Source organism: Balaenoptera physalus (genome assembly GCF_965194825.1).
Source record: "Balaenoptera physalus genome assembly, chromosome: 16".
NCBI classification, from domain to species: Eukaryota; Metazoa; Chordata; class Mammalia; order Artiodactyla; family Balaenopteridae; genus Balaenoptera; species Balaenoptera physalus.
The window spans coordinates 28,791,333-28,862,978 of NC_138898.1; the positions used below are offsets into that span (position 1 = coordinate 28,791,333).

The 71,646-nt window shown below is 44.0% G+C and overlaps 2 protein-coding genes and 1 pseudogene across 6 annotated transcripts in view; all 3 read right to left on the minus strand.

The window, feature by feature from the left end:
* Positions 1-11,926: 11,926 nt before the first annotated feature.
* NSFL1C (NSFL1 cofactor) lies at positions 11,927-31,869 on the minus strand. 4 transcript variants are annotated; one of them, XM_082429898.1, is made up of 10 exons: positions 31,651-31,866; positions 29,187-29,284; positions 23,430-23,504; positions 21,498-21,530; positions 20,760-20,925; positions 20,064-20,156; positions 18,712-18,821; positions 18,169-18,306; positions 13,478-13,642; positions 11,927-12,328 (listed from the first exon to the last, which is right to left on the minus strand). In XM_082429898.1, exons 1-10 carry the CDS (start codon positions 31,753-31,755, stop codon positions 12,166-12,168), a joined length of 1,146 nt encoding a protein of 381 aa, XP_082286024.1. In that variant the 5' UTR covers positions 31,756-31,866; the 3' UTR covers positions 11,927-12,165. The 4 variants fall into 4 exon arrangements, with proteins under 4 accessions (XP_082286024.1, XP_082286025.1, XP_082286023.1 ...); XM_082429899.1 differs by lacking the exon at positions 20,064-20,156 and having other exon boundaries at positions 31,651-31,869; XM_082429897.1 differs by lacking the exon at positions 21,498-21,530 and having other exon boundaries at positions 31,651-31,775.
* A 3,724-nt stretch (positions 31,870-35,593) lies between these two features.
* SIRPB2 (signal regulatory protein beta 2) lies at positions 35,594-51,678 on the minus strand. Its single transcript, XM_082430509.1, has 5 exons — positions 47,549-51,678; positions 41,491-41,856; positions 40,077-40,418; positions 39,463-39,528; positions 35,594-38,394 (listed from the first exon to the last, which is right to left on the minus strand). The coding sequence occupies exons 1-5, from the start codon at positions 47,733-47,735 to the stop codon at positions 38,297-38,299; spliced, it is 1,059 nt and encodes a 352-aa protein (XP_082286635.1). The 5' UTR covers positions 47,736-51,678; the 3' UTR covers positions 35,594-38,296.
* Positions 51,679-70,369: 18,691 nt separating this feature from the next.
* The window catches only part of LOC309645809 (protein phosphatase 1 regulatory subunit 3G pseudogene), a 4,209-nt pseudogene continuing 2,932 nt past the window's right edge, over positions 70,370-71,646 (minus strand). Inside the window, exon 1 of the transcript in view lies at positions 70,370-71,646. This exon is cut by the window's right edge and continues 2,932 nt beyond it. The product of the transcript in view is annotated as a protein phosphatase 1 regulatory subunit 3G pseudogene (transcript).

Sequence of the window (71,646 nt, forward strand, 5' to 3'; positions counted from 1 at the left end):
AAAACGAAGCTGGTTGAAGCTGGGGGTCGGGGAGGCCACTTCCAAGAGGTGACGTTTGAAGAGACCTGAATACAGTGTGTGTGTGTATGTGTGTGTGTGTGTGTATGTGGGGAACAGGCCATGTAAAGATCTGGGCAGAGTGTGTTCCAGGCAAAGAGAAAAGCATGTGCAAAGGTGGGAGGGTGCTGGGTGCATCTGAGGAACAGCAGGGCGGCCCAGCGTGGGGGGCAGGGCTGGGGGGGCCCTCAGTCCCCCTCTCTGTGCCCCAGTTTCGTCATCTGTAAAACAGAGGAGACAATGGTACACCCTTCATAAGGTTGTTGTGAGGATTTAATTTCTAATTCTGCTGTGGAAAATTTTCATTTAAGCACTCAGAAGAGTGTTTGGCAGGAAGTAAGCACTCAGTGAATATTAGCTGTCATCATAGAAAAAAGTCAGGGAGGATCTACATTAAATGACAAATTGTCCCTATCTTGGGTGGTGATAGTGGATTATGGAGGCCAGTAACTTTATCTGTGTGTGTTTTTTTTTTATGTTTCAAATGATTAGGTATACCCAGAAAAAATAGCTATTAATATATTTCCTTAAAAAAATGTCCTGTGCAGTGGGGGCATTCTCAGATAGCTTGGGTTTGGAAGAAATAGGAATGATGGTTGTGGAAATGGAGGGTGGAGGAGGGGGAGATGGAGGAAGGAGGGGGACGGGGAGATGGTGGAGGAGCCAGTGCTGGTGATGGTGGAGGAGGGGGAGGTACAGGTAATTGGGGGGATGGTGGTAAAGGTGATGGCTGCCAGGGGAGGAGTGGTGGAAGATGGTGGAGAGGGTGGAAGAGGTGGTGCAGGCAGTGGTGCATGTGGCTTGGAGCGTTTCATCTTGTGGCCACTTGGAAATAGATACCTTGTAGTGGGATCCTCCGACCTCTCTAAGGAGGGAGCATATTTCACTTTCCATAGAGAGACAACATTGAGCTTCTTTGTGAAACATCAGTTTCCTGTGTCCATTCCCTTGATTGTGGTACAGATGGGCCCCGGTGGCCCACACCGGAACCACCTGGCAATGGCCCGCTGAGTTACTATAACTCAGCCCTTGACCTAACTTCTCCTAAAGCCAAGGGCTATGGCCCTGGAGGACATCTACTCCACCGCTTCTCATTCACTGACCTTCCTGAGGCCCAGCCCCAGAGCCCTGACCACTGAGAAAGGCAGGATCTGTCCCCACTCTGCCCCCAACCAGCTAGACCTGCCAGGTTCCATAAAGCCACCAGGGCTCCAGTGACAAATGTCAGAGGCACAAGGCTGTGTTTCTCTTGACCAGATAGGTTCCCAGTGAGTAGAATTCCTCCTGGATTGAGCTCCAGGTTGGGCTTTGTGAAATGAAAGATTCCAGATCTTTCTTCTGAATCCAGACCCATCCAACCACTTCTCTGCATGACGTTTTTCCTGCACATCTCACAGGCACTGCAAAAGCTGAGCTCCTCATACTCCACAGGCCTGTGTCTCCCACCAGCTTCTCCATGTCTCTGGATGGCACCACCATAAGCAGCGGCCAGAAGCTGGGCACCCTCCTGGCTTCTCATGCCGCCTTTGAGAAAATCCTACTCCCTCCCCACCCCTCAAATCACCTACTTCTCCCCACCCCACTGCCAGCTCCGCAGGCCAGGTTCCATCACTCTCTCATCTCCCACCCTGCCAATTGCAAATCCCTCCATACTTCTCTCTTTTTCATTTTAAAGTCGTTTATTCATGTGTAACATACATATAGATAATTGCAAAATCAAAAGTGTGCATCTTGATGAATTTTCACAAACTGAATACACTTGAGAAACCATCACCCAAACAAGAAATAGCATATGACCAGCCTCTAAGTAAGAAGTCCCCTTGGGCCCTTTCCTTGGCTCCTTTTCTTTTTCCCAAGGGTACCCTCTATCCTGACTTCCAACACCACAGATTAGTTTTATATACATGGAATCATGGGGTATTTGCTCTTTTGTGTCTGGATTATTTTGATTAACTTTATGTTTGTGAAATTCATCAGTTATTTGCAGGTAGCAGTCATCGGTTCATTGGCACTGCTCAGAGTATTCCACTGTGTAAACATACCACGTTTATTTATATATTCTACCATTAAAGGGAACTTCGGCTGTTTCTGTAAAAAAATTAATAAACAGAAACCGCAATTAAACAGAGTGGGGAGACCAGTAGGTGGAGCTCTCACACCCTGCAATGATAGCAGAGCCCAACAGGAAGAAGAAGGACTCCTCTTCTCTCCTGGCAAGGACTCAGCCAATGAAAAGCCATTGACTCTTCGTCTACTACAGCCCTGCAACTTCCTTTTCCCCTCTGTAAAAGCGATCTCCTTTCCTTGCAGTGCAGGGACTTGCACGTGGCTCACCGTGGTTGCAGACCCTGAGTTGCAATTCTCTGCTGATCCTGAATAAATCTATCTTTGCTGGAGAAATATCTGGCAGTCTATTTGTTTCATGTCAACATTTCCAGTTTGGGGCTATTGAAATGCCTTTTCTAGATCAATGTGCTCATTTCTCTTGGGTACACACCTAGGAGGATTTGTTTTCCAAGGTGATCCTAACAATTTACAGTCTCATCCACAGTGTATGTTACCAATCCATTCCCTTCCCCCAGCCAGCATGATCTTTAATAGGCAATAAAAGTGCACAGTTCAAAATTCTAAAGTTTAAAAAAGAAAAAAACCAAAAACAGTGTAACATAAGTCCTCTTACTCTGTCCCTGAGCCACACAGGTGCCTCCTCTCCCCACAATCACCATGTGGTGTGTCTTTCCAGCGTGTGTGTGGTGTCTATACAGATACAAGCAAATACATATTTGTATCGATTTTATTTTATATGGATGAAAGTGAAGGAAAGCAGAATATGTCATCCCAAAATGTGCCTCTTCGACATAAAAATTATTCTAAACTGAAGACAATTAAGAAGGAGCAAACCCAGAAGAAGCTTCCTCCATTTTCCCCCCTAAAGGCAGGATATTCTCCTTTTATTAGAGACAGACTTTTCAGCCCAGAGATGACAACAGAGGAATCTGCAAACAAACCTTCTTCCATTTGTTCGCTCCCATTTATTTGCTTTCCCACAATCTGCTATCTTTGGAAGACTAAAACTGCTTTCCTCTGTCTTGTCATTTCTCTACAAACTTACTGTTCTTTGTTGAAGATGCTGGAATTCTAAGCTGCCATTCTGAATTACAGTAAGTTCCCTACATACGAACCTTCAAGTTTTGAACTTTCAAAGATGCAAATGTGCGTTGACATGTCCAATCACATAAGTTAGTTCACACGTCTGGCGTACATTGTTATGTGTGTGCATCCTCTACAAGTGGTTGTACTTTTGTGTACTTTACTGTACAGTACTGTATAAAGTATAGTAGTACAGTATCTTTTTTCTTTTTTTGGCTGTGCTGGGTCTTCGTTTCGGTACACAGGTTCTTCATTGCAGTGTGCGGGCTTCTCTAGTTGTGGCGCGCAGGCTCCAGAGTGCGCAGGCTCAGTAGTTGCGGCGCACAGGCTTAGTTGCCCCGCGGCATGTGGGATCTTAGTTCCCCTACCAGGGCTCGAACCTGTGTCCCCTGCATTGGAAGGCGGATTCTTAACCACTGGACCACCAGGGAAGTCCCCGTACAGTATCTTTATTTCAAGCCCAGGATGTCCGGAAGCAAGCATAAAACCAGCGGTGATGTAGCTGGTACTGCTAAGAAGAACCAAGCTATAACGATGGAAACAAAAGTGAAAATAATTGAGAGAGTGGAGCGAGGCGAAGAGATGGTAGTCGTTGTTGTTCTTGTAACATGAATCGTTCAACCATTGGCAGGATTCTAAAGAACAAAGACAAGATCATGGAACATGTGAAGTCTGCTGTGCCAGTGATGTCAACAAAAATATTGAAGAAGCGTGGAAAAGTGATGGAGGAGGCGGAGAAACTTCTCAGTGTGTGGACACAGGATCAGCATCAGTGTCGCGTCCCGCTCAGCTTAATGCTGATTCAAGAGAAAGCTAAAAGCCTTTATGAAGACTTGAAGAAGAAACACAGCGAAGAATCAGAGGGTGCATCTTTTACTGGCAGCCATGGCTGGTTTCATCAGTTCAAGGCTAGAGCCAACTTTCAAAACAGAAAAGTAAGTGGTGAGGCAGTGAGTGCAGATATGGTAGCTGCCAGGGAACTTCCTGAAATGCTTTGAGAAATTATTGATGAAGGCGTGGATTTACCCGAGTAGGTTTTTAATGTGCATGACACAGGACTGTACTGGAAGAGGATGCCAGACTGAAGTTACATCAGTAAGGAGGAAAAGTTGATGCCAGGCTAGAAAGCAGCAAAGGATAGGCTAACTCTGTTGTTTGCTGGCAATGCTTCTGGTGATATGAAGCTGAAGTCTCTCTTAGTTTATCATTCAGAGAACCCAAGAGCCCTTAAAAACATAGCCAAGGGCTCTCTTCCTGTTGTGTGGAAGAGTAACTCCAATGCATGGGTTACACAGGCCATTTTCCAGGACTGGTTTTTCCATCACTTTATCCCAGAGGTAGCGAAATATTGCTTGGAGAAGGACGTCCCATTCAACATTCTTTTGCTGCTTGACAGTGCTCCAGGCCACCCCCCATTCATGGACGACTTTCATCCCAATGTCAAAGTAGTGCATCTGCCACCGAATACTATGTCGCTCATCCAACCTATGGACCAGGGAGTTATAGCGACTTTCAAGACATTATTTACATCACACTTTTCGTCAGGCTGTAAAGGCGAGTGACAATTCAGGAACAACATTTTGACAATTTTGGAAAGACTATAACATCTACAAGGCCATAAAAACATTGACTTTGGGGGCTTCCCTGGTGGCACAGTGGTTGAGAATCTGCCTGCCAATGCAGGGCACACGGGTTCGAGCCCTGGTCTGGGAAGATCCCACGTGCCGCGGAGCAACTAGGCCCGTGAGCCACAATTACTGAGCCTGCGCGTCTGGAGCCTGTGCTCCGCAACAAGAGAGGCCACGATAATGAGAGGCCCGCGCACCACAATGAAGAGTGGCCCCCACTTGCCGCAGCTAGAGAAAGCCCTCGCACAGAAACGAAGACCCAACGCAGCCATAAATAAATAAATAAATAAACCCAAAGTTTAAAAAAAACAAAACAAAAAAACATTGACTTTGCTTGGCATGTGTTTACGGCCGTCACCATGAATGGGGTTTGGAAGAACCTTTGCCCACAGTTTGTTCACGATTTTTGTGGATTTGAGAAGGTGGATGAGGAGTCCAAAGAGGTCTTCATCGACTTAGTGACCCTCAGCGAGAAGCTGGAGCTAGTTCTGCAAGAGGACGACTCCATTGAACTCCTTGCTGTGCAACACGAGGGGCTTACTAATAAAGACTTGATGGAATTGGAGGCCCAGAGAAAGGACGAAGAGAGACAAGAGGAAGAAGAAGTAACTGAAGAACCGAAGAGATTCATGACGTGGGAAATGGCAAGGGGATCCAGCAAGGAACCAGAACCTGTGCCATCAACGTCAGGCATGAGTGAAATTGCAGCTTGCCTTCCGTCTCCTATTGCTGACGATCCTTCAGCTCTACCATCTCCCACCTCCTCTCCCTCCTCCAGTCAGTAACTCTTCTTGCCTGTTCACTCGATGCCAGCCCCTGTGTGCCAGCTGTTGTACTATATTACTGTACTTTTCAAGGTACTGTACTGTAAGATTAAAAATGTTTTCTTTATTTTTTGTGCTTGTTTTTATGTATTATTTGTGTGACAAGTATTATAAACCTATTAAAGTACTATATAGCCAATTGTGTTAGTTGGGTACCTAAGCTAACCTGTTGGAGTTAACGAACAAATTGGACTTACGAATGTGCTCTCGGAACAGAACTCGTTCACATGTAGGACGAGTTACTGTACTATTTGTTAGGTTTCTCCTGTGTGATGTGCACTGCACGCATTAATAAACTGTTTTTCTCCTGTTTATCTACTTGTTAGAGTCCTAGCTAAAAACCTAAGACGGGTAGAGGTAAAGTTTTGCCTCCCCTACAGAAGCAAACTACACGTTCCAAGGGAGGGTGGGAAATGGTCCAGCACACATTCTGGAACCAGGTCCTCATGTTCACATCCTGCCTCCTCCACCTACTGGCTGCATGACCTTGGGCAAGTAATCTACACCCTATGTTTCTCTTTCTTCTCTCCCTAATGGGGTTGGTGTGAAGATCATGGGTTAAAACTTGTGAAGTGCTTAGAACAGTGTCTGGAACATGGTAAGCCTTATTCTTGGAAATGACTTATCAGGTGTCTTGGAGAACATTCATTTTCATGCATGAGCACTCATTCTTTATAAATGGCTGCATTGTATTCACTGTGTGAATGTGCCATGATTTACTTAACCATCTGGTTAAATTCATTTAGAATCTTATATTACAAAGACTGATTCAAAGCTATTCATTCACTCATGTGTGTGTACCTCACTTGGCTCCCGGAATGCACTACACACTCTGGGGCTTCCTGGCCTTTGCACCTTCTGCTCCCTCCTCCTGAAACATTCTTCACCAGCTCTCTGACCACTTGGCTGAATCCTGCACAATGTCCAGCTGTCAGCACCAAAGTCCTCTCCTTGGGGAAGGCTCTCTGGCTCGCTGACAGGCCATGTCTGCCTGTGACAAGCTCCTGGGGTCTGTCTTGCCCCTCACCTTCCTCAGTGTCCTTTAATTACTGTCCCTCTCCCCTGCAGACTGTACATGGGGTGCGACCTTCAAGGAACTCCACCATGGCCCCTTGGGCCTGGCACCGAGGAGGTGCTTACCAACCCTTGTTGACTGATGGCTACTGTGGGCTATATTTCTCACTTGTTTTAATCTCCTAAATCTGCAAGAAACCTGGATTTTAGAAAATGTATTTCCCTGTGCTCAAGATCTCAGCTGCCCTTAGCAAGCTGAGGTCTGAGGTCACGGCTTATCTGCTTTCTGCCCTGATGCAGGTAACAACGTGACACTTAACGAGTGTGTGCCTATACACGTTATTTGATTTAATTCTCACAGTAACCCTCTGAGGCAGATACAATTATTATCTTCCTTTAGAAATGAGGACATTAAGGCTCAGATAGGTGATACAGCCAGTAAGGGGTGTGGCAAGATTCAGATCCAAGTCCAGCTCAGGGCACTGGGCACTTTGTCTCTTGGTCACTTGTACCTGTGCCCTTGGGGCATCAGGAATTTGGTTTAGATAATTGTCTGGGCTTTGCAATAACTCTCACCCCCCAACCTTCCCCACCGTCCCCCCCGCCACAACTTTAGATCTCTGTCATCTGGCTGGTGAGCTGAGAGTGTTCAGATGGCCAAAGTCTCTCTTGAATTCTGGCCACAGCTGGAGATTTGGGGACCTGTCTGGCCTGCCTGGAAGAAAAGCCGTCCTATCTCCATGGGGTCACGTGGTCCCACCTGCTAAGAGCCTTTGGCGTCTCTGCTGATTGGGGCCTTGCCCTCCAAGTTCCTGTTTGAAAATCATCCAGAAAAGGACAAACCCCTGGCCCGGGGAGAGGGGTTGCAAGCTGACCTGCCATCTTATCAGTCTGAAATCTTTGGATACACCCCATCGTTTTCAGGGAGTTGAGGTGTCCCAAATCTGCCCTGTAGGCTGAGTGTTGTTGTCAAAACTAACAGTACTGGCTGATCTGGGGACACAGGCACTCACAGGTTTGGGAAACAGTGTTACTAGCATACAGTAATTGTTACTAACAATACAATAATTCTGCTGAGAGCCCATTTTACAGATGGGAAGACTGCAGAGCAGAGAGAAGGAGTTGAGTTGAGGAGGAAGGGCTTGACCCCAGGGCTCTGGAGTCCATTCTTGATTTCCTTAGTCTTCTCTCATCCCACAAATCCAGAGGGGAACTTAGTGTCGTCCCTCAGTAGGGACAAGATGCGGTCCCTGGCACTGGCTCCAGGGACTTGTCCAACGTCATACCTGGTAAAAGATGGAACCTAAGTTCAGAGCCAGATCTGCCTGCCCCACGCCTTCACAAATCCTTTGGGTTTGTCTCTTGAGGAAGGAAAACTCTTTTCCTCCTTGTTAATGAACATCCTTCACAGCCCAGCTCAAGGGTGCCCTCCTCCCAGAAGTCCTCCTTGATTTCCTGCTGCCCTTCTCCCCATGTGTCCCAGTCATTACTCCCACCGCTGTCCTTGGGCCTGCCTTTTTCACAGCCGTAGAGCTTGGTGGTCAAGGGCTGTGGCTTTGGAGTCAGGCAGCTGGGGATTCAAAGTCTTGGTTCTGACTTTTACTTGGTGTGTGACTTCAGGCAAATCCCTTCACTGCACTAGGCCTCAGCATTTTCCTCCACAAAATGGGCTACTACGGTACCTTTGGGTGTTGTCAAACTACATGAAGTAAGGTATATACAAGGTCTGGCACAAAGTTAGTGCTCAAATTATGGTGGCTGCTATTATCATCAGTAGAAGCTAAAGAACTGGTCCCGGCATTGAGGATCTCAGGTGCTCACTCTGGAGGTAGTTAGCCCTTAATAACCTTCCTAGTCCAGCCCAGGCAGGGTGGGGAAAGTGCTGGGGGGCATTCCCTTACACCCTGGGCCCCTCCCCCCACACACACCTGTTTTTTGTTCTGCCTAAGTGTCTTTTCCGGAAGAACCTGAAGCTATAGCACCCTTTAGAATGATGCCCCCCTGTGGCTGAATGGGAACCTGCTTTGGGAGGAAGGGAGTAGATGGGGAGGTCTTATCTCCATTTCACAGGTTCATCCAACCAGTTATTTGCTGAGGACCTACTATGTGTCAGGCACTGTGCCAGGTGCTCAGGGTACATGGGTGAAGCATACAAAACCCCCTGCTTCATGGAGCTTATAATCTAGTGGAGGGACAAAGGAATCAGAGTGTATAATGCATCAGCTGGAGATTAGGATAAGACGGAGAATAAAACGGGACAGAGAGATTAAGTGATGGGCAGGGGACAGGTCCTGCAGGGCTCTTCAGGCTTTAGAAGAAGTTTCTAGGGCTACTGAGGAGCTCCTGAGGGCTTTAAAAGGAAGAGAGTAATGGATGTGGTGACTGTGTGTGAACAGACTGTCAGGGGCAAGGGCAAGAGCAGGGGGACCAACAAGGAAGTCACTGCAGTTGTTGACGTGAGAGATGGACGATGGGCCAGGGAGATAGTAGGGAGGGATGATAAGTGGCTGGGTTTGGGATGCATTTGCAGCAGAACCTGGAGGACTTACTGAGGGACTGGAAGGACTGGGGTGAGGCATGAGACTGCTGAGAGAGAGAGAGAGAGAGAGAGAGAGAGAGAGAGAGAGATGCAGGCACATGGCACAGGAGCTTGCTCAGACCGGGAACCAGGCTGGACACTAGAAGTCAACAATGTTTGCTGCTCTGCTTCCCTGGCCTGGCCTAAGAAGACAGAGGATGTTGAAGGGGGGAGGGGAGGACACAGGAGGACACATCCTCCTTTGTCCCCTTGACAAGGGAGCAAAGCCCATTTTAAAGAAGGAAGACCTCCTTACTTGGCCCTGGGAGGGAGAAGTCCTGACACCAGTTTCCCCCTAAAAGGCAGTTAGGATAAAGGGAGCAGCAGGGAACCCACATTTCTGCACCAACTTCTTCCCCCAGTGAACTCAAAGTCAGCTTTAAGGAGTTCCTGGCAGGGATGGGCACACTTTATACTGTTGGTGGGCATGGGAAGGAGCCCTGTGGCTCAGGAGGGCACTTTCTCAATGCCATCCAAAGCCATCTCTTGAGGAAGCAACCAGACGTGTCCCAAACTGTACCTACAGGCTTGTTTAGCATGGTGTGGTTTACGAGACCAAACAGGAACACACATGCTGCACAGTAGAGACTAGTTTACAATGTACTCATTAGGGCATCATCATGACAACTAACTTGCATTTTTCACTCAGTGACGAATTTTAGGTATCTTCCCAGTAGGACACGTCCTGTATGTTGCAGTATATCCTTGGGCCAGCCTACTTAATGCCAGGAGGACCCCACGCGCTAGCCAGTACTTGGGATGATCCAAAATGCCTCAACTGAGAACTGCCCTGAGTTCAGAAACCCCAGAGCCAGTGGCTGTTGAGTATCCGCACCCCACCCCCCCTTTTTTTTTAAAAACCTATGAAAGCCTATCTGGATGGATGAACCTTTCCATCTGGGCCACCAGCACAAAAAACTAGGGCTGAAAACATCCTTTCTTAGCCTTGAACCAGACTAGCGTGGTCCCTGGTTCTGTGGTTGGCAGTCCTTCTGACCTAGGGCCAGTTACCTGGCTGGTCTGCACTGTGGTGGCTGCAACAATTAGATCAGCTGCCTCACTCACTTCCCAGGGCTGGGTGGGAAGCCAAAGAGGCCTTTGTGAATTCTACACGATGCAGGTTTTAAGCGTGTTTTTATGCTTTGTTCTGGTTCTACTAATCAACATAGCAGAAACCCTCAAGAGGGGTGGGGAGTGTCGAGCGTATTTATGCATACAGGGCTGGGGTTGGGGACGGAGTGCACGTATATGTGGCATGGGGGTTAAGAGCAGGAGCCTTGGGGGGCAGATAGGCCTTACCACTTACCAGCTGTGTGACCTGGGCTTCAGGGTTTGGCACTGTACAATGGGACCGTTGTGAGGCACTGAAGTACTTACAATGGTTGCTGTCATTACACAACTTCTTCAAAGCAACCCATTAGAAAGTACAAAACTCCTTTGTCCTCATTCTGGTTTTTAATGGTCAAGGTGACAATAATCGTTTCTCCAGACCAGCACTTAGTTTCATATTTACCTTCAACTGTGGCAGATGCTGCAGCCCCAGCAACCCCCTGCCACTTTGGGATCAGAAGCACCAAGCCAAGTCCCTTTCTCAGGTTAGATCCCCAAGGCCTCCCCCACTCTGGGTAGAAGTAGTGTTGCCTCTTGGCTCATTGCAGTGGGTGAAACAGAAAAGAGAAAGTGATTGGTGATGACTGCTTGGAAAGAGTACTGAGGCACGTTATGATTCAAACCCAGAAAATTCTGAGTCAGCGTTGATTCTAAGTCTGTGGCTCATTTAATAGGGGGTGGAAAGGCTTCCATCCAAGACCCCAGTGATCCTCCTCTCTCAAACTTGCACACTTATGGGGGGAGGGTCTTGTCCTGGCTGGGACTACTGCCCAAGTTGGTGCAAGTCAGAACTCAGCGGGTTGAACAGCGGAGTGAAGCCTGCACAGCAAAGCCATCTTTGTTACTCACCCTGACTTCAGTCAGCAGAAGCCTCCTGCAAACGCTAACACAGTACAAGGAGCTCGTAGCACAGGGAACCCACCCCTTCTTCAACATGTGATTTGCCATGTGTCATCAGTGCTCAGTGGTATTTTGATTGTTTCTCTTTCAGACCAAGATACCCTGACTCTGAATTCATCTGGGTTGGCACAAGCTGTTTCCCAGTAAAAAGATACCCTATCTACCTCCTAGGTACAGATTTCTGCATGTGGAGTACATAAAGCAATGACAGAGCAGCCTGGATGATGAGGGAGGAAAGCACTGAAGCAGGAGGTGTAGTTAGAATCTCAGCTGGCCAAGGCCTGGAAAGTGTAAACTTCCCAGGGTTTGAGTGAAAGGAGCACAAGGGTTGTGTGCCTCTGGATCTGACCTCATGCTTCAGAGGACTCTTGCTGCTGCCCAGTTTTATCCAGGCAAGAGATCTGTTCTTGTGGAACTGAGTGGCTGCAAAAGCCTTTTTCTGTAAGTCCCCCCACTCCCTTCCCTACACAGGGGAAATCCTCCACTAGTCATCCTGGGGGCAGCGGGGGAACACACTAGTGGGTGGGTGTTGTGTGCCACATGCAATTTTTACGCAGAGGGGATAGAAAACTCCTCCCCGCACACCTTAGACATAAATATGATTTTAAGATAATCAAAGCCTGCTTCAGTGGGAGAGGTTCTGTATAACATGCTGGTGATATTCCTTCCATTTTTTTGGTTGTTTTTATTTTTTTCTTTAAAGTCCATTGATCGTCACAAAAACCCAGGAAATGCAACTAAGGAGAAAACAAATGTCCAACTGAGATCTAAGAACGCAGAGCTATGGAGGAGACATGGCACTGGACTGCTGGGTGTGCGGGAGGGGGTGGAGGGGTGGTCTCCACGGGGCAGCTGGCCGTGGGGGACACAGGAAGGAGATGAGGCTGCTGGCTGGGCCAGGTAGTTATGTTAACCGCTGCACGATGACGGCATTGAGCAGGTTGGCTTCCTTCAGGGTCTGGCTCTCGTCAGCCAGCTCTTTGTTTGGGAAGGTGGTCATGAGGACAAAGCTGGTGGCAGCCATGGCCGGCCGGGCGTCCACGATGAAGAGTCGGATGTCGCTGATCCTGGTGGAGTGGGGGGAGTGGGGAGGTGGGTGAGCAGTGTTCTTCCCTGCTGTCCCCACCCCCCGCTTCGGGAGGCTCTATCACATCCCCAGGTCCCCTCCCCTGCCCAATCCTTCTCCACAGAGTGTCCAAAGCTCTCATTTGGAACCACATGAGCTCATGTCACTCCTTTGTCTAAAACCCTTCAGAGTTGCTCCCACTTCCCTTGGTATAAACACCAATCTCCTAACTGTGGTCCTGAGGCCTGCCTAATTTTATACCACCCTCCTTCCCCCTGTTCTCCTACCTCCCCATTTCAGTCCTTCATCATGCTGTGCTCCCTGCCCACATTTGGGCCCCTCTTCCTAGAGGCTTCTCTGCCTGATCCCTTTTCTGTAATCCTAATCAAACTTGTTTCACAACTAACCTCATGTGAAGCCAGTCAACACTCAAGGATTGGCAAGCCATTCCCTGGGCCCCACATGTGGGTCCTGGTTTATATGGCCTATGATTGATGAAATTTAGACACTGCTATTCTAGAAAAAGAAGTTGCCAAATATTTTTACAGGCAACAGTCCTCCCCTGCTAATCCCTTCATCACTTTGTGCCTCAGTTTCCCCATCTTTAAATTGGGGAGGAACAGTTACTTTGATCCCAGATGATCTGAGATGGAACAGGTATTCTAGAATTCTCAAAGTCCAGATCTAGAAGAGACCTTAGTAGCCTAGTGGTTTTCAGAGGCTGCTTGCAGGCAGGGAGGTAGAGGAAGCCAGGTGGGTGGGAGGGTACACTGCATCCCCTCTCCCCTCCATCAACCACAGCAGTTCAAATTTTATCTGTTCTACACTTGGGCTTTAGCATGAAACTTCCTTTGAACACATTGTTTGGTGGCTAAGAAAACCCCTCTGAGGAATCCGATCCCCTAATTTTAGAGATGAGGAATGAGACCCACACAGGGGAGGGAGCAAGTCACTGGCCACACTTAATGCAAGAGTGGGAACCAAACCAAAGGCTTCAGACTTGCATACTTTCCTATCCCACTGCCTCCTCTGGGGAAAGCACGGAGTGCCTGCTGGTGTTTAGGAGGAAGAACTGCTCCCTGCTTCTCACCTGTTTGTGGGAGTTTCTGGGACCCTCTTAGAATAAGCCAGGCCACATAATGCAAGGTACCTGTGGCTGTGGTTAAATTTCTGCACCAGCCTCCCGCCATCAGCAAGCCGTATTTGGATGTTTGTGGTAGGCTGTGACTCATCAATTGAGATGGAAGAGCTGGCTTTGGCTTCATTTTCTGCCTGTTGGGCTGGAGAGCTGGTATTCAACACCTGGGGGGCAGTGCTGAGGAGAGAGGATCGCGTCAGGACACAAATAGAAACAAGGCCCCACACAAGAGGGGAATCCTGTCTCAGATTTTTACTGAGCATTTGCTACGTCTGGTGCTGTTTGTTGCTACTGATATAAGGAGTGTCCAAGACAGAATCCCTGTCCTGATGGAACTTAGAGGTCCAGTGGAATTCACCTCAACCCCCAAATTACTGCTAGCTCCTTCACTCCTGGAGTTGGGCAAGTTACCAACCCCCTTCTTCCTTGGTGTCCACAACTGAACAAGGGCTTGAAGGGAGGAAAGCAGTATGCACGACAGCCTGGGCCAGGAGAAACTGGGACCTGATGCTGGAGGACCCAACAGACCAGGATGAGTTTTAGCCTCAGTGAGAGGCTGAGGGCAGAATGGGGAGGGGGCACGCCAACTCTGCAGATGAGGCAGGCATGACACAGCTTGGCAGGTGACTGCTGGAATGTAAGGGACAAGTCCAGACTCTTTTCCTCTGATGGAGTTTTCAGGCCTGCCTGCCCCAGTGCAACCTCACTCATGTGAGTATCTCATATTCATGTGTCAACTATCAGGAGGTGGCTGAGATTTCTGGAAAGCCAACTAAGTGCCTGGCACCGCAGGGATTAATTATACAATATGAACAGGACACAGTTCCTACTGTGGTGTTGACAGCTCAGATCCTGGAATGAGATGGACGAGGGTATGAATTTACCCACTAGCTATGGTAGTGTTGGGCTAGTTATCTAAGCTCCCTGAGTTTCAACAAGGGTAGTAACAAGGTTCTTTAACAAGGACCCTTGTGAGGATTAAAGGGGTGCTACACTCCGGGTGGCTGACAAACACAAAATGCACATGAATTCCCCATTCTCCATAACCGTTGGAGGCTTCATCTCTCTCCTGTAAACCATCTATGCATCTCATTCTCAGCCTTTCTCTTAGCAGATGTCTTGGCCTAGACCTATGCAGAGAATAGAGGCCATTGGATGAGAACTCCCTTGCTTCCCCTCAAAGCCTCTAATTAATTCATACACCTCACCGTTCCCTCTGATCCTTACAACCTAAAAAGGGTATTCTCAGCAAATCCAACTGAAAGTGCTTTCCTAAGTGTGTTCCCTGGGACCCTAGTCCCTTGAGTTATCTCCAGGAAGGTTTTGGAAATGCCACATATTATACCAACAGCATCACAGGCCACTAACATATTAAAGAAGGTCTTGAGAGATCGTGAGGTTAAGGCAAACTTATTTGACCACCATGTCCTTTCTTTCATGTTACGTTTGTTAACCTCCTGCAGATTGTTTCATGGAACACAGTGAAATGTTGCCCCAGGGCACATAATTAGCAAGGAAGAACTGAAAACTGAACTTACTCTTTTCTGTAAACATGAAAAACAGTGGCTTAGAGAATTACAAAGTGGAGCTCAGAAGAGAAACCTGGCCACACTTATTGGACACGAGAGGAGCTTCTATGGATCAGCCTCACAGCACGTGGGACTCAAATGTGGGCTGAGACACAGATAAGTTACACCATCACGGGCCTGAAGAGATGCTTGGAAATAGTGGAAAGTTAAATGTTGAACCTGTAAATGCCTAAGATCTACTCTGTTCTGTTCATTAGTTTTAAGGGCATTAGGTCAACTCTCTAATTAGACTCTAGGCAGCCTGTCCCTCAACTGTTTATAACAATTCCAAGTACATGATGGGTACTCACTGATGCTACTGCCTGCCAGAAAGGCCTGAATGAGAGAGAAGCTGAATCACCTGACTGCTCATTTTCTTTGTAGTGGGAATAAATTGGGCACTAAGGTGCGTTGTTGCCACAATGCTACCTCCTGAGACCCTGCCACCTGCTTTACAAAGATGACCACTACAGAAAGCATGGTGAGGGGGCAAAGCTCATCCTGGCAGCAGTGTCACCCTTCACCCCCACCCCAAGTGCACTCTTGGTGTTTGGTACTCAAAATCAAGTAAATGCAGGCTTCCCAAATCTTCAGATTAGTTCCCATCCAAACAAACAAATGCAAAGCCTAAAATAAAAAAAGTTTCATGCAACTGAACGAACTTTTTCAAATTTCTGAACTGAGAAAAGTCTATTCATTTTATTTTTCTAGGTAATTGGAGAAAAAACAAGCATTGACTGATTTTTGAGGCAAACCTGAGAAAAATTTCTTAAACTTTTGGCTTCTTGATCATTTTAGTTAACAAGAAGACAATGGAAAGCATAGTAAAATTTATTGGAAAAGCTGAAAGAGCTGTCCATCTAGTTTAGACTGAAAAGCTAACGTTCCATCTCCCTTAGCTGTATAAAACATTTTTTTAGCTCATTTTTCATTAAAAGCTAGAACTGAAATAAAATCAAAGTGGAACTGGCAATGAACATTTATTTAGCTGACAAGCATCACATCTGATTATCAAGCTCTGTCTCGACTTGTTGATTCATCACCTGCACTAAGTATTCCCATCCTGCTAAAACAGACTCCTTAAAAACATCTTAATTTTTTGAGATGTGGAGTCTTCACACATAATAGAGTTAGACTTTCCAATAGTAGAAGCATTTTCTGTTAGTATCATGAAACCTGACAAACCCAAACTGCACAGTGCTCTGGACCCTTCCTTATAACTACTGGCGGGTGAAAGACGGATACAACCTTTTTGGAGGGCAATTTGACAACATCTTAAAAATATGAAGATCTTTTGAGCTAGCAATTTTACTTCTAGTACAACATTAAGGGGTATATAAAGATTTAATTAGAGATATTCATTGTAATGTTGTTCATAATACTGGCAGCCACCTAAATGTTTAACATCAGGGACTGGTTAAATTATGGCACATACATAAGATAGAAAATTATGTTAGCATTAAAAATAATATTGTAGAAATACACTTACTGATCTGGAATGACAGCCATACTACATTAGGCAAAATAACAGGTGATAGAACATTTACTTTTACACACACACACACACACACACACACACACACACACACACACACACCCATATACATATACAGACTGGAAGGATACTTCCCAGATACTAACTGGATATATCTGGGTGTTAGGTTTAGGGACAGTTTTTATTCTTTATCTGTATTTTCTATTTTTTTTTTTTTTTAAGATAAACACATTTTATTTTAATAATATAAGGAAAAAAATTATCTGGTGCTCCACAAAGCTTACCATAGCTGACAGGTAAGTCACAGATGGATCAGAGAACAGCTGTCCCGGACTAACCCACAGGCCCCAATGTGGTAGATGAAATGATGAGCAGGGTGGACTTAACTATTTTGGTCCTGGTAAACCACAATCTATTGGTCTCTAATGTCCTGAGCTATGACCCTTGCTCCTGATGAGGCAAGAATGGCCAGCAGGGAGGCAGGGGATTCTAGGAGAGGGCCAGCCAGAAGCTCAAAGAGCACAGCTGTTGGCAGACCATACTCTGATTCCTGCAGATGGTGGTGAGGTGAGCAAGGGCAGTGCCTAGTTCAAGAGCTGCCAGAGCTAGGTCAGAAACGGTGTCTTGCTGTGTAGGAGTGTGGGGAGAAATGCCAATCAGAAGGCCTGATTCCAGTCCCGGCTCTACCATAGGGAGCACCTCAGGGTATCCCTTAAAGTCCAAGAGCCTCAGCTTTCCCTTTGTAAAATAAGGATGGTACTGGCGGGGAGGGTCACCATGCTGAGTGCCTCTCATGTGCAAAGATCCCTCTGAAGGATACTGACGAAGTGACCCCATGTATGGCCAAAGCTGAGTGGGTCCCTGAGAGAAGGCTGCCTGTCTGTGGGATGGCCAAGGATCTGGTGTGAGAACCCTGCCTATCAGAGGTAATAGGGACTATCAACCAGTCAGATCCTACTAGGGGTTTGAATGCAAGATAGAGATAATGGCAGAGGACACGTGGCAAAAATTTCACAGGAGATGACAAACTGAGTCTCAGGCAGGACCAAAGAAGTAGAGATAAGAGCTGCCATAACAGTGGAGCAGCAGGCTGCAAAGGGGCAACAATGTCTCTGAGCTTCCCTGGATCCTAAACGATGCCGCTGTAGGCTGGCTGGCAAGAGTCCAGGATTCCTTTCTCCTCTGAATCCCCATTTCAAGTGACCTGAATACGTGTGTCTGTTTCAGCCTTAAAGCCATGCAGAAGGTTATCCCTGCCCTGGACACCCTAGATTACCGAGTCAAAGCATCAATATGTTACCTTTACTGATTACACTGACTGCTCACTGTGGGGCAGTGCTCTACGTGCTCCTCCCAACAGTAATCGAGGAGGTAAGGATTCGTATTAGTCCCACTTTATAGTGGGCAAACTGAGCCTGTATAGTCCAAGCTCATATGGCTAGAAAGTGAAGAATAGATTTAAACTCAGGTGTGTTAATGCCAAAGCCTATGTTCTCCATACTCTTCCTCCCATAAAAATAAAATCTGAAGTACCTTGTACTAAACAGTAAAGAGCTATACAAAGTGAGCTTTACACAGGGCCTGCTGGGCCCGACAGGAGTGGCCCACACAGTCCCACTCCCCCCCGTGCTGCTCCTTACCTGCCCAGTTTCTGACCCTCGCCAGTGAAGGCTTTGAAGGCTCCCTTGGGCTTCACGAAGTCCTCGTCCCGATGGTCCTCCATGTCCAAGTTCACCTGCCCACCGTGAGCTAACCTCCGCAGCTCTGCTGGCACCTCTCTGTGGGAGAAAAGGCAGTGCTGGGGCCCACACAGAGCAGGATGGGAATGACAGTGATGGGTACAAAGGGAGGAGAAACTTCTCAGTTCCAACTGTGAAGCTGGGCTTCACAGGGAGTCGACTGCTCTAGTGGCTACCTGTCCACCTCCCCCTCCTCTCATGCCTGCTCAGAGTCAAGAGTGGAGACCTGTACCTTATTTGGTGACTTGGCTCTGTCCTAGGCCCAAAGGGGAAATGTAGATACACAGGGTTTTGGGAGCAGATCTGTGAATCTGTATCTCAACTGTGCTAAATCTGCTTAAAAATGTAAACTTCTTAAATAATAAATATTTGAATCAGCTTCTTCTTTCCCATCTGCCATCTCACTCACTGATATGGAATCCGAAGGAGGGCTTTTCTGCTCACCCTCTGCGGATAGACTCCAGAAACTGGGCATTGGATGGGTCTTGGTAGCTTCTGAGTTCACCATTGTCCAGGCTGAATCCACTCTTCCAGAGCTTCAACACTACATGAACCTGTGACAACAGGAGGTAAGCAGTCCATACATTGTCAGGAACCTGGCAAGCACACCAGCATGAACTTGCAAATTAACGAGTTTTTACTATTTTACTGTGTCATTATTAAAACACACAGACAGACAAACATATACTCATGCACAAGGAGATCAATCAACAACCAATGAAATAAGTATTAACCTAAAATAAGAAGGTGATATGGCACAAGTTAAGAGAATGGGCTTTGATTTAAGCAGACCTGGGTCTGCATCTTGATTTTGCCACTCACTAGCTAAGTGGCACTGAGCAGATGACTCAATTGAAGCTGTGGCTTCCTTATCTATAGGGTTGCCAGTGTGCTTGGCACAAAGCTTGTTGTCAACTAAAGTAGCATGGCAAATCTTACGTGGACTATTTTGCAGCCATTAAAAATGATATCTACAATTTCTGTTAACGACTCCCTATATATATACACAGAAAAGGGTCTAGAGGACTAAAGACCAACCTATTAGCAGCTGCTACCTCAGGTGGATAGGATTTTTATTTCCTCCTTGCTTGACTACTTTACTTTGGAAAAAAAACCCCAAATAATTAAAAACAAATACATTATGGAGACTAATGGTCACAAGGTCATATGAAAATGTTTATGGCACTGAAAAAGTATATATATATATATATATATATATATATATAGCTGAGTCACTTTGCTGTACAAAAGAAATTAATACAACATTGTAAATCAACTATACTTCAATAAAATTAAAAAAAAAACGTTTACGACATAAACCTCAAAACTGATTCTACAGTATGATTACACTTATTGGAGAGGGGGGATCCCTATGCGCAGGGAAAAAAGGACTGGAATACAATACGGAAAAAGTTCAAAAAGTACGTTTCAGGCTTCCTTGTGGCGGGGGGGCGTCTAAAGACCAAGTTCTTTAGGCACGTTCACACCACCAGAGAACCCTGGAATCACTATCCCTCTGCCTGAGATCCATGGAATGCTCAGAAAACTCCTTTATTTGTCCATCCGCTCTGCCTGTCCCCACTCATGAGCCACCCCCCACCCCCCACCCCCGACACCCAGCCAGATGAGAGCTGTCTTTGATTCTCAGGTAAGCCTTTCCATTCATGGATGACAGCAAACCTGCTGCCTCTTCCCTTTCAGAGGCTGCTGATTCACGTGTAACATGGGACTAATTTCTCCCCCAAAATGATAAAACAGTCCATGAACTTCCCTAAAGAAGGTAGGTGCACACTCACATCTTGGCCGGAATGCCGCCTCCTTTCTCCTGCCACGTAGGCAGACTCTTCCTCTGGTGCTGCTCCAAGGCGGTAGCCACCTCCTGCAAATGGCTATAAAAGCCAAGTTCATAAACACCGGAGGAGTGGGTCAACAGTTTACAGGTTATTCAGATACAATGATGCTATCTCAAGCTTGTTAACTACTAGGTATACTTTCTCTGAGTAGGAAACTCAGAGACTGGGGTAAAAACTGGAATGGTGGGGGGATACTGTTTGGTTAAAGGGAACGGCTGCTACTAAGCTCTAGTTAATCATGACCATTTCAGAATCTAGGTGTAGGATAACACTAAAGACTTTTTGATTTTCACAAAGAAAACAGAAATCCTGACTGTACGTAAAACAGGTGGCCACCAATTCAATTAAAACAAAAATAAAGCAAGACACTGAGTAAATCAGGTTGGTTAGGCCAAACAAAACATGTTTGCAGAACCTGATCCAGACCACAGGCCATAGGTTTGAAAACTTTGCCCCAAATCTTGATTTCATGTTAAAAGGTAAGAGAAACGGCACTGCTCTTCTGCATATGAGAGGAAGTGAGCAAATGAAAAACAAAAACAAATTCAGTCACTGCTGGGCTGAGGAAGGCCTCCTTTCCCCTGCTCTGGAACCTCAGTCCTGTGGACACAGACAACGACCCCGACCCCTTATGCTCACTCTTGGTTTACTGGTCTCTCCAGGGCTCTTGGACACTCGCTCCACAGCTACGGCTCCATGTTCCTTGGCACCTTTAAAGAGATCGTCCACCAGCTCGTTGGGACTTTTCTTCCTGGGAGGGCCAACAATCTGCTGTCCACTTCTCTCTGAGCCCCCAGCATAAAACCTGTGCAGAAAATACACATCTAACACCAAATATACTTAGAAAACATGAATAGAGCATGTGCCAGGCTCTGGGCTAGGAGCTGGGTACAATGAGGCAAAGGGTACAAATGCCCATCTTTAAGGAACTTACTGTCTAGGTGGGGACAGATTTAAGAGGCAGGCAGCCATATTGCAGTGTGAGCCACAGTAGAAATTAGTAAGGGGAGCTCTGGGAACACAGAGCTGGGGAGTACAGTCAAGGGTTCCTAGAAGGGTGTCTTCTGGGCTAAATCTTGAGGATGAGTTTATCAGGTAAAGAACAAGGGAAGGGTATTCCAGGCATGCACGACAGCACGTTAGCTCTGGGAATTCACCATCCGTCGGCCAGCACCTTTCCAGCAGATGATCACTATGGTCAGTTAGAAGCAGCTACCACTAGCAGCCCTGGATTAATGGTGGCAGTGGCGTGGTTAGTACAAGCAGCTAGGTTCCACTGTTGGCTCTGCCACTGAGTGACCTGGGCAAGCCAATGCACTGAGCTAACCTCACTTTCCTTCTTTGAAATGGAAGGGAAGGACCACATGCCCTACCTACCTGTTCCTTAAGTCAGGGCCATCAGGTTCAAATCAGCGGAAGTATGCAAAAGAACAAGCACAGAGTAATGCACACATGTAAGGTGTGATACAGCACCGAGAGCTCCCAAGCCTCACCTAACCTTGCAATTCTTGTGACATACACCGGGCGGATGCGGAAGAGTGGGTACTGGAGGAGGTCAGGGAAGCTCAAATACAAGCCCCAAGATACCCATACCTGCTTTGCAATGGGCCAAGCATGGCTTGAGATGAAGTTAGCACCTTTTTTTTTACCTGCATCTGAAAACCTTCAGTCATGTAGCCTTGGCTAGCTGCCTCCTTATCACTCCTATTCACAGCTAAGTCAATAGCATGTCTCAGTGGGGAGAACTGAGAACCTATAAAACTGAGCCTCAGCCTTCCATTTCCTGACATTCCCCAGAGAATGCAAGGCAAAACCCTAGGCCTTGGCATGGACAACAGCACCAGTGTCATTAGGTCTGAAACGCTGAGGGACCAGAGATGTAACCGGGATGTGAAGTAAAAGAAGGTCACCGCCTGGAGGATGTGAAAGGACAGGAGAAGTAGGAGGAGGTCATTCAGGAGTTGGGCATTCACTTACTTGATGACACTGCCTTTCATTCAAGGAGTATTAAAACACTGAAATTAACATTTATTCCTGAACTTTGAGTGTATCTAAATAGAAGGCTCTGAGGTAGTGTAAAGGTCACTACGTGGACGAAGACAGAGAACAGAACACACATAATTTCTCAGCCCACTTCCCAAAGAGTGACCACGATGAGATAACTGCATTTCCATAATGGTTATTATAAAATGGTCCTTAGGAATGTTTGACAGACCAAGACAGATTCCATGGAAAACCAAAACCCATGAAGTGAGGCTGCAGCCAGTTCATCCTTGTTCATTCCAGGTAGACAAAGTTCTGTTCAGTGGACTCTAAGATCCTTATTAAGGGATCTCAAAGCCCTGGCTTACAAACTAGGAATCTGTGATCAAATGCCTTAAAAATACTCATGCCCCTAACCCGGTATTTTCATTTCTATAAACTATCCAAAATAATCTGAAATGTAGTCAAAGATTAATACACAGAGATGTTCACAGCATTGATATTTAAGGTGGCAAAAAACTGGAAATGATTTAAATGTCAAGCATTCCATATGATGACCATTATAGTCACTGAAAGCACTTATGAAGAATCTTAATGACCTGGAGAAGTATTCAAGATGTAGCATTAATCCTACAAAAGCAAGAAACAAACATCTGCCTTTCACCATGTAAAGTACAATATAAACAAACTACATTTACACACAGAACCAACACTTAGTGGAAATATGTCAAAATATTAACCGTAGTTACCAAAGGGTAGATGAGTGTTATATTTTTTTTCATTATGCTATTCTACATTTTCCACAATGGACACTAATTTTATTATAACGTTCCTAAAGGTTAAAAACAAACCAACAAAAAACAGTACTGTGTCTGTATATTGGAGGAATATACACTTGTAAGCCCTTTTTTTCTCTTTATTATGTAATATATTGCTTTTTCAATTAAGGAAAAGCTGGAAGGAAATACACCAAAAATATTATTGATACGTGGTTACCTCTGGGTTGTGGTACTACAAATGGCTTTTTTCCTTATAGATTTATTTCCCTTCCCCTAATATTCTTCAATAAATACATATTATCTTAATAATTAAAAATGAAACAGAACAAAAAGAAATCCAGAATACCCCAAAAGAAAAAAAAATAGTAAGAGGACAGGGATCACTTCTAAGCACAGGGAGTGGAAAACTGTTTCTAGTATGCATATGACTAGCCCACAGTAGTAATGGCTAATGATAACCGAGCATGTTTATCCTTCTAGGCTGTTCTAGGTGATTTATACATTACCATGGAGTTTCCTGTGGACTGTGCCCCCAATAAAGACTCACCTCTGACCCTCCTCATCCTCCTCGTCCTCGTCTTGGTCATGAATGAGGTCTCTGAAGGATGTCACCCTATTATCGCTGGAGACACAGAAAGGAGCAAAATGATCTCAAGGGGAGTAAAAGAAAGGTGATCCGCATCATCAGCTGCTAACAGTTGAGGACACTGAGGTTAGGTTTTTTGGTGGGGCAGGAAGAGGATCTATGGGAAGAGGGTTAACCTCTCAAGTTTATATGCAAAACAATGATATTTATTCAAGGTCACACAGTACTAAGAATAAATTAGGAAGTGTATCAAGAAGTAAAATGAAATCCAATTTAAGCTCTCCTAGAGGGGGAGGAGGGAACCAGATAGGATCTGTACTACTTTAAAAACATACTACTGGATAGTGATTTTCATCATATAATTTCTAAATATTGGGGGAATGCCTGTGTGCCAGGCACTGAACTGGATGCTAGGTCTATAAAATGATCAGGCACAGTTCTTACCCTTTAGTTGCTTACAGGCTAGTGGCTCTTTGGCCAGGAAACCATCCATTAAATACTGTGCAACAGGGGCTGTGACAGAGGGAAGCACATGGGATGTGAGAGCAGTCTCCTGTTCTAGGTGGGGGTGGGGGAACATCAAGAAAAGCGTCCCAGAAAAATGCAACATTTGGACCGAGTGCTAACAAACTAGGGGACCATCAGTCAATTGGATAAAGGATGGTGGGGCTGGTGGGGAAAGGGGACCAACAGGGCATTACAGGAAAGCAGCACAGGCACATACACAGAGACTAGTGAAAGTAACACATTAGAGGAAGGATAAATCATCAAGAAGTAAAAATGAAATGAATATATGCATGAAAAGCCCTCTGCTTCTGCTGTAGGTTAGTCAAGTATTTATTAGTGTTTAGGAAAAAAGCAGGGTTGTGTGGGGTGCGGTAGAGAGGGCACACTAAACATGGTATGAGAAGGGTTAACTCCCTCCTCTGACAGTCTTACACTGCCACTTTTTTCCTAGTTTAGATTTGTCCTTAAGGAAAAATCTTAGTTTTTCAAGGATCATGAGACACACAATTTATAAAAACATTTTCTGTATTCCTTAGGGGGAAAAAAGTTGTTTCTCTTTAATATGGTGGGAGAGGGTAATGGAGATTTAGTGAGGCTAGAGAAGGAGTTGTTTACTCCAGTTCAGCCTTGAAGAAAGATTTATTTCAGGGAGACAATCAGAGGACAGAATAGGCTCTGAGGCTCCACTAACTAGAAAAAAGAGGACAAAGATCAACCGATGTAGCAAATACATTCCTGCCTGAGTGAGCTGAGAGCAACCTCCTGGGCATTCCTTCATGCTCTACACAACATGGTTTAAAAGGATGCAAGTGATAAGATCCATACTAGTGCCCTAAAAGGCTAATTCTACTCATTACTCTTCCCAGGGGAGTTTTCCACAGATGCTTAGCTTAGCGTCTATGGAAAAAAAAATCCTCTATCTCTCCGTCGTTAAACACCTTCAAATACACATGTGTATACCTGCTTGAGCAAACCACTTGCTCTGGCTATAGGTTTGGCTCTTTCCCCAAAAGTTCTTACACCTAGACTCTGACAGTATCTAACACAGACTCTGGTGTCCATTTACTTGGTTCCAATCCCAACTTAGCCTCCAACCCTGGGATCTTGGGCATGCTAATGAAATTCTCTAAGCCTTCATTTTCTCATGTGAAAATGGAGACAATCAGCACCAACCTCGTGGGCGTGCTGTGAACAGTCGGGGTGCTGATGCACGGTGTAGCACATTTCAAGTACTACTCTTGAGCAGCAGTTCTCAAAGTGCCGGTCCTTGGACCAGGAGCATCAGTATTACCCTCAAAATTGTGAAAGATGCAAATCCTCAGCCCCTACCCTAGACCTCCTCAATCAGAAACCCTGAAAGGAGTGTCTACCAATCTGGTTTTAAGGAGTCCTCCAAGTAATTCTGATGCATGCTCAAGACTGAGAACAACTGCTCTGGAGTAATGCTCTGAGAGTTACCTTAACAGTAAGGATGTCCTGGGGGCATTACCAATTTCAGAATACTCTGTCTTGTATCTTCCACAAATAGGCAAAATGTTTCAGAAATTTCAATTTTTCAGCATCAGAACTCTATCTCCCAGGCACCCTGAAGTGGCACAAAAGTGCTTTGTCAGATCACATTTTCTGCAGTGACAGAAATGCTGTACCTGCACCGTCCAATAATGAAGCCACTAGTCACACGTGGCTATTGAGCATTTAAAATTTGCTAAGTGCAAATGAATAACTGAATGTTTTATTTTAATTAATTTAAATAGCCACATGAGGCTAGTGGCTACCATACTGGACAGTATAGTTTTAGAGAATTAGACAACGGTGCTCCCCAGAATTCTAAGGAAGTACAGTTTGGTTGAATGAAAGAATAAAAAAAAGGAAGAAATAACAGCCTACCTCTTGCTCGACCCTGTGCTCGGTACAGGGGTGGGAGGTATTGCACAGAGAGGTAGCTAGCACATGGCAGAAGAAGCAGCTTTGGATTTAGACAAATTTGGGTTTGACTCCACTATAACAGCAAACGTGTTACTCGACCTTTCCTAAGACTCAGCATCCTGACCTGTGAAATGGTGAGCACCTGACCTACTTCCATGGTTATAGAGGTATAAGAAGAGAACGTATGTGAGAATATCTGGCAGAGCCAGACAGATGGTGGGTGCTCCTGGAATACTAGCCCTCCCACCTCCAGGAACTTACAACTTACGTAGGGAGAAAAATATTAAGGTAATTATCAGGAGAAGAAGTCAAGACAACACAGCAAAGATGTCATACAGTAGTACGCGGATATGGGTTGTGACTGGAGTTCGTGCTGCCTATGGGTTGGGGGATAACATGCTCAGTAGAGAAGGTGGGGAGGGAGCTAAACCTGGAAGGACACAGAGGATTTGCACAGGTGGAAAGGAAGCAAGAGAGTGGGCATGTCCAGTCAGATGAGAGGCTCAAACAAAAGCAGAAGAACCAAAAACAAGGCAGAATTGAGACACCAAACAAATCAGTTTGGTTGAAATAAAGATTTAAGAAAGGAGAAAAAGGGGGATAAGATGAGGATGGCAGGTTCACAGCAAATTCTGGAGGACAGTGAATGTCCACAGGGAGAGGCAGTACATCATTCTGGCTGAGAGCTGAATGCTGGAGGCAGAAACAGATCTGCATTTAAATCCTTGTTTTACTAGCCGTGTGATCTTGGGAAGATGCCCAGCTTCAGTGTCTTCATCTGTAAAATGGGAAGAATAACGGTACCCACCTCACAGGGTTGTAGTAAGGGTTAAAAAGATGTATATATATCAATAAAAGCTTAACCCAGTGCCTGGCAGCTGGTTAAGTGCTCAATAAATGACAGCTGTTATAACTGAGGAGTTTAGACTTTCTCCTATAGCTATGGTTAACCTTTTTATGTCCCACAGCCCTTTGAGAATCTGATAAAAGTTATGAATTTTCTTGCCAGAAAAGGTACTACATATACACAAGTTTTTACCTACAATTTCAGGTAATTTATGGACCTTCTGACATCCATTCCACAGATTCCTCCTAGGGGGTTCAGGGCCTCCACGTGAAGAACCCCTGTTCTAGAGTCAGAGGAGGAACTCACTAACTGAGTGCTGTGCCACAGAGGCAGTGGTGATATGAAAAGGTATGCGAGAAGATGACAGTGGGGTCGGGGAGAGCTCAGCAGCAGGCTAAGTGTCCTGCAACAGTCAGGTCAAACAGGGGAAAGGCAGGCCCCACACAGGATTCCTCTGAGGTGCCAGCACAAGCCTGCCTTTTCCTGAGAATGCAGTCAGCCTTGACCACCTGGACAAGGACAACGATGTAACAAACAGTGCCTTCCCTCTCCCTTTTCCTTGGCTTCACCCAAGCCCAGTACCAAGTCTGAGGCTTAACCAAAGCAAAAAAGTAAGACCTTTAGGCCTGCATGTGTGCTCAGTCTTTTACTCTCCGCAGTCTTAATGTTAAACTCTATTCCCTTGATTCTTTTACTTTTAAGTCTACTTTTCAACATATCGACTTGCTGTGGAATGAGACAGGGAACAAATAAGAAAAGAATGGGGAAGATGAGAATGGATGCTAATAATGGTAATAATAAAATGACAATAATAGCAGTTAACACGTTCTGTGTTCTAAGTGCTATGTAAGTATTAACTCATTTAATCTCCCATGTGGTAGGCACTATCATCATTCCCATTTGACAGGTGACAAAAACTGAGGGACTGGAGATGTTAAGTAACCTGCCCAAGGTCACAAAGCTCTAAACTGGCAGTGCTGGGATTTGAACGTGAGCAGTCAGGCTCCTAGCCCAGGTTCTAATAAACCATTGCCTTTTTTTTTGTTTTTAAAAGATTTTTTTTGATGTGGACCATTTTTTAAGTCTCTATTGAATTTGTTACAATATTGCTTCTGTTTTATGTTTTGGTTTTTTGGCTGTGAGGCATGCGGGATTTTAGCTCCCCAACCAGGGATTGCATCTGTACCCCCTGCATTGGACAGTGAAGTCTTAACCACTGGACTGCCAGGGAAGTCCCATAAACCACTGTCTTGCCAGGACTTTGGGTCTATCAGAGAAGACAGGTGTGAACATGTGACTGACATCAGAGGCTAAGTTTCAATTTCTCCTCCTCTGTATTTTTGTGCCAACACCCCAACAGTAATCTGGGGTGCCTGTGAAAGACACACCCCAGGAAATCAGCTGTCTCTATCAGCAGCTACAAGAAAAGCCCTTATCTTATCAACCAGGTCCCAGGCAGTAACATCTTGATGTGCCATCACTGACACCTCACACGTGGGCATCTATGAATAACTAAAAGATGTCCTGCCTATTACCTCTTTCCTCTGGAAATGTAGGTAGGGGAAGAAGTTAAGGAAGCAATGAGAACTGGGGTTAGTGTTCCTTCTAGAAAGGGAGGAAATGTAATTTAAATCTCAGATGCCCTTAGAGAGAAACACAATTTATCACTTCACCAGCAAAGAAACACTATATCTGTATTCTGGGGTTGAATTCAAACTCAAATAAATTGAGAACATACACCAGAGAGTAGAAACAAATCAGGCTACAGCAGAGAGGGGAGCTGTAGTTCAGACACCTTTAAAGGAAGAGGCCCTGCCTGTCTCCCAGAAGACCTGCATTATCCCACTCTGTAGATCACAGCAGTGATCGGCTGTGAGAACCTTGGAGCCAGGGTGGCCAGGACAGGGGATGCAAATGGGACAGCAAAGGTTAACACTGCTTCACAAAATAAGACAAGGTCTCCCTAATCAATTTGGGAAAGGGTGGGTTAAACACGTTTATTTTCTCTAAGTCTTCTTAACAGGGTAATGGGCATCCTAAAATATTGAAAGAGCCTTTTTAAAGTCACCTGGCCTCATCTTTTACATCTACAGCATCCCTGAAAGGAAGTACTTCGGTTTCTACTTAAAAACTTCCAGAAATGGAGAGGCCACTCCTCATATTTCATAAATAAGAGACCCCCCCCCACCAAAACATCTTAAAAGTTGGTTCTGTGGTTTCCTCCAGGATTGGATCATATACCACACTCAGTTAAGAATCCCAAATCTCTACAGGAAAGGAATAAGTCTTGCAAGAAACTACTACCCACCAGTCAGTCTATCTTCCTCCCTCAAACCCACTGGTCCACATCCCCAGGCCTGAACCCTCTGTTGAGTCAGGAAATAGCTCACCATTGCTGGAAGCACACCAATGTAGCAATAACTGAAGTTGGCCCTTACCTGGGGGCTGTGCCTCTGGATACTGAACTGGGGGTTGCCTGCGAAATGGTCACAATGTCTTCGTCCCCTCCATCCTCATAAAAGCTTGCTAGGGCGATCTGAAACAGAGAGATAGTAACTTGGGATCCTTAAACAGGCCTTCATCTAACACATCTCCTTTCATCTCCTTTGAACATAAAGGAGCAAAGACACAAAAATATGGCCCACACTTACAAGGCGGTCTGCATTTGGGGGGGCCATAGAAAATAAGACCAAAAGGTAATGGCCCAACTATTTGTTTTCATATTACCTGAAAAAAATTCCACCTACTAAGGGGAAAAGAAGGCAAGAAGGAAAGTTGGGATGGAGACACTCCTCATTCTCATTTTTATTAGGAAATGTGATCTAGTAAAAGCAGTGTACATTTATTGAGAACTTATTTATGAGCCATGTTGTTCTGAGTACAACTCTACCTGTGTTAACTCATTTAATCCTTAAAGAACCCTATGTAGTTAGTGCTATTATCATCTCATTTTATAGCTGATAGAGAAGCACCGAGAAGCTAAGAAAGCTGACTGAGGTCACACAGTTGGTAAGGAGTAGAGCCAGGCTCGATCCCAGGCAGTCTGCTCAGGCCCTTACTCTCAGCATTTAGGTGATAGCCAGGAGTTGGGAACTGTGAGGTCAGTCCAGATTGCTACTTTCACTTTCTCTCTGAGGCTGTTTCCTAATCTGTGCAATGGGGACACCCATCCCACCAACCCTGCAAAACGGACGAGAGGATCCATTAACATTTATGCAGTCATGTCTTAGCTCTATACATACGGAAGGAATATGGGCCTCTTTTGGCCATCTGTAATTGGATGTTTCTCGCATGGACTCAATGCACAGGTGTTTACTTATTACTTACTTTGCACAAAGAAGTAAGAGAGCAATGAGGTCTACAGAGGTGAAAAAGACGTGGCTCTTGTCCTCAAGGTCACCACCTTTTAGGAGGCAGTGAGCTGCTGTGGGACATAACCAGCCTGTTGGAAGCAGCGTGCCTTTACAGAACACGCTTTAGCAGGCCTGCCAGGAGGCAGTATGCTGCCGTGGGACATGCACTGAACTGGCATTGAGGGGTGTCTACATTCAAGTCCTGGGCAAGTCATGTCACATGCATGAGCCCGTTTCCCCACTAATAGCATGAGGAGACTGGGACTGATGACCTGCCACCTGTAACACTGTGAGTTTTTAGGTCTTTCAGGCAGAAGCTGCATTTTGTATTTCTGCCCAGCACAGGGGCTTTACACTGTGTGTCTGTACAGGTGTGATGCTTTATCTAACTCTTACACTTTCGGGAAGCATATAAATGGTGAAGTCAGCAGACACAGTTCAAATCCTAATCCCTGGGTGTGTGACCTTGGGCCTATCACTTGACCTCTGAGCTTCCAATTCATCTATACAACTGAGGAAGTTTTCTTTACCTCACAGTGTGGCTAGGATTAACTGAATCACCATATGTAAAGTGCCAGGGCACATGGTGGTTAAGAGCTTGGGCTCTGGTATCAGACAGAACTGAGTTCAAATGCCATCTCTTCCACTTGGTAGCTAGTGAGGCACTGAGCAAGTTACTTAACCTCCCTAAACCTCAGCTTCAAAATGCACAGGTTAAATGACTTAAGACACCTAAAGCAGTTAGAACAGCACTTGGCTCATGGCAGGCACTCAATAAATTTTAATCATCATCATCTACCTAAGACGTCGGCTGGCCAACAACATGTATGCAATTCTTCCTACAATTAATTACTGAGTGCCTACTACGTGTCAGGCGTTTTTCCAGGCACAGGGGATTCAACAGTTTACAAAAATCCCTGCCTAGTGCAGCCTATCTTAATGTCTTCTTAACTAATAAATATTTAACGTATACTTAATACATGCTGGTGAACTAGACGATAAGCTCCACGAAGACTCCCATTTTACAGAAGAGTTACTTATTAAAGATGAATAGGCTCCACTACCCAGTTTCTCCCAGCAATTAGGTAGGAGGGGGCGTGGGCCAAGTCCTGGGCTGGGCTTCTCCCCTGTCCTGAGGCCGGGGCTGCGAAAATGGAAATGAACGAGCACCTAGTCCCCAGCGCCGCTCCACCGGGGAGCTGGTCAGTCGGGCCGGGCCTGCAGCCGAGACTCGGCGCGGCAGCCACGCCCCCAGGCTCCCCTTCTTCACGCGGGCTGCGGCACTGCCCAAAATCTCGCCGACCCGAGAGCCAGGCAGAAGGGGAAACTGAGGCCGGGTAGAGCAGGTCCGGGCCGGAGCTCGCCCGCGTTTCCCCACGCCCAGGCCAAGCTGGCGACGCGTGGCAAGCGGCCCCAGGACCCTGAGGCCTGGATCGGGCCGCGGCCCGGCGGGATGACTATGCGCTTCGACCACTGCGGGCTTGTCGCGCCAGGCGTACGCGCTCCGCAGTCCCCAGCCCGCCCGACGCGGCCCGCCTCGCGGCGCTACCTGCAGGTCCCAGCCGGCCGACTCCAGGAAGAAGCGGGCCCGGTCCTCCTCGGCGCCCGTCACCGCCACGAACTCCCTCAGCGAGTCCTGTCGCTCCGCCGCCATCTTAGCTCCGTGCGCCGCCCAAACCGCTCCGGGCGCCGCCGCACAGCCTCAGCCCCGCCGGCGCGTTCCACACACCGGTCAGCCCTGTCCAGCCGAGCGGCGCCCGCCCGCAGGCCCCGCCCCATGCGGTGCCTCACACAAAGTCTTCCGTGCGAGAACTCCGCCGCTCTGCGCCCTCTAGCGGCCGTAGCGTGGACCCGCAACCTAACGGCGGGGGTGGGAGCGCGGGGAGGAAGAGAGGAGGGGCGGGTCTTCCGCTGTGTACCTGTGGGATGAAAGATCCCGAAAGGAGTCAGTTTCACAATTATTCATTGAGTCGTTTCCTCATTTCATTAATTTATTCAGTCGTTCATTCACTTACTTGTTCAAATATTTACTGAGTGGAATCAAGGGCCCGTTGCTCTTCCACGGCTGGGGATCAGCAGCGAGCAAAACAAAGTCCCTGCCTTCTTGTTGTTCACATTAGAGAGCCTTGAACAAGTCACTCTTGTCTCCCAACCCTTCCGTGGCTCCCCATCTCAATCTGCTTAAAAAATATCTCAGGGCCTGCAAGACTCCTGTGAGATGTGCCAGCTCTCCATCTCATCTCCTGGGCTTCTCAGTATTTCCTCTGCTCCAGGCACACTTCCTTTCTTGCTGTTCCTTGAAGGTGCCAGATGCGTATTTGCATCAGAGCCTTCGTGCTCCCTTTGCCTGGAACGCCTTTCACTCTCTGGTGGGCAAGGTGCTCCCTCACTTTCTTCAGGTCTCTCAGACACAATCCCGTCTTAGAGGTCCTCAGCTTCTTTGCCCTCTTGCCTCTCACCACCCTGCCTGAAATGCTCTTCTCTTCCTCTTCCCCTGGTCTGCTCTTGCTCAGCCTTCTGGTCTCAGTTTAGGTGTCCGCTCCTCAAGGAGGCCCTTCTACATCCCCAGGCTCTGTCAGACAGTGTATGCCCTCTGGTGCCATGTTAAATGTCTGCCCTCCCCAAGGGCCACGATCCCTGTGAACAGCAGGGTCTCTGGCTGTTTCCAGTACAATGTGGCTTAAGAGCACATGCTCTGGACTCAGCCTGGGGTTGAAGCTCAGCTGTTACTGCTTGTGTGATCCTGGGCAGATTCTCTCTCTAAGCTTCAATTTCCTGCTGTGTAAAGTGGAGCGCCTCACATTTCCTGCTTCAGAGGGATGTGTGAGGATTCAATGTGCACGGCTGAGAGCAATGTTTGATACTTAGTGAGGCCCCAGCAAACGTTAGCTGTCATTTCATCTCCCGTGACCTGCAGTCACTGACCTTGAACAATCACTTACTGACTCTTTGCTGAATTAATAAAGGAGCGAATAAATGAAACTTTGTGTGTTTGCATATCCAGGTGAGAAATACAGGGATCAAAATCTGAGGACAAGGATGCTGGGCAGGTTACTGGACCCCCAAGGAGTATTGAGCTGACTGTGGGATATGACCTAATTTCAATAAATAAAAATTTTCATTTTCCATAAAACAGATGCCTTTGTGGCTAGGAAAAATGAGAGACCGACAAACATACAGTCTCGAAGTGAGGTGGCTACAGAGCCACTGCCTTTAGTGTTCACTATTATTGTGGGCTGGGCTCTTGCTGGACAAGCTGGGTGATGAGAGCAGGCTCTTGCCCTCTCTGGGCCTCTGGGCCTCAGGGCCTACATGATACAAGGTGGGAGGTTGGAGGTGGGCCAGCCCAGTGTTCACAGCCTTCTCAGACCCATTTTCATAACAAACATTTTGTATCATCCCTTTACTGCCTTAAATGGAATCCAGAGATAAAACTGACCTACATGCACTGAGAAAACCAATATCATGCCCTAACTGGAGAAAAGAAAGGATAGTAATTGGAATAAAATGATCTGTATTTCAATCCTCAGGTATAAGAACTGTACAAAGCAAAATGAAGCAGTTAGATGCTGGCCTCTATGTACAGGGCTGTATTATGGTTGATTAAAATGTTGTTAGTGTGCTGCTGTGGGTGATGTAATTTTTCAAAACGGTTAAAAAAAGCGCCTCAGTAAGATTATGAACAACACAAAGTTCAGTCTTCCCTTGATGGACACAGCAGTTGCATTCCTGGGAAATTTGGTATATATCAAAACCGTGCAAAAAATACTTTTAAGTTTATATGTTAAATGAATTAGGGTCTAGGTTCACTTTATTAAAAGCAGGTTTTCAGCTGCACTAGGTCCTGGAGGGATGTGTGGGAGGAAGGACCGTTTTTTGTGGTGCGACTATCTCCTTTCCATTGCAGGGCATCCAGCACCAGCCCTGGTTCCCAGTTCCTTCCCCCTTCATCGCTGTGTCCACCCCAGATGCCCTCCAACTTCCCAGAAAGTCCAAGAGCCTGGGGGCTCACTCTACACTATGCTCATGCTCAGCTACAAGCAAGGTCTTTCCACCCTGGAAACTGATTGATGACTTGCCCCAGCTTAAAGGTCTGGAGGTGATCGGCTCCCCATGATCCAGCTCCTCAACTGGTATCTGAGTCCCTGATTCCAGCTGTCACCCCTCTTCACTTTTGTGCCCCTGGGAAAACCCTTTCTTACACCAGGGCATCCCTGGCCCCTCCTCCAGAGGCCTCTGGATATCCTTCCCCTGTAACACTACCTGATAGCTCATGTTTATTAATCACTTACTATGTCCCAGACACTCTTAAAAGAACCTTAAATACACTAACTTACTCATCCTCATGACAACTCTATGAAGTGAGTTCTATTATCATTTCCATTTTATAAATGGGGAACCTTACATTCCTAAATGAGTTTGAATCCAGGCATCTCAGACATGAGCCTTGTGTTCCCAACCACTACACCACCCCTGTCTCTCTCTGGCCTCTAGGACTGTGCTTCCATGGTTGGTTTCTGGACGCAGCTCCAGATGATCTGACTGGAGGTATTTAGGGCCACAATTTGATTAGAAGGGAATGTGAGGGTGTGAAGTTGAAACTACATTTTCATAACATTTATCTAAATGCCCTTAACAAAACTGGGTGGGGGGTGGTGCTGAAGGCCCCACCACCTTCCTACCTCCAGCCCCTCCCCCCGCCCACTTCCACCCCCCACCCGCCTCCACCCCCAAGTCCCACAATCACTGCCAGCTCCAGGCTCCCCCCAAACTTGAAGATCCACCACCAGCCGCTCCTGACCCACCCAGCCCCACCCCTTTCTCCCGTAACCCCACTCCCAGTACTACATGCTCCCCCACCCTTCAAAGCCCACTTCCTCCCCAAGTTTCATCCCAGCCCCCTCCAATTTCATCCACACCTTTGTTCCCATCTGGCCTTACCCAGGTCCCACTCTCTAGTTCCACCTTCCATCACCTGCCTGGCATGTTGTCAGCCTTCAGCTACTTTTTATGAGGGAATGTAAGGGGCTACAATAGTGAAAAGTTAGGTTCCTGCCCTCAGTGAGCTCAAATTCTAGTGGGGACAACTAATAATCATCAAGGAAATAAATACACATGCACTCACATTTACACGTAGCAGTAAGTGCTGAGAAGAAAACTTAAGCTGCAAATGGGAAAGGAGAAGGAGGAAGATGTCGTGGTGGAGGGGGTGATCTCGGGAGGCTTCTTGAAGGAAACAGTTATGTAGAGACTTGGCTGAATTAGGGAATGTGTGTGGCCAAGGCCCACGTGGGTGCCAGAGTGGAGTCACTTTAAAGGGTGGTGGTGGGAGATAAGATGGGGAGTGTGTTGCGGGGACCAGACTATGCAGGACCCTGTCAGGTGAGGAGATTTTCAGGGGCAGAGAAGGCAACCACCTTCAGTTATTTCAGAGGCCCATTTCCATGCTATTAGTTTTCCATGGCTGCTGTAACACATTACCACAAATCTGATGGCATAAAACAACAGAAATTTATTCTCTCTTATTTCTGGAGGCCAGAGTATGAAATCAGTATCACTGGGCTGAAATCAAGGTGTTAGGGGGCCATGCTCCCTCCAGAGACACTGGGGAGAATCTGCTCCTTGCTTCTTCCAGCTTCTTGTGGCTGCCAGCATTGTTTAGCTTGTGGTCGCATCACTCCCATCTCTGCCTTTGTGGTCACATTGCTTTCTCATCCTCTTCTGGGTGGAATCTCCCTCTGTTTCTCTCTCATCAGGGCACTTGTGATTGCATTTAGGGCCCACCTGAATAATTCAGGACCACTGCTCCATTTATAGGTCTTTAATCACATCTGCAAAGTCCTTTTTGCCATATGAGGTAACATTAACAGGTTCCAAGGATTAGGACTTGGATATCTTTTGTGGGAGACATTATTCAATTTATTATATCTACCCTTTCTTCTGATATCTGGTAATTCAATGATTTATTCAATTCTCAGTGCAGTGTAAACCTTGACACTTGTTTCTTTTTCCTTTTTTGTAAAGCGATTATCTGATTTAAGTTTTGATTGCTGAGGCATCCATTTCAAAGAGGTATCCTCTTCAGTGTGTTTATCTTGAATAAAAACATTGCCAGCCACACAGCTAGACAGAGTCAGGCCATCTTCCCCCACTGAGGTTCCTTTGTTTTAGAGATCTTGTTTGTTTTCAGTAACTGATCATTTGAGCTACCAGTTTTTTGTTTTTGTTTTTTCCCTCTTCCTGGGCTTTAAATTCCCACTCTTAAGTTTTAAATTTACCAATAAACAGTGAGCCCACAAAGTCATCAGCCCCAATAAAACAGAACCCCAGGTGCTGTCTCTCTCTCTCTCTCTCTCTTCTCTCCTTCTCTTTCCCTGTGACCTCGCTGTGTGGCCCCAGGAATGCTGTGTAATTTCCAGGTCTTGTAAAGTAATAAGCCTCTGTTTCTTCAAAGTTCCCTGATGGGTATCACTGAAGGGCATCTTGCACTCATAATACCAACCACAAGGGCCAGTCCAACCACAACACTGGTTATCGATATGCTGAAACTGGCACAAAACACTCAGACTAAATTAATGGCCCCTTAGACTTAGTCTTATTCCAGCTGCTTTTCTGTTTGTTATGATGAAAAACATCCAGACTAATCCACTTCCCCACCTAATAGGTGCTAATAAATGTTTGTGTGGAAAGAGGAAAGGGAGTTTGCACGCACTGAGTGTACACAGAGCACATAGCACATAGTAAGCCCTCAGTCAACGTTGAATTGAATTGCTTCTTATACAGTGCAGAGAGCCCACGTGATTGTCCTCGATGTTCCAAGAGGTGTAATTTGTTACTAATGGTGGACAGGGAGGGAGTGGGGGCTTCAGGATTAGAAATCGGGTGTGTCTGACTCCAAGGAATGCATGTTTTCCCCTACACCAGGGCTTCTCAACTTCGGTACTACTGATACTCTGGGCCACATAACTCTCAGTTGTGGGGTCTGCCCTGTGCATTATAGGATAATTAGCAGCATCCCTGAACTCTACCCACTAGATGACAATAGTACCCCCCAAGTTGTGACAATCAAAAATGTCTCTAGACGTTGCCACATACCCCCTGGGGGGCAAAGTATTCTCTTCTTGAGAACTACTGCCCTCCATTATGCTGCCCTAGTGGAGGTGGAGGTATAAAGAGATGCCATTTCATCTGGGAATTGAATTCAGGTGTCCCACGGAACAAGTAAGAAACTGTCTCTATGCCACAGAGGTGGAGATCACTGGTTATCTACTGATGTTTACTCTCTGATTCTCTAGTGACAAATTTTAGCTGGGCACACCTTGCTAGAATAAAGACTACATTTCCTAGCCTTCCTTGCAGCTAGGTGTGACCATGTGACCACATTCCAGACAATTAGAGGTGATGTGGACAAATTCCCAGCCGTGACCTTGAAGGGAAGTGTCATTCTCCCCTTCACTACTTCTTTCCCTGGTCTTTCTGCCTGGGATATGGACCTGATAACAACAAGATCAAGGAATCCTGGGTCTCAGTACCAGGGAGTCCCGAATTGCCTGGCCGGTTTATACTGGAATATTACTAGAGAAACCAACTTTCTTCTGATTTGAGCCACTGTTATTTAAGAGTTTTGTTAAAGTTGCCAAACCTGCATTCTAACTGTTACAGCCACCCAAGCCGGCCACAGTGGAGAAGGAAAGAAGGCAGGAAAGGAGGAAGGAAGGATGTAGATGGAGGGGCACAGGTGGTCTGGTTGGGCTCAGAGACACTCAGGGAAACCTTCTGGGAAGGACTCTGAGTTGCATCTTGAAGGAAGGAAAATGTGGAGTGGGGAGCAAGGGGGCAAGCCCTCCAGAAGGGGCTGCAGCAGGAGCAAGGGCCTCGAGGAGAGACCCGGGCAAGGCCTTGAAGGACAAGGAGGGCTTGAACAGGCTGAGAAGAGAGAGGAAGGCAAATCAGAGGGGAGCCCAGTGCCAAATGGGGAATTTCGCCAGGTGAAAGGAAATCGGGTGTAGGGAATCTGGAGTTCGTCATGAGGCCTGAGGGCAACTGGAGGCTGGAATTGGAGGCAGAGGAATGATTGGGGAGTCCCTGGCCCTCTCTTAGAGGACCCACTCTAGGGCTGACCAGTCATCCATACCCCATGCCCCATGCCAAGATGAGCACAGCTCTGCTGGGCCTGAATTTTTGACATCTTCTTGTCAAGGGTTCCTCCGGTGGGCAGCCAGGGCCAGCAGGAGTGCAGCCAAGGTCACTGCTTTCAGCCCCAGGACCGCAAGAGTGAGCACAGACAGGAGGCCTGGGGGACACAGAGGAAAGCTCAGGAAGGACCCCAGCTGAGACCCCAACAGCCCACACCTCAGTGCCTCTATGGTGAAGTTGGGTCAAGCTTCTGTATAACCTCTGGGGCCTCATCCTTTTTACCCTGGAAGAGATCAAAGACCTCCCATCCCCCTGTCCCAGGCTCGAAGAGCCTTTGCCCAATATCCTACCTGTACCTTTAATCATCTTGACAGCGTCTCTGACCTCTGATAACAATAGAAAATTGCTTTCATTATAGACTGCTCAGCTCCTCTGTCCCAGGCCCTGAGCTAAGCACTTCCTAATTGCCTTATATAATCCTCAAACTAACCTTGCAAGGTAGGATAGCAATCCAGCTTGTATAGATAAGGAGACAGATCCAGAGTGGGGAAGTGATTTGCTCAGGTCTACATGTGTCATAGTAGTGATGGGACCAAGTGGTTTGGCTCCCAAGAATGGCAGGAACAGGGCTGAGCATCAGGGAAGCTAACCTGGTCACCTCTATTCCAAGTTCACCTCAGTTATCAAGTGCCCTTGAGTGTACCTTGAGGTGATGTGAAAGGCACAGTTCTGGATACTTGACACATGCGGCCCCATTGGATCTGTACATAACCCCTCGAGGTACGTTCTCTGTTTCTTATCTCCCTTCTTCCCCCTAGATCACAGAGCAGGGCACCAGAGATTCAAGGAGTAAGGCAACCTGTCCATAATCCCACAGCTAGAAAGGGGCTCAATCCAGGAAGCCTGGCTACAAAGCCATGTTCTTCAGCACTGTTATGCACAGCTTCATAGTGCAGCCTTGCTCTGAATCACAGGGAGCTCACCACCTCGTAAGCAAGACTGCCCACTGCAGTTAGCACTAACTGTTAGAAAGTCCTTCCTTTGATTGAGCTTTAATGTAGTTCTCTGGGTTCCGGTTCTGCAGCTGAGATGGAGTCCTGGGAACTGTCTTAGTGGCAGAAGGGTCCTAGAAGTCTGGGACTGCACCCTTCCCATGGCCAAGCCATCTCTGGCCCCACTTACCTGTGGGAGCCTGGTTAACGCCACTGGAGATAGGTACACTCACCTGATGGAAATACCTTGGCTGCACGTTCATTGGTGAATTCTGACTCTTGGAGAGAAGTGTGCTTTGCTGCAAGGGAGAGAAATGGTCTCACACTCCTCTTTCTTTCTATCACTCCACTTCTTGAGTCCCTGTGTTAGGAGCTGGGGTCCCTGAGATGAGTCTTCCAGTTTCTGCCTGGGATGGGGGCTAGAATTCAAGCCCTGGAACTATGAAGGACTAGTTAGACCTGCATGAGCCTCTCTGGGGTAGGGACAATGCTCTCTTCATTGCAGTGTCTGCAGCGCCTAGTACAGTGTAGAGTAGTCAACAGGCATGCAATAGATGTTTGTTGAATCATTAACAGCCTATAAAAAGTTCTGTGGAGCCCAGAATGGGGATAAATTAACTCTGCCTGGGAGAAGGAGAAGATTTCACAGAGGAGGGGCTATTTGTGCTGGGCCTTGAAGGATGAGTAGAAGTTCTCCGTAGAAAAGGAGAAAGCATTCCAGGCAGAGGGAATAGCTTATGTAAAGGCCTTGAGGCTAAGAAGAGCTAGCTTGTTTGGGACATGATGAAATTTTCCTTGTGGACCACCTCCCCTTCTCCCCCAACATCTCCTAAACCACCTGTCTCACCTTTGACTCTCAGCCTGGTGCCCTGTCCAGATAGGTATTGCCTGTTGGGTTTCCTCTGAAACTTTACACAGTAGTAAGTGCCTGCATACTCAGTGGAGATGCCATGCAGAAGAATGCTGAAATCATTGTTGGAGGCCTGGACCGCTGTCACATTGGGGTAGGAGATGCCTCTAAAGTTGTAAATGGCCTCCCGGTTCAGACCAGCTCCCCGAAACCACCTGATGGGTCCAGGGGGACCATCTCCAAGCACCGTGCAGTTCAGGAAGACAGTGTCTCCAGTGGTTGCCAACACCAACTCCTGGGGTTGGATGATCCAGAGGTCTGGCTCTGGGTCCCCAGCTCCTGCAGCCAAAGAGAGGACTTTGTTGTTCCCTCTCTCCCTCCACAGTCCAATCATTTCCTCCCTCATATCTACCCTCCCTTTCCTTCCCCTGTTTTCTTCACTCAGTCACTCCCTCCCCCATTCCCTTGTTATTCACTAATTGATTCACTCAGTAAAGGAATTCTCAGTACCTACTATGTGCTGATGTTAGGATTGGGGAAAAGGAAGCTTGCTAAGTCTCACAAATGTCCTGCCTTGGAGAAGTTCTCAGTCTGGAGGTGGAGATGGTCCAGGAAATCCCCCTGAGGTTGGAAACCCAGAGGACTGCAGGACTAAGAGAAGCTTGGAAGGAGTCAGAGAAGACTTCCTGAAATGCTTGCATTAAGTTAAAATGAACCCCCCCCACCCTAACACACGTACATGGATACCCTCCATGTCAACGGTTTACGGGGGTTTCACAAACATCAATTCTTCTATTTCATCACCTGAATATCCCTTGAAGTAGGAATTATGTTGCCTATTTTGCAAGTTAAGCACTTGAAGGAGATAGAGCTGAAGTGACTAATTTAAGAACACATTCCTACTGAATGACAGACCCAGGATTTGGGTGTCCAGGTCACCAATGGTGGACCTATAGATAGTATGACTGGTTACTTGGGGATTAAATGATCAGCCCCAGTTCTTGACTCTTCTCTGGTAGTGTGGCACATCCATACTCTTGCTGTGGATTCATGGTGGTCAGGTACACTTCCTTGTCTCTTAACTTTGACCTTAGCCATGTGACTTGCTTTAGCCAATGGGCTGTTAGCAGACATATATGAGTAGAAGCTTGAAATGTGCTTAGGGTGTTGGGACTTGCCCTCTTGTGCTTCTGCCATCTCCATGAGAAATATGCACTCTGGCCAGTCTGGGCCCTGGAATGAGACATGTAGAACAGAACCACCCCAGCTGCCTGTAAATGTGTGAGTGAGACATACTAATTGTTATATGCCACTGAGATTTTGTATGTGCAGCATGATTGTGGATAAAGGTGACTGATGCAGGGAGATAGATCAGAGCAGAATGCTATGACCTGCAGGACCTGATACTCACTCTTCACAAGCACGGAGGTGCCCTCATCCAGCTTCTTTCCTGAGTGCTCACTCAAGCCATCAAGCCTCGCACAGTGGTAGGTTCCAGCATGTTTCGTGGTGACATTGTGGATATAGATGGAATAATCGCAAATAAGTGGTTCCAGTGTCTTCTGGATCATGGGCATCACCCCGGGGAAGAAGCCATGTTTGAAGTTATAAATTTCCTGCTGGTCCTGGTTGCTCACCTTGACCCATTTTATCATGTCATCAGTGCAGGAGCCGACTACTGTACACCTCAGCAGGAGTGTCTCACCTTCTGCCACCAGCATGGGGCCCTCAGGCTGCAGCACCTGCCACTTACCCCCCTTGCTCTGCTCAGAAGCTCCTGCAACAGAGGAAGAAAGGCCTTGTGCTGGGCTGGAGGGACTTGGAGCCCTAAGAGGCAAACTTAACATAAACCAGCCATCAGCTGGTCAAGAACAGTTGCTTAGAACACTTGAGGCGTGTTGTTGGAGAGGGAAGTAAAAGAGGAGATGGGGCAGCTGGCTGGGGAAAGAGAGCGAGCAGGGCTATTAAATGGATTACTTATGAGTAATAGATGGCACTTGAGTGCTCACCATGTGCCAGACAATGCATGTATTATCTCATTTATTCCTCCAACACTCCTTAGAGGTTGGCAGCATCATCCCCATCTTACAATAGAAGACATTGAGAACCCAGAAAGAGTTAGGTAGTTTTCCCAGGATCACTGCTAACTGGGCTGAATTTTGCCTCCCCCACAAATTCCTATACTGAAGTCCTAACTCCCAGTACCTCAGAATGAGATTCCATTTGGAGATAGGGTCTTTAAATAGGTGATTAAGTTAAAATTAGGTCACATAGGTGGGTCCTAACCCAATATAACTGGTGACCTTATAAGAAGAAGATAGGTTGAACTATTGAGTTTGGCTTGAGACTGGGCACAGAGAAGGAAGGCCAAGCCCTCCCATGGAAGTTCTTCTACACCTGGGTTATGAACAGCAACTCAGGTACTCCCTCCAAGAGCTCTGTGAGGGTCTCCATTTCTGAGAGAAAACTAATGCTCAGAGAGGTGCAGAAACCTGAGGGGAACCATGCATTCAGTAGGTGTCATGGCCAGGATTTGGACTCAGATCAACTGCCTCAGATTCTGCTCACTACAAGGTCATCAGCTTTGTGCCCCGAGTTTCCCTTCATTTGTGCTTCCATCAGGCCTTGGGAATAACTTGGTTTCATTCCAAGACTTAAGTTTGTATTGTGATGTTTCTCAGTTAGGAGTGAGGTCGGGGAGTAGAATGAAGCAAACATTCCCTTCTAACAGGATCTGGGGAAGGGTTGTGGAATTCTAAATTCATTTCCCCCCATCTTCAGCTAGGCATGTGCCATTAGCCACTAAGAACTGCCTCACAGCTGTGACCAAGTGACACCCCACATTCAATCCTAGGAATTTTGTTTGTCCTTAGTTCCAGGAAGTTCAGCAAACACCCACCCCAAATACCACTATTTGAGTCAGTCAGACCTTGTTCTCTCTAATTCTTTCTAGTGGTTCTTCCCCTGGCCTCAGGTAGTTTCCTCACATGAATGTGCTAAACTGTGCCCATCACTCAGCACAGGGCTGAGAATAATGCCTGCTCCCACCTGTAAAACTGGAAAACCTCATGATCGACAGGGCAATGGGTAGACTACACAGAAGGGAGTACTCTACCTAGAGAGAAGTGCTCTGGTCCCACCTAGCAAATCTAGAAAGCAAGGTCCCAAAATAATAAAATATAGTAACGTTCTATTGTGAGGCTTATAATGCATGTGTAAATAAAGTTAAGGCAATAATAGAATAAAGGCTGGTGTGGGGAGAATGTTAGTATACCATCATAAGGTTCTTATACTATATGTGAAATGGTATGCTATCACTTAAGGTAGATGTTGATAAATTAAAGAGGTATATTATAAACCCTAAAACAACCACTAAACTTCAAAATAAAGTTATAGCTAATAAGCAAATAAAGGAGAGAAAATAGCATTATAAAAATATTAAATTACCAAATGAAAACAGAAAAAGAGGAAAAAGAGAACAAAGAACAAGGAGAACAAATAGGAAAGTAAAGATTTAGACCTAATCATAACAAAAATTACTTTAAATGTAAATGGTCTAAATGTTCCCAGTAAAAGTTAGAGATTGTCAGATTGGACAAAAAAGTAATATCCAACTACATGTTGCCTACAAGAACTCCACTTTAAATATAAAGGTGCAAATATGTTAAAAGAAGAATGATGGAAAAAGATATATCATACTAACACTAATCAAAAGCTGGAGTGGCTATATTAATATCAGATAAAGTAGATTTTGGAGCAAAAAATATCTCCAGGAATAAAGAATGCCATTTGATAATGATAAAGGGGTAAAATAATCAAGAAGACATAAAACCCCCAAACATTTATGCACCTAATAACAGAACTTGAAAGTATATGAAGCAAAAACCAACAGAACTGCAGGGAGAAACAGACAAATTCACAGTTACAGTCTGAGATTTCAATATCCTTATTTCAATAGTTGATAGAACAATCAGGCAGAAAATCAGAAAGAATACAGAAGATTTAAAAATACTATCAACAACTTAGTCTAATTGATATTTACAGAAAATTATATCCCCAAATAGCAGGATATACAGTTACTTTCAATTGTACAAGGAACATTTACAAAGGTAGAGCATATCAGATATGCTCTTTTTTATGACTCAGAGTTCTGAGTCATAAAAAAGTCTCAATAAATTTAAAAGAATTCAAGTCATGAAAAGCATGAACTTTGACCACAGTGGAATTAAATTAGTAGAATCAGTAACAGACAGATGCCTGGAAAACTGCAGATGTTTGAAAACTAAATAACACACGAGTCAAAGACAAAATAAAAGGGAAATTAGGAAGTATTTTGAGCTGAATGAAAACGAAAACACAACATTAAAATTTGTGACATGCTGCTTAAGCTGGTGGATATTTTAGCATTAAATGCTTATTTAGGAAAGAAGAAAAAACTTAAATGAGTGACTATAGTTTCATCTTAAAATAGAAAAAAAGAGCAAATTAAATCAAACGTAAATGAAAGAAAGGAAACCACAAAGATCTGAGTGAAAATCAATAAAGTAGAAAACCAAAAACAATAGAGAAAATCAACAAGAATAAAATCTTTGAGAAGATCATTAAAACTAATACATCTCTAGCCCTTCTGAACAAGGAGAGAAGGAGAGTGAGAGAAAGAGAAGGAGAGTGAGAGAAAGAGAAAGAGAGAGAGAATGTGAGAGCCATAGATAGGTATCAGGAATGAGAGAAGTGACACCAGTACAGATTTTACAGATATTACAAGGATAATTAGGCATTGTTATTAACAAGTTTCATGGCTATATATACTTGACAACACAAACAAATTTCTTGAAAATCACAAACTACCAAAGCTACCTCAAGAAGAGATAAATAGATGTTTCTATCTATTTAAAACATTTAATTTGTTTTAAAAATCTTCCCACAAAGAAAACTCCAAGTCCAGATAGCTTCACTGGTGAATTCTACCATATATTTAGATACAACACCAAAACCTTGATCGATTAAAGTACAAATTGATAAATAAAAATTAAGAACTCTTAAAAGGAGTTCAAAAGACACTTGTGAAAGAAGAAAAGACAAGCCACAGAGTAGGAGCAAATCTTTGCAAAGCATACATCTGATAAAAGGTTTGTAACCAGAATATACAAAGAATTCTCAAAACTCAATAATAAGAAACACAATTTAAAAATGGGAGTTGAACAGACCCTCATCAAAAAAAATGCACGTGAAAGATATTCAACTTCATTACACATTAGGGAAACACAAATTAAAACTACAATCAGATATCACTACACAGCTTTTAGAACGACTAAAATTGAAAAGGCTGACCATACCAAGTGTTGGCAAGGATGTGGGGGAAATGTTATCCTCCTACATTGATGATGAAAATGTAAAGTGGTACAACCACTTTGGAAAACATTTTGGCAGTGTCTTAAAAAGTTAAACAATCACCTACCATATGATCCAGTCATTTTATTCTTAGGTATTTTCCCAAGAGAAATAAAATCATATGTCTACACAAAGACTTTTATATGAATGTTCATAGATGCTTTATTTGTAGTAGCCCCAAACTGTGAACAACCCAAATGTCTGTCAATAGGTTAGTGAAAAAAAAAAAACTGTGGTTTATCCATACAGTAGCTAGAAATGAAAAGAAATGACTCTTGATATGTGCAACAATATGAATGAATCTCAGAATAATTACGATGAGTAAAAGAAGCCAGGCAAACAGGAGTATATACTGTATGCTGTTTGTTGTATAAAGTTCTAGAAAATGCAAACTACTGTATAGTGATGGGAAGAAGATAAGCTGATGCCTGGGGAGGAGGAGGAGTGGAAAGGATGAGTCACAAGGAAACTTTTATAGGTGTTTGATGTATTCCTCATCTTGATTATCTCGGTGATAAGTTCACAAGTGTGAAATGTCCAATGCCCACAAAACTTGTCAAATTGTACACCTTAAATATGTACAGTTTATTTTTGTCAATTATACCTCAATAAAGCTGTTAAAAAATTTATGAAGATGAAGCTTCTGTGTGTGATGAGAAAGGGAGAACTAATGGAGAAGAGGCAGTGGGAGGAGATGAAGGCTCAGAAAGTCTCATGATTCTTATCCCAGTTGGGGTGAGTCTGGGAAAGTGAAATAGCAGGGAGGAAACTGGAGCCTGGAATAAGGCCCTGTGCCCCACACCCCTCTCTCTCTCCCTTTCTTGATTCTCCTTCTATATTGTCACATGGACTTTGGGAAATGTCCTCGGTGCTTTGTCTCTACCTTGGCTGTGGAGCTGGACCAGTCCCTTTCCCACAGCTCTGGGATTCCTTTCCACCCATTTCCCATCTGCATGCTCTGGTTCTTCATGATTCCTGTTGAGGGGTTCCCTTTTGGAAGCATGATAGAAATCAATAGTTTTCAAAAATATTTTGAATATATTTTATCCTGGTTAGTTTAGGTATATGATTTCCTAACCTAGTGCCTAACATGTAATGGACACTCAAAAGTCTTTGTGAAACGAGTTAAGAAGAATTATGATTCACATTTTCCTCGAGAAAACCAGCTGGAAGAAGAGAAGTGGTGCCCCAAGTCACAGCCAGTGAACGAGGGAGCATCCAGGTCTGACTCCACACCAGGGTCCCACTGGGACCTCTCTTGGGGGTGACAATTCTGGAGGACCCTAGGTGTGATGAACAGAATCTAGATCTCAGTAGGGTTTGGGGCAGAGACCCACATGGGCAGGTGGTGGAATGAGCCCACTGATAGCCATGCATCTTGTCTGGTGGATCAGAGGGTTCTGGGCTCAGAGGGTGAGTTGTACCTAGAAGGTCCAAAACTCAGGAGCTAAATCAGCCTGATCCTGACTTAGAGGAGACGTGGGTATGATAATAATAGCCAACAGTTATTAAATCTTTACATCGTGCCAGGTATTTATAGGCATTATCTCATTGAATCCTCCAAACAAAGAGGTGGGTCCTAGGATTAGTCTCATTTTGGCTCATGGACGTTTGATTTGTATCGTTGCACAGGGCCCAAAGCTTAGACGGGCCTCATGCTTGCCTTAATGCTCTACTGTTGCTGTCTTAAAATTCTTAATACTTTTTGAACAAAGGACCTGCACTTTCATTTTTCACAGGGCTGGGCAAATTATGTAGCTGGTCCTGGGCTGAGCCTCACCATTTTTATATTTAATACAGTACCCCTAGAGAAAGGCCCCAAAGAGCAGTTCTTTGTAGATAGGCATACAAGTGTCTGAGCCAGAACCCGGCAGTATGAGCCTAGAGCCTGGGAGCTTAACATTCCTGTGCTGCCCAAGAAGTTCTGCTTCTCTCAACACTTGGTCTGCACTCTGCTGGGATCAGGAAAGTTCTCAGCTCCTCCCTCCCCCTCCATCTTGGTGGGGTCAAGCCCCTTCTGGCACCTCTCTGTGGGATCAGCCAGGGATGGATCCTGTTCTGTCCCAGATGCTACTCACCCCAGAGGACAAGGAGCAGTGCCAGCAGCCAGGAGCAGGGAGGTGAAGGAGCCAGGCGGGTAGGGGTGGGCATCACTGGGGGCAAAGTGTGCCTCCCGTGGTCTCCTAGACTGGCCACCATTCCATTCTCTGATGGGTGTTGGAGTCTGAAGTGAGATCCGTGGGCAAGGCTTTTTCTGCTTCTCATGGCCAAGGCTACTTGGGGAAGTATTTTCACTACAACAAGACAAGGCTGCTGGTGTAAGAGGAAGAAGCTGGGTGGAGAGGTTTCCGGCTTTCGTGTCTGAGCAGTAGTTCCTGTAATCACTCTGTCAATGACTTAATGACCTTTTCCAGGCCCTGTCCTTGGCATCCTGGAAGGGAGATGAGCATGGCTGTCATAGTGTGACCTCAAGTCAGCCTGACTTTGGATCAAGAATTGGGTCTGCCTCTTCTTGGCTGTGTGACCTTTCAAAGTCACTTGTCATCTTTGAGCCTTTGTTGCCTCATTGGCAAAATGGGGACAGTAACAATCCCTTCCTAAGAAAGGTGTTGCAGGAATGATATATGTATGTGAGTGCTTAGCATAATGTAAAGGCTAAACATATTAGCCATCATTATTCATAATATGTAGGAAATAGAGGAGGTGATATTTGCTTAAGAAGGATTTATTATAAAGCAAGCTTCCCAGAGGCCTCCTTTTAGCATTGCAGGGCAGCACACACTCTCTTCCTAATTGTGTAATCGTGGGCAACTTTCTAAACCTCCATTTCCTGGGGCCCAAATGTAGCACACTCGGGTTGTGCAAAAATCTGTGTTTGTGCCACCTTAATTTTCTGTAATTGATCTAAACTTCCTTGAGACCCCCCCCCCGCCCCCATCATGCTGCCTATCAGGAAGGAAAAGATTAAGTGTGCTAATTAATCCCAGGCTCTTCCAGGTCTGACAGCCTCTTTAGCTGTACTGTCTGGATTCAAATCTTGGCTTTACCCAGATCTGGCTGTGTGACCCTAGGACAATCATTGATCCATAAAATTAAAATAAAAATATGCTTGCAAGTATGGGGTGGAGTAAGCACTGTATATGCTGCCATCATTCTCTCTTAGGTTAACTCAGTCTTTTCTAGGAAAAAAAGAGAAGCTCAAGCTTTCAGTGCTTCCCTTCTTCTTTCCTAATGCAGGTGGTCCTGGGTCCAGAGGAAGCTGAAGTTTCTTTCTGGGGTGGAATAGTAGGCCTTGGGTCTGAACACTGTCTTGGGGTCTGGGTCTGTCTTGGAGATTGGTCTAGTTTCGTCCCTGAGCACTTTTCACTGGGTCTGTTGAGGTGTGGCTGGTCCTGTATGGCCTTTGGGACCTTGCATTGGCACCACTGCTAAATTGCATTGCTTCCTCTACTTGTTCTCCTGTTGAGGAGGCCTATCTGTTGGAACCTCTTTGAACAGACCACAGGCCTAGAAAATTCCACCAGACCCTCAGGACCTCCATGTCATCCTCACAGGGGAACTTTTGAATCAGCCACTTATCTGTGTGAATTCCATTCTCAGCTATTTCTTTCATTCTCAAGTTTTTTAAAAATTAGTTTAATTTATTTTAATAGGTAAGGCATTGTATTGGTTAGCTACTGCTGAGTAACAAATCACATCAAAAATGTCGTGACTTAAAACAATAACCATTTATTTAACTTGTGATTCTTTGGGTTGATAATTTCATCTGGGCTCAGCTCCATGGTTCTTCATATCTCTGCTGATTTTTGACTGGTATTGCCATGCATTCGAGATCTGCAGCAGGTTGGCTAAGTTGCTTTGCTACTGAGGTTGGCTGACTGTTGCCTGGGCCACCTCAGTTTTCCTCCATATGGTCGCTCATTCTCCAGGAGGCTAGTCTGGGCTTGCACAGTTGAGAGGGGCAGTTTCGAGAAAGAGCAGAAGTTCTAAGGTACAATGTCACTTCTGCCACATTCTTTTGGCCAAAGGAAGTCACAAGACCAGACTAGATTCAAGGGATGGAAAATAGACTTCACCTCTTAATAAGAGGAGCTGCAAAATCAGATCTCAAACGGCATGGATACAGGGAGGGGGTAAAGAAATATGAATATTTTTGTAATTTACCACAGGCATCCATGGGGTGCAAAATTCACATGATTTAAAGTCTCCTTCATAGGGCTCCCTAATATTACATTCCCTAGGGTTAACCATGGTTGCAAGTTTCTGGAGACATTCAGTTCCCTCACTATTTCTGATCTATTGCTCAGATGTCAGGTTGAACATGGCCCCTTGTGTGGTCTGTGGCACCCTAGGAAGGTTCCTGGACACCCTAAGAAGCCAGGTCAAATCCCTTCTGCTCTAGGATTTCTAAATATACTTGGGGTTGGTATATGCCATTCTCACCACACCCCAGAGTTTTGACCCCAGGATATGGTTGCCAGGACCCTAGCATCTCAACTCCTGCTCTTCCTCCCCCTTACTTGCCACCCTCATCAAATCATAGGGAAGACATCCCCTTCTTTCTTTCTGTAGGGACTTTCCTAATCTCAACCGTCTTCTGAGCAGATGGTCTTCTTTGTTTTGGCTGGAATCCCTCTGGCCCCCTCATTGAGGCAACAAGTCTTAGGCTCCATCTTTGATAAGGGACAGAGCTGCACAGGAAGGGACTCGACTACTGTGAGGAGGAAAAATACACAAGGAAGTACATAAAAAATATTAAACTTGTCCCTTCACCATAAAAAAGATGCCATATGATTAGCATGTGCGGCACTGGCTCCCAGTAATTTCTCAGTATCTAGGAGCAGTGATTCTCCTCCTGGTTAGTGGACTTGGTACTCGGTTGTTGCAGGAATGGTGGTGTCTATTACTAGCTTGAGGAGTTAGTCTAAATTGTTTTCAACAGGGACAACTGAGGTATATATAAAACACAAGTCCACACTTAACATTAACTTTTTTCTCTCTGCAAAAATGGAACTCTGTAAAACAACAGCTTCTTCGTTGTTTACCACAAAATGGAAAACCCAGTAGGCAAGTCTAGGGAAAATATTCGAACTCATCAGCAAAAAAACCCCACAAAAAACAAAAAACCCAACAATTTAAAAAACAGCACTGGTGTTTTTGTAATCAAATTTATCTCCATTCGTTTCTCTGTTCTCCTCTTTATCAGAGGGGCTAAACCCTGGGGACCACATTTTTCAGAACTCCTTGCCAGGTTTACTTGGGATTCAATTCTACTGAGGAGAGATGCTTGCATTAGATTTGGAAGGTGAAAGAGAAGGAGAGGCATGATTGCCCCTCTAGAAATGGAGAGGGGAACATGTGTGGGCATCAGAAGGTGACAAATGTGAGGTTTTGCAGTGACCCCCACCATAAATCTTCCATAAATCACTTGTAAATCACAGGCAGCTGTGACCACTGGTGGTGGGTTCCTATGAATATTGCAGATTCTTGGTTCTTCAGAAGCTAGGAATGAACTAGGGAGCTAAAGCAGTGAGGATGTCCAGTGTTCTGTATGCAACAAACCTCCCAGTTTCCATGAGAATAAAGCAGGATTGCATGGCTTTTTTTTTTTTTTTTGACCTGACCTTGAATTCATCTAGCATGATTTCAGCCATTTTCTTTCTTTCTTTCTTCTTTCTTTCTCCCTCTCTGTCTCTCTCTCTCTCTTTCATTTTTTGGCCGGGCCACGTTGCATGTGGGATCTTAGTTCCCTGATCAGGGATCGAACCCACGCCCCCTGCATTGGAACAGCAGAGTCTTAACCACTGGACCACCAGGGAAGTCCAACTCTCTTTATTTAGAAGAGCATTTGGTGTCTCATTAATACTGAAGCCTTGGAGACAGGAGAAGATGGCGGAAGAGTAAGACGCGGAGATCACCTTCTTCCCCACAGATACATCAGAAATACATCTACACGTGGAACTGTTCCTATAGAACACCCACTGAATGCTGGCAGAAGACGTCAGACCTCACAAAGGGTAAGAAACTCCCCACGTACTTGGGTAGGGCAAAAGAAAAAAGAAATAACAGAGACAAAAGAATAGGGACGGGACCTGCACCAGTGGGAGGGAGCTGTGAAGGAGGAAAGGTTTCCACACACTAGGAAGCCCCTTCGTGGGCGGAGACTGCGGGTGGCAGAGGGGGGAAGCTTCGGAGCCACGGAGGAGAGCGCAGCCACAGGGGTGCGGAGGGCAAAGCGGAGAGGTTCCCGCACGGAGGCTCGGCGCCGAGCAGCACTCTCCAGCCCGAGAGGCTTGTCTGCTCACCCGCCGGGGCGGGCGGGGCTGGGAGCTGAGGCTCGGGCTTCGGTTGGATCCCAGGGAGAGGACTGGGTCTGGCAATGTGAACACAGCCTGAAGGGGTTAGTGCACCACAGCTAGAAGGGAGTGTGTCCAGGAAAAGGTCTGGAGCTGCCAAAGAGGCAAGATACTTTCTTGCCTCTTTGTTTCACAGTGCACGAGGAGAGGGGATTAAGAGCGCCGCGTAAATGAGCTCCAGAGGCAGGCGCGAGCCACGACTATCAGCACGGATCCCACAGACGGGCATGAAACGCTAAGGCTGCTGCTGCCGCCACCAAGAAGCCTGTGTGCGAGCACAGGTCACTATCCACACCGCCCCTTCCAGGAGCCTGTGCAGCCTGCCACTGCCAGGGTCCCGTGATCCAGGGACAACTTCCCCGGGAGAACACATGGAGTGCCTCAGGCTGCTGCAACGTCACGCTGGCCTCTGCCGCCTCAGGCTCGCCCTGCATCCGTACCCCTACCTCCCCCCGGCCTGAGTGAGCCAGAGCCCCCGAAGCAGCTGCTCCTTTAACCCCGTCCTGTCTGAGCGAAGAACAGATGCCCTCAGGCAACCTACACGCAGAGGCGGGTCCAAATCCAAAGCTGAAACCTGGGAGATGTGCGAACAAAGAAGAGAAAGGGAAATTTCTCCCAGCAGCCTCAGGAGCAGCGGATTAAAGCTCCACAAACAACTTGATGTACCTGCATCTGTGGAATACCTGAATAGACAACGAATCATCCCAAATTGAGGAGGTGGACTTTGGGAGCAAGATATATTATTTTTTCCCCTTTTCCTCTTTTTGTGAGTGTGTATGTGTATGCTTCTGTGTGAGATTTTGTCTGTATAGCTTTGCTTTCACCATTTGTCCTAGGGTTCCGTCCGTCTGTTTTTTTTTTCGTTTTGTTTTTTTTTACTTAAAAAATTTTTTTTTCTTTTTTCTTAATAATTATTTTTTATTTTTTTATTTTAATAACTTTATTTTATTTTATTTTATCCTCTTTCTTTTTTTTTCTTCCTATTTTTTTCTCCCTTTTATTCTGAGCCATGTGGATGAAAGGATCTTGGTGCTCCAGCCAGGGATCAGGGCTGTGCCTCTGAGGTGGAGAACCAACTTCAGGACACTGGTCCACAAGAGACCTCCCAGCTCCACGTAATACCAAACGGCAAAAATCTCTCAGAGATCTCCATCTCAACACCAAGACCCAGCTTCACTCAACGACCAGCAAGCTATAGTGCTGGACACCCTTTGCCAAACAACTAGCAAGACAGGAACACAGCCCCATGCATTACCACAGAGGCTGCCTAAAATCATAATAAGGCCACAGACACCCCAAAACACACCACCAGACATGGACCAGCCCACCAGAAAGACAAGATCCGGCCTCATCCACCAGAACACAAGCACTAGTCCCCTCCACCAGGAAGCCTACACAACCCACGGAACCAACCTTAGCCACTGGGGACAGATACCAAAAACAACAGGAACTAGGAACCTGCAGCCTGCAAAAAGGAGACCCCAAACACAGTAAGATAAGCAAAATGGGAAGACAGAAAAACACACAAAAGATGAAGGAGCAAGGTGAAAACACACCAGACCGAACAAATGAAGAGGAAATAAGCAGTCTACCTGAAAAAGAATTCGGAATAATGATAGTAAAGATGATCCAAAATCTTGGAAATAGAATAGACAAAATGCAAGAAACATTTAACAAGGACCTAGAAGAACTAAAGAGGAAACAAGCAACAATGAAAAACACAATAAATGAAATTAAAAATACTCTAGAAGGGATCAATAGCAGAATAACTGAGGCAGAAGAACGGATAAGTGACCTGGAAGATAAAATAGTGGAAATAACTACTGCAGAGCAGAATGAAGAAAAAAGAATGAAAAGAACTGAGGACAGTCTCAGAGACATCTGGGACAACATTAAATGCACCAACATTCGAATTATAGGGGTCCCAGAAGAAGAAGAGAAAAAGAAAGGGACTGAGAAAATATTTGAAGAGATTATAGTTGAAAACTTCCCTAATATGGGAAAGGAAATAATTAATCAAGTCCTGGAAGCACAGAGAGTCCCATACAGGATAAATCCAAGGAGAAACACGCCAAGACACATATTCATCAAACTATCAAAAATTAAATATAAAGAAAACATATAACAAGCAGCAAGGGAAAAACAACAAATAACACACAAGGGAATCCCCATAAGGTTAACAGCTGATCTTTCAGCAGAAACTCTGCAAGCCAGAAGGGAGTAGCAGAACATATTTAAAGTGATGAAGGAGAAAAACCTACAACCAAGATTACTCTACTCAGCAAGGATCTCATTCAGATTAGATGGAGAAATTAAAACATTTACAGACAAGCAAAAGCTGAGAGAGTTCAGCACCACCAAACCAGCTTTACAACAAATGCTAAAGGAACTTCTCTAGGCAAGAAACACAAGAGAAGGAAAACACCTACAATAACAAACCCAAAACATTTAAGAAAATGGGAATAGGAACATACATATCGATAATTACCTTAAATGTAAATGGATTAAATGCTCCCACCAAAAGACACAGACTGGCTGAATGGATACAAAAACAAAACCCGTATATATGCTGTCTACAAGAGACCCACTTCAGACCTAGGGACACATACAGACTGAAAGTGAGGGGATGGAAACAGATATTCCATGCAAATGGAAATCAAAAGAGAGCTGGAGTAGCAATTCTCATATCAGACAAAATAGACTTTAAAATAAAGACTATTACAAGAGACAAAGAAGGCCACTATAAAATGATCAAGGGATCGATCCAAGAAAAAGGTATAACAATTGTAAATATTTATGCACCCAACATCGGAGCACCTCAATACATAAGGCAAATACTAACAGCCATAAAAGGGGAAGTTGACAGCAACACAATCATAGTAGGGGACTTCAACACCCCACTTTCACCAATGGACAGATCATCCAAAATGAAAATAAATAAGGAAACACAAGCTATAAAGGATACATTAAAAAAGATGGACTTAATTGATATTTATAGGACATTCCACCCAAAAACAACAGAATACACATTTTTCTCAAGTGCTCATGGAACATTCTCCAGGATAGATCATATCTTGGGTCACAAATCAAGCCTTGGTAAATTTAAGAAAATTGAAATCATATCAAGTATCTTTTCCAACCACAACGCTATGAGACTAGATATCAATTACAGGAAAAGATCTGTAAAAAATACAAACACATGGAGGCTACACAATACACTACTTAATAACGAAGTGATCACTGAAGAAATCAAAGGGGAAATCAAAAATACCTAGAAACAAATGACAATGGAGACACGATGACCCAAAACCTATGGGATGCAGCAAAAGCAGTTCTAAGAGGGAAGTTTATAGCAATACAAGCCTACCTCAAGAAACAGGAAACATCCCGAATAAACAACCTAACCTTGTACCTAAAGCAATTAGAGAAAGAAGAACAAAAAACACCCCAAAGCTAGCAGAAGGAAAGAAATCATAAAGATCAGATCAGAAATAAATGAAAAAGAAATGAAGGCAACAATAGCAAAGATCAATAAAAATAAAAGCTGGTTCTTTGAGAAGATAAACAAAATTGATAAACCATTAGCCAGACTCATCAAGAGAAAAAGGGAGAAGACTCAAATCAATAGAATTAGAAATGAAAAAGGAGAAGTAACCACTGACACTGTGGAAATACAAACGATCATGAGAGATTACCTCAAGCAACTCTATGCCAATAAAATGGACAACCTGGAAGAAATGGACAAATTCTTAGAAATGCACAACCTGCCGAGACTGAACCAGGAAGACATAGAAAATATGAACAGACCAATCACAAGCACTGAAATTGAAAGTGTGATTAAAAATCTTCCAACAAACGAAAGCCCAGGACCAGATGGCTTCACAGGCGAATTCTATCAAACATTTAGAGAAGAGCTAACACCTATCCTTCTCAAACTCTTCCAAAATATTGCAGAGGGAAGAGCACTCCCCAACTCATTCTACGAGGCCACCATCACCCTGATACCAAAACCAGACAAAGATGTCACAAAGAAAGAAAACTACAGGCCAATATCACTGATGAACATAGATGCAAAAATCCTCAACAAAATACTAGCAAACAGAATACAACAGCACATTAAAAGGATCATACACCATGATCAAGTGGAGTTTATTCCAGGAATGCAAGGATTCTTCAATATACGCAAATCAATCAACGTGATACATCATATTAACAAATTGGAGAAAAATAATATGATCATCTTAATAGATGCACAGAAAGCTTTTGACAAAATTCAACACTCATTTATGATGAAAGCCCTGCAGAAAGTAGGCATAGAGGGAACTTTCCTCAACATAATAAAGGCCATATATGACAAACCCACAGCCAACATTGTCCGCAATGGTGAAAAACTGAAACCATTTCCACTAAGATCAGGAACAAGACAAGATTGTCCACTCTCACCACTATTATTCAGCATAGTTTTGGAAGTGTTAGCCACAGCAATCAGAGAAGAAAAAGAAATAAAAGGAATCCAAATCAGAAAAGAAGAAGTAAAGCTGTCACTGTTTGCAGGTTACATGATACTGTACATAGAGAATCCTAAAGATGCTACCAGAAAACTCCTAGAGCTAATCAATGAATTTGGTAAAGTAGCAGGATACAAAATTAATGCACAGAAATCTCTTGCATTCCTATACACTAATGATGAAAAATGTGAAAGGGAAATTAAGAAAACACTCCCATTTACCATTGCAACAAAAAGAATAAAATATCTAGGAATAAACCTACCTAAGGAGACAAAAGACCTGTATGCAGAAAATTATAAGACACTGATGAAAGAAATTAAAGATGATACAAATAGATGGAGAGATATACCATGTTCTTGGATTGGAAGAATCAACATTGTGAAAATGACTCTACTACCCAAAGCAATCTACAGATTCAATGCAATCCCTATCAAACTACTGCTGGCATTTTTCACAGAACTAGAACAAAAAATTTCACAATTTGTATGGAAACACAAAAGACCCCGAATAGCCAAAGCAATCTTGAGAACGAAAAATGGAGCTGAAGGAATCAGGCTCCCTGACTTCAGACTATATGACAAAGCTACAGTAATCAAGACAGTATGTTACTGGCACAAAAACAGAAACATAGGTCAATGGAACAGGATAGAAAGTCCAGAGATAAACCCACGCACATATGGTCACCTTATCTTTGATAAAGGAGGCAAGCATATACAGTGGAGAAAAGACAGCCTCTTCAATAAGTGGTGCTGGGAAAACTGGACAGGTACATGTAAAAGTATGAAATTAGAACATTCCCTAACACCATAGACAAAAATAAACTCAAAATGGATTAAAGACCTAAATGTAAGGCCAGACACTATCAAACTCTTACTGGAAAACACAGGCAGAACACTCTGTGACATAAATCACAGCCACATCATTTTTGACCCACCTCCTAGAGTAATGGAAATAAAAACACAAATAAACAAATGGGACCTAATGAAACTTAAAAGCTTCTGCACAACAAAGGAAACCATAAACAAGATCAAAAGCAACCCTCAGAATGGGAGAAAATATTTGCAAGTGAAGCAACTGACAAAGGATTAATCTCCAAAATTTACAAGCAGCTCATGCAGCTCAATAACAAAAAACAAAGAACCCAATCCAAAAATGGGCAGAAGACCTAAATAGACATTTCTCCAAAGAAGATATACAGATTGCCAACAAACACATGAAAGAATGCTCAACATCATTAATCATTAGAGAAATGCAAATCAAAACTACGAGATATCATCTCACACCGGTCAGAATGGCCATCATCAAAATATCTACAAACAATAAATGCTGGAGAGGGTGTGGAGAAAAGGGAACCCTCTTGCACTGTTGGTGGGAATGTAAATTGATACAGCCACTATGGATAACAGTATGGAGGTTCCTTAAAAAACTAAAAATAGAACTACCATATGACCCAACAATCCCACTACTGGGCATATATCATGATAAAACCATAATTTAAAAAGAGTCATGTACCACAATGTTCATTGCAGCTCTATTTACAATAGCCAGGACATGGAAGCAACCTAAATGTCCATCATCGGATGAATGGATAAAGAAGATGTGGCACATATATACAATGGAATATTACTCAGCCATAAAAAGAAACGAAATGGAGTTATTTGTAGTGAGGTGTATGGGCCTAGAGTCTGCCATACAGAGTGAAGTAAGTCAGGAAGAGAAAAACAAATACACTATGCTAACACATATATATGGAATCTAAGGGCAAAAAAAAAAGGTCATGAAGAACCTAGTGCCAAGACGGGAATAAAGACACAGACCTACTAGAGAATGGACTTGAGGATATGGGGAGGCAGAAGGTTACGATGTGACAAAGTGAGAGAGTGGCATGGGCATATATACACTACCAAATGTAAAATAGATAGCTAGTGGGAAGCAACCGCATAGCACAGGGAGATCAGCTCTGTGCTTTGTGACCACCTAGAGGGATGGGATAGGGAGCGTGGGAGGGAGGGAGATGCAAGAGGGAAGAGATGCGGGAACATATGTATATGTATAAGTGATTCACTTTGTTATAAAGCAGAAACTAACACACCATTGTAAAGCAATTATACTCTGATAAAGATGTTAAAAAAAAAAAAGATTACACTATGATCAAGTGTGATTTATCTCAGGGAAATAAGAATGGTTCAATATCCACAAATCAATCAATGTAATACAACACATTAACAGATTGAGAAAGAAAAATTATAAGATCATGGCTTACACATAATTTTAGCCTTTGTAGTTCTTATAAAATATTTTATAATGTGCTTTAGTATTGAGGTACTTACTATGTAAACTACGTATTCACTGGTAATGTGTACACCTTATAAAAAGAGTTAGTATTAAAGAGTAAATATGTCTTAAGTAAACAAAAAAAATTATATGATCATCTCAGTAGTTGCAGAAACAGCTTTTGATAAAAATCAACATCTAGGCCAGCCACGGTCTGCAGCGCCTGCTACGCCACTGCCGCCATCACTGTAGCCCATTACAAAGCCGCCAACTTGAAGGGCGAGCAGTTCCAGGGGTACTTGGAGAAGTCAGGGGTGCTGGACACGCTGACCAAGGTTTTAGTAGCCTTATATGAAGAACCAGAGAAACCTAATAGTGCTTTGGATTTTTTAAAGCATCACTTAGGAGCTGCTACAACAGAAAATCCAGAAATAGAGCTGCTTCGCCTAGAATTGGCAGAAATGAAAGAGAAATATGAAGCTATTGTAGAAGAAAATTAAAAAAATGAAAACAAAGGAGAAAGTTCGGTAAACTTATGGTGGAGAGGAAGAAAGTACCTCACTATAAGTCACAACATCTTTGGGACGATATAGATTATTGCATATCAAGTATTTGTGCAGTGCAGTCATGAATGTGAATTAAGTTTTAGTTTCCCAGTAATTTTAAAGGTTTATATAAAAAGAACTTTCACTAGGTTTGATTGTATTAAATATTAAAATCACTGAGTGGTTTTAAAAGGACAGGATTTTAATATAGACTTACTGATTCAGTAATTAAATTGAATATAATAGTTAACTTGTTTTGCTACTATTAAGTTTTTTACCCAATTTAGAATAAAATTCACTTAAACTCCTCTGTCCTTGCCCTATAGCTTGCTCAATATGAACCACCTCAGGAGGAGAAGCGTGCTGAATAGGATTCTTCTCAGTTGAAAAGACACTGAAAAATGGTTCTGTATTACTTGAATAGTTTGTATAGTATATAATCTTTTCTGAACAGATGCTATAGCACTCTTTTAATATGTTAAATTCACCTATCACACTTTGTTATAAACACATATACTTAGAAGCACCAATAAAAACTCAATATAACTTTCTTTGGGTCTTAAAAGCAGGAGAATCAAAAGGGAATCCTGAAAAAAATCTAAATACAGCCATCTAATTCATTACCTTAGTCTTACTAGGAATGATGGTACTGGTTGTATTTTAGCCAAGGAAGTTTAGCATGGTTTATCTCAGGATATGAACACAGTTATGGTCATTCTTTAAAATGAAGATGACACTGTTGTTTATATTCTCTGTAGGCAGCTGGAGAGATCTGTGTGATTATAAGATACTGTTGCATGGGGTCTCATGAATCTTCTGCTCTTATTTATATAATGTGGAACAAATGACTCTTTTTTGCCACCACTTTGCCTTAGATAATTGTGTGTGTGCCAGTGTGAACTCTGACACCACGTTTCCTTCTATGCAATCATGCCCTACCTGATGATGTTGCCTTGCTTTGCTGTGTGCTTCCGTGGGTCCCAGTTGCACATTGGCCTTTCTGTGTTGTTTTTCAATTTGCTGTAATAGCAGTTACCCTGATTGTAATTTATATAACTTTAAAGAGGATCACACCATTCCTCTGCCTTACTCAGTTGCTTAGCTGAACACAGAACAGAGGCAATATAAAATTCTGGTTCACGCACAACCTGGGACAAGAAGGGGAATGAGCCATACATATATCGTGGAAAATTATAGTTTGCGGGTATAATTATATAGTGCTTTTTTCCCTAAAAGTATTTTTCTAGCCTTGAATTCATTTTATCTTCATTATCCCTGTGAATTAAGTTGGCAAGTATAAGGGGAGGTGGGGTGCTGAATTTTTAGGTCAAAGACTGATATGAATACAAATTATTTACTAAATGTAGAACCTTGGGCATATCAGTTAATTGCTCTGAGATTCACTTACCTCATCTGTTAAATGGGAATAATATCTGTGCTGCCTACCTCACAAAGTTTTTGTGAGGGTCAAATGGAATGTATGTGAAAGATTTGTAAATGGTAAGGTACTATATTCTTTTAAAAAATCTATTTATGATAAAAATTCTCAACAAAGTGGGTATAGAGGAAACATACCTCAACATAATAAAGGCCATACATAACAAACATAAAGCCAACATCATACTCAAGGGTGAAAAGCTGAAAACATTTTCTCTAAGATCAGGAACAAGACAAGGATGCCCACTCTTGCCACTTTTATTCAACATAGTATTGGTAGTCCTAGACACAGCAATCAGACAAGAAATATAAATAAAATGAATCCAAAATAGAAAGGAAGGGTGGTGGGGGGCAGTGGTGGGATGAACTGGAAGATTGGAATTGACATATATACACTAATATGTATAAAATAGATAACTAATAAGAACCTGCTGTATTAAAAAAATAAAATTAAATTTAAAAAAAAATAGAAAGGAAGAAGTAAAACTGTTAGTTTGCAGATTACATTGTATTATACGTAGAAAATCCCAAAGATGCCACCAAAAGAGTATTAGAATTCATCAAAGAATTCAGTAAAGTTGCAGGATACAAAATTAATATACATAATTTGTTGTGTTTCTTTGTGCTAATAACATAGTTATTCAGAAGTTTTCTTGATTTCTCTTTCTGAGCACAGAAGTTCAGAAAGAGAAATCAAGAAAATAATCCCATTTACAATTGCATCAGAAAGATTAAGATGCCTAGGAATAAATCTAACCAAGGAGGTAAAAAGTTATACTCAGAAACCTATAAGACATTTTTGAAAGGAGTTGAAAATGACACAAAAAATAATATTGTAATAACTTTGTATGGGGACAGACTTATTGTGGTGATCATCCCATAATGTATGTGAACATCAAATCATTATGTAGTACACATGAAACTAACATAATATTGTACATAAACTATACTTCAATTAAAAAATAAACTGGTCCAGGAAAGCTTACCCTGGGGAGGGTGACACATTTAGCGTCACAGCCTTGTTGGGTGACTGGGCTAACTGAGTGCCTCAGGTTTAATGAAAGGAACCATAGGTCACAGTGGTGATGGGTAATTCTGAGAGGAAAGAACCTTGTTTGCAGAAGATCTTTGAATTTCCAAAGGCTGGGCTGGTAAGATAAGTTCTGGAAGGAGAGAGAACATTTATATTTGAGGTGACAGAAGCCTAAGAATAGGGTGCTGTTTAAATTTATCTGAGATCTATCTCTGGGTGGACAATGTGTTGATTGCTCTCTGCTTGTCACCACCCACAGACCCACTCTGCACCCTACTCCATCCAAGGTGTGCCCTGAGGCTGACGTCTATGCCCTTCACAGATTCCCTTGGTTGGCCTCTGCTTGGGTTCAGTCAGTGGGAGGGGCCAGCAGGCATGGGTGCTGCTGGGAGGTGACAAAGAAGGCCAGGGTATTTACTCCTCTAGCTCTTTGCCTACTGGGCCACACCACCTGACTGCCTCCTCTCAGCAGCTGCAGCTTTTGCCTGGTTCCAGACACAGGTCCTTCGCTTTGCCCTACTGGGGTAGCAATGGTTCCCCCAAAGAGTCACTTGTGGGTTCCCTTAGCCCTGTCCACACCCTTGCACATGGCTCCTTCCTTAAACATTTTTTCAACTTGGATGGTCCCACTGCTTCCTCCAGGACTCTGCCAATACAGGGCCTGAGAAAGGGCCCAAAGCTTCACAAAACATTCAGCTGTTAACCTCAAGAGTCTTGTTCAGTCTCCATGGCAGGGGAAAGGGGGAACTTCAATTGCAGAGCCTACAAGATGACCATACAGACTGCCAAACATTGAAAAAAATTTAATTAAAAATGGACAATGGTCTTGATCAGATATTTCATCAAATAAAATATACAAATGGTAAGTAAGCACATGAAAAGATACTCAACATCACTGGTCATTAGAAAAATATGAATCAAAACCACAATAAGATACCCCTTCACATCCCTTAGGATGGCTAATATCAAAACAAATGAAACAAAACAAAACAAAATAAAAAACAGAAAATAAGTACTGGCAAAGATGTGGAGAAATTGAAACCCTGTGCCTTGCTGGTAGGAATATAAAAATGATGCAGCCGTTGTGGAAAACAGTGGTGGTTTCTTAGAAAGTTAAACACAGAATTTAGCATATGACCTAACAATTCCACTACTAGGTATATATCTCCCTCCCTCCATATTAAAAGCAGGGACTCAAACAGACACTTGTACATTAATGTTTATAGCAGCATTTTCCACAATAGCCAAAAATAGTAGAACAACACCTAAATTTATCAACAGATGAATGTATAAACAAAAGGGGTTCAAAAGAACATTATTCAGCCCTAATAAGCAATGATACTTTGATATGTCCCATAACATGGGTGAGCCTTGAAAATATTATGCTAAGTGAAGTAAGCCAGATACAAAAGGACAAATAGATGATTCCACTTCTATGAAGTGCCTAGAATAGGCAAATTCATAGAGACAAAAAGTAGAATAGAGGTTACCAGGGTCTGACGGGAAGGAGTAATGGGGAGTTATTGTTTAATGGGTACAGAGTTTCTGCTTAGGATGTTGAAAAAGTCTGGAACTGTATACTGGTGATGGTTTCATAACATTGTGATTATACTTAACACCATTGAATTTTATCCTTAAAAATGGAAAATTTCATGTTCTGTGTATTTACCATGATAAACAATACAAACTAAAACAAGGTGATTGCCCCATGTAGAGCCTTTGAATTGGACTAAATGGCTCAAGGTAAAAGATAAAATGGGTGGTTTCAAAGGCTGATAGATATGAGAAACATATACTTGAATGGGGAGAGAGAACCATGGGGGCAGCAAGCAAGGAAACAGCTGACTTCAAAGTTGTGTTTTGAAAGAACTGTATTTGGACAATGAGTTATGAGTTGAAGGGACATAGTCACTGCTGGGCCAATCATTTAACTGCAGGTCCAAGAATTTCCAGTTTGATTTCACTGCCTCAGTGACTAGGCAGTTTCTGGAGACAGATAAATACAAAAACATTCTTAAGTGTCTTTAAAATAGGCATGGGTCTGGTGACAGGGATATTAATCAGAGGAGCAGGCTGTTGTGGCTCCAGAAATAAATTCTGTATTCTCTTCTGTTTCTTAGCTACCTCTCAAGGAGAACATTTATGGTTCATCTTTGCAGAGTGTGAGCTGGTAAACCTATCCACTAAGCATGATTTGTAACCAAACATGCCTCCTATGGAGGGTGCATGCTATTACAGGGCAGGTCCAGTGGTGTGCCAAAAACATCAGGTGGTTTGGGTTTTTAAGTCTGGAGAACATAATTGAGGTCAGGGAAGATGAACTGCTAAGACAAAAATGGGAAGAAATATGAAGGAATGATTCTTGGAGGGAGAATCAGAGGGAATAGAGGAGGGAGGAGAGAAGAGGGATCAGAGGTTTGAAAGGAGCCAGGGAATAGCAAAAATTCTACAATCTGTGTATTTATAATTGTCATATTTACATCTCTGGTCCAGGCCTTTCCCCTGGATTCTGGACTTGTATGTCCAGCCATCAACTCATCATGTTCCTTGGATGGAAATAAACATCTCAGTTAACATGTCCAAAACTGAACTCATTTCCCCCACACCCTCTATATCTCAGCTGAGCCACCTTTATTCTTCTAGACACTCAGGTTCCAAACCTGAGGAGTCTTTATCTCCCACCCCAAATCCTATGCATCAGGAAATCCTGTTGTCTCTCCTTCAGTGTCCACCCAAATTCTGACCTCCTTCCCCTGGTACTACCATCCTGGTACAAGCCACTTCTTGTTTGCATGAATGAAAAGACCTCCAATGCTCTAGTCACTTCTGTCTATGTCCTGTGTAGTCTATTGTCTACCAAACACCAGAATAAGTTAAAACTCGTGTTAGATCATGTCACTTCTCCCTTCAAACTTCTCCCTTCAAAACTTTGCAATGGCAACCATTTCACTAAGAACAAAAGCCCAAATCCTTGGTCTTGGGAGGAAGATTCTATTCTCATGGCCTTTGCACATGATGTTCCCTGTCAGGAAGGCTCTTCCCTCAGATAATCACATGGCTCACTCCAGAACCTTCTTTCAATCTTTGCTCACATTTCCCCTCTTCAGGGATGCTCACCCAAGACTACGGGTTTAAAATACATCCCACCCTACAGATTCTCTCAATTCTCTTATCTAGCTATACTTAAATTTTTTCCTTAACTCTTATCACTTTCTAATATACTATATCATTTACTATTACGTTATGTCTATTGTTTATTGTCATACCCCTACTAGGATAGATGCTCCATGAGGGCAACTACTTTGTCTTACTCACCAATGCACCCCAAGTTCCTAAAACAGTTCCTGGCACATAGTACGTATCTAACAAATACTTGTACGATGTGTGAATTGCCTAGCATGGCACCTCCCTGATATCCTGAAGTCTATTTTAAGTGGGTAATCTCTGTGGAAATTATGTCAGAAACTGTTTCCCATGTAGATGACTTGGTGAAAAACAGAAGCAACCTGCATACAAGCAGGAAGCAGAAGAGCCCAGGAGAAGAAAACCACAAACCCTCTTCCCCACACCCCACTCTTCTCCACACCCCACCCTTCCCCACACCTACTGTCAGAAGCTGCAGAAATCTCATGGGATGGAAGTGAGGCCACAATACTGAGAAGAGCAATGGTCAAGCCTGTGAGCCCCAGAACCAGACAGCCTGAGTTCAAGTCATGGGTCTTCCATTTACCACTCAGTGACTTTGAAACTCTCAGTGTTTTCATTTTCTTATCTGTAAGGCAAGGGTAACAAAGAGAATATACTTTAGATGTAATAATCACATGAGATAACAGCTGTAAGCATTTCCAACAGAGTCTGGCACATGCTCAGTGTGCAAGAAATTGAAAAGTTATTACTCATTGTATTTCCTGAGGCATGGAGGCTTCAACTGGCATTAGATGATATAGATATAACTATAACTATAGATACAGATCTTATAGGCAGGAGTCTCTATATCTTTATTTTTGTAGCTCAGAGAACCATGAATGATGAGTATATTTTTTCCATCCATATGTGAGTACAGTTAATACAGAACCTATGAAATTTACCTGGAGAAAGCATTAATATACACACATCTAGCATCAGAATAGGCATTCCTGATATTTTTCTGAAATATTTATACTAAAAGGCAAATACCTCCAATAAAATCTGCATTTCACCTAAACAAATAACACCAAAATACTTTCTTCTAGAGCAATAATAAAGAAAAATAACATAAAAATTTTAAACTAAACTTAATGTAGAATCAAGGGAGGAAACAGATGGAGATATGTATTAGTAGTTTCTTAAAGTCTACATAAAGGTTATGTAAAATCTAATAGTAAACCAGACTCCTCAGTTCCCAGCACATTATCATCATTGATCTGTGCAAGATGCCTCTTATGTATGTATATATGTGTTTAATGTATATATATATTTTAACATCTTTATTGGAGTATAATTGCTTTACAGTGGTGTGTTAGTTTCTGCTTTATAACAAAGTGAATCAGTTATACATATACATATGTTCCCATATCTCTTCCCTCTTGCATCTCCCTCCCTCCCACCCTCCCTATCCCACCCCTGTAGGTGGTCACAAAGCACAGAGCTGATCTCCCTGTGCTATGCGGTTGCTTCCCACTAGCTATCTATTTTACATTTGGTAGTGTATATATGTCCATGCCACTCTCTCACTTTGTCACATCTTACCCTTCCCCCTCCCCATATCCTCAAGTCCATTCTCTAGCAGGTCTGTGTCTTTATTCCCGCTTTGCCACTAGGTTCTTCATGAACTTTTTTTTTTTCTTAGATTCCATATATATGTGTTAGCATACTGTATTTGTTTTTCTCTTTCTGACTTACTCCACTCTGTATGTGTGTATGACAGACTCTAACTCCATCCACCTCACTACAAATAACTCAATTTCGTTTCTTTTTATGGCTGAGTAATATTCCATTGTATATATGTGCCACTTCTTCTTTATCCATTCCTCCGATGATGGACAGTTAGGTTGCTTCCATGTCCTGGCTATTGTAAATAGAGCTGCAATGGGGCTTCCCTGGTTGGCGCAGTGGTTGAGAGCCTGCCTGCCAATGCAGGGGACATGGGTTCGAGCCCTGGTCTGGGAAGATCCCACATGCTGCGGGGCGACTGGGCCCGTGAGCCACAACTGCTGAGCCTGCGCATCTGGAGCCTGTGCTCCGCAACAAGAGAGGTCGCGACACTGAGAGGCCCACACACCGCGATGAAGAGTGGCCCCCGCTTGCCGCAACTGGAGAAAGCCCTCACACAGAAACGAAGACCCAACACCACAGCCAGAAATAAATAAATAAATAATAAATTAATTAAAAAAAATAGAGCTGCAATGAACGTTTTGGTACATGACTCTTTATGAATTATGGTTTTCTCAGGGTATATGCCCAGTAGTGGGATTGCTGGGTCGTATGGTATTTTTGGTTTTTTAAGGAACCTCCATACTGTTCTCCATAGTGGCTGTATCAATTTACATTCCCACCAACAGTGCAAGAGTGTTCCCTTCTCTCCACACCCTCTCCAGCATTTATTGTTTCTAGATTTTTAATGATGGCCGTTCTGACCAGTGTGAGATATCTCATTGTAGTTTTGATTTGCATTTCTCTAATGATTAATGATGTTGAGCATTCTTTCATGTGTTTGTTAGCAATCTGTATAACTTTTTTGGAGAAATGTCTATTTAGGTCTTCTGCCCATTTTTGGATTGGGTTGTTGTTTTGTTATTGAGCTGCATGAGCTGCTTGTAAATTTTGGAGATTAATCCTCTGTCAGTTGCTTCATTTGTAAATATTTTCTCCCATTCTGAGGGTTGTCTTTTGGTCTTGTTTATGGTTTCCTTTGCTGTGCAAAAGCTTTTAAGTTTCATTAGGTCCCATTTGTTTATTTTTGTTTTTATTTCCATTTCTCTAGGAGCTGGGTCAAAAATGATCTTGCTGTGATTTATGTCATAATGTATATCTTTTAATTTGTATATATTCTTGCACAGTGATTACTCTCTTTGTATTTTAATTTATGTAATGCAACTGTTACATACCTCTCACTGATTCTCGCTTTTGTCATTCAGCTCTGTTTTTAAGATCCATCTATGCTTTGTGTACATGGTTACTCTCTTGCTGCATAGTTCTCCACAGTGTCAATTTCCCAGTTAGGGACACAAGCTTGCTTCCATAAATAATGGCACAATGAACATTCTCAAGATGTCTCCACCTGTATGACAATATCTTTGGGATATTCTTGGGATATATAGCTCCAGGAGAACTGCTCAGTCAGAGACTTTGTTCTTTTTGATATGACAAGGTACTACCAGCTAGTTCTTCAGAATGACTGAACCAGTCTCCATTCCCACCAGTATTTCTACCAGGTTTCCTATATCCCCACACTGTGGCTAGACTTGGCATTATTTGCTCTTTACATTTTTGAGAATCCAATAGGTGTTAAGTGGGATCTTGCTTTAATTTACACTTATTATTGGGTTGGAGTATCTCTTCATAGGCTCACTTTTTCCTTTTCTGTCAATTACTGTTCATATACTTTAGCCTATTTTCCGATTAAGCTGCTTTTCCTTTTTTTTTTTTTCATTTTCCTATTTTGTTATTGTCATTACTTTTATTTATTTATTTACTTATAAATTTTTATTGGACCCGATGTTTATTGCAGCACTATTTACAATAGCCAGGCCATGGAAGCAATCTAAATGTCCATCGACAGAGGAATGTATAAAGAAGGTGTGGTACATATACACAGTGGAATATTACTCAGTCATAAAAAGGAACAAAATAATGCCATTTGCAGTGATACGGATGGACCTAGAGATTGTCATACAGAGTGAAGTAAGTCAGAAAGAGAAAGACAAATATCGTATAATATTGCTTATATGTGGAATCTAGAAAAGTGGTACAGATGAACTTATTTGCAAAGCAGAAACAGAGTCACAGATGTAGAAAACAAACTTATGGTTACCAAGGGGGGAAGTGGAGGTGGGATGAACTGAAAGATTGGGACTGACATATATACACTACTACATATGAAATAGATAACTAATGAGAACCTACTGTATAGCACACAGAACTCTACTCAATGTTCTGTGGTGACCTAAATGGGAAGGAAATCTAAAAAAGACTGGATATATGTATATGTATAACTGATTCACTTTGCTATACAGCAGAAACTAACACAACACTGTAAAGCAACTATACTCCAATAAAAATTTTTTAAAAAGGAGTCTCTATATCTTTTATGTCCTTCTTTCCTCCTCACACCTTATCCAGCATGAAAGAGGGGCTGGCTCCAAGACAGTAACACAAAATTCTACTCATTCACCAACCGAGAAGTTTGTTTGCCTTAGAGAGTGGGAGAGGGCAAGGGCTAAATTTAGGGAAGTAGGAAAGGAGGAATGTCAGCTGAGACAGTGAAAAACTAAACATCTATTCATGTGTATTTCATCTAAACTGAAAAATGCTTTGAAGAGAACAATACAGAAGACTTTTAAAAAATCTCATGTATTTGTGTACACTTCCTCACACCCACTCATACACATACACACATGAATACATGCATTCACAAACATATATAAAAGTGTAGCCTAGCTTGCTTGTATACAGGTGTTTTGAGGATTAAATGAAATTATAACATATATTAAAAGCTCAGTAAAAAAAAATTGGCACATAGGAACCATTCAAACACATCATTAACAAAAGTTTGGGAGTACACACAGCAGGATTTGAACTCTGGTGATCTCTGAGTGGCATGATGAGTGACTATTCTTCTAATTGCTTCTGTGTATTTTCTGATGTTTCTGCAATTAGCCCCCACTGAGAAGCTGAGCAGCACAATACAGTTCAAAGAACGAACTCAGGAGCTTGTTGGCCTGGGTTTGAATGCGTGCTCCCTGCCTTAGGTAGGTGACATCATGCAAGTTACTCTCTCTGCCTCAGTTTCCCCATCTGTAAATCAGGGGTAATAGTCGTAGCTATCACACAGGGATGCTGTGGGGATTAGATGAGTTATTATGCAGAAAGTTGCTATTTTGGAGGTTGAACTACATCTATTTTGATGCCTCTGGTAACCTGCAGGTGATGGATAGACAAAGAAAACACTCAGGTCCCTGATTTCATGCTCTCAGATAATGTCCAGTCCTTGGCCTTCTGTGGCTCTCCTAGGCGTCATATCCATGTTTGCATGGTAGGGGGAGGTCCAGGGGGCAGGGAGAAGGGGATTCTACCCCAAGGAATGCTCACCTGTGAGTCCCAGCAGTAGAGTCAGCAGCAGGCAAGGAGGAGGAGGGTAAAACCAGGAGGTAGGGATGGGCATCATGCAGGCCTGATGCGCCTGCTCTGTCCAAATGTGTGAGCTGGGGAGAACCTGGACTTCCGTGCTCTGTGGAGAGGAGAGAAACCCCCACCTCCTGTGATATAAGAAGTACCTGTGATGGGGTGAAATCTAGACAGTAACCTGCTTCTAGATTCTAACAGTTCCTCCTTCTAGATGGTGAAATAGAGATCAGGCAGAGAAGGTGAGGAGTTACTTATCTTATGTTTTCAGAGAGATTGGACAATCTTAACAGAAATAAGGTTTCCTCCCCATCAGAAGTCTCTGCTCTCTCCACTGGGCCCCTCACCCCATTCATGGTGATTCCCCATTTGGAAGCCCCAAACCAAGAAGGATCTGTAGTTGTGGGCTGTGTCCCAAAGGATGTGGCTGGCTTGTGGACTCATTCTGCACCTGCTATAACTAAGAGATACTCACATGGAAAAAGGAAGAAGGATCGTAAGGGCATCTCAGCTTTGGGATAGAACCAGGTCTGCTCCTGAAAACAGTCCCTATTCCAACCCTTTACTGATGTAGCTGGTAAAACTTAGCCCAAATGCATCATGCAATGTGAACCTTAGAACTTGTATGTCCTCCATCCAACAAAGGAATCATTTCCTGACTTCTTTCAGGAGAGGAAGCGGGTTATATGACCCAGGAATTACACTCCCAGGCACTTATTTCAAAGAAATGAAGACTGTGTCCACATAAAACCTGTGCATGAATGTTACAGCGGATTTCTTTGTGTTTTTTTAAATGTTTTTAATTTTAAAAACATTTTTACCTTTACCCAATGGAGGTTTATTTCAAGTGGCAAATTTTACTAAAATTTAACTGCTTTATTAAGAAAAACTCTAAACATATAGTTAAAAAAATACTACTTCTCTATAAGTAGGGGTTGGCAGACTTTCTATAAAGGGCCAGATAGTAAATATTTTAGACTTTGCCATATAGTTTCTCAACTCTGCTCTTGTAGCAGAAAAGCAATTATGGATAATATGTAAATGAATGTGCATGGCTGTGTTCCTATAAAACTTTATTTATAAACATTGAAATTGGAATTTCACACAATTCTCATGTGTCACAAAAATAGTACTCTTCTTTTGAATTTTTTCAATTGTTTAAAAATGTAGAAAACATTCTTAGCTCTCAGGCCCTACAAGAACAGGCTTCAAGCTGAATTTGGCCCATGGGCTGTAGGATGTCTACCCTGGTTCTTATAAAGCGGCAGTGAAACCATCCCTCCTTAAAGATTAGCACTACAAAACGAATTGATTGTACTAGTCATGTGCTTGAACATATGAAAACCAAAGAAAGACAAATTACCAAGGGATGACCTAGGTGTGAAGAAATCAAGTCCTCAGGAGGCTCACGGGCCCTGGTCATGCATGGCCACCTTATCTTGGCATCCACGGTCATCAGCAGTGAATGAAGAAGGCCAGCTGGACTGATGCCCACAGTCCTGACCTGTGCTGGGTGCCCACCGGGTTCCCAGCAGGATTTTCTTTCTGGGCAGCCTTCATCATTCAAGTCACCACTTCCTGCTGTGGCTCCAAGAGGAACAGAAAGCCACCTTTCTATCCCTCATCTCCTGGCTTGGAGTCCAGCCTCGGAAAGTCCAGCTTCTCTGACTGCTAATGGCTCAGGAGTCTAGCAGCTACAAT

Excerpts from the sequence above, each read along its gene's own strand:
- SIRPB2 (XM_082430509.1), bottom strand. The coding sequence starts at position 47,735 with ATGAGAAGCAGAAAAAGCCTTGCCCACGGATCTCACTTCAGACTCCAA. Across the intron at positions 41,857-47,548 it reads ACTGCTCCTTGTCCTCTGGG|GAGCTTCTGAGCAGAGCAAG; the intron begins GTGAGTAGCATC and ends CCTCTGTTGCAG. Across the intron at positions 39,529-40,076 it reads CACCAGGCTGAGAGTCAAAG|CAAAGCACACTTCTCTCCAA; the intron begins GTGAGACAGGTG and ends TCTCCCTTGCAG.
- NSFL1C (XM_082429898.1), bottom strand. The coding sequence starts at position 31,755 with ATGGCGGCGGAGCGACAGGACTCGCTGAGGGAGTTCGTGGCGGTGACG. Across the intron at positions 20,157-20,759 it reads GAGAGACCAGTAAACCAAGA|CCATTTGCAGGAGGTGGCTA; the intron begins GTGAGCATAAGG and ends TGGCTTTTATAG. Across the intron at positions 18,307-18,711 it reads CTGGAGTCTATCCGCAGAGG|AGAGGTGCCAGCAGAGCTGC; the intron begins GTGAGCAGAAAA and ends TTTCTCCCACAG.